This window comes from Dasypus novemcinctus, chromosome 10 (genome assembly GCF_030445035.2).
Source record: "Dasypus novemcinctus isolate mDasNov1 chromosome 10, mDasNov1.1.hap2, whole genome shotgun sequence".
Taxonomy (NCBI): Eukaryota; Metazoa; Chordata; class Mammalia; order Cingulata; family Dasypodidae; genus Dasypus; species Dasypus novemcinctus.
In genome coordinates, this window is record NC_080682.1 from 35,856,346 (window position 1) to 35,928,434 (window position 72,089).

The following is a 72,089-nucleotide window of genomic DNA, read 5'->3' on the forward strand; positions in this document are numbered from 1 at the left end:
ATAAACAAGGGTATATTTTATTTTGCATGAATTGGAGAAAGAGCCAAAGAAGCATATTTATATGGCAGGCTAAGGAGAAGCTTTGAATAACACATAAAGGAGACTCCATCAAGAAAGCCATGACAGAGTTAAAAAGTTTCAGCAGTTAGAAGAAAAAAAAATAGGTTTTAAGTAAAATATAATATGTATAGCTCATTCTAATATTTTTGGGGTAATTCTGGTATAGTGAAATATTTTACATGTTATCTCATAAATTTATCACAAATGTATATTAATAAGGATTTGTAAATAAGTGAGGAAGGAAAGTAATATAAAAAAATTAAAATGATTAGGGAACACAATGGAAAAGGACTTGGGAATCAAGTCACAAAGACATAGGTAACAAAAAAGAGTGATACCACTGGTATTCTTTGAGGATATTAATAGATTTGAACCAGATGATGAATTTTCCAGACTTCTTCCTACCTTTAGAGGAAAAAGTGAAATCAGAGTACACTCTTGCTCTTACCACCAAAGCTCCTGCCAAGCCCATACTTACCTTTAGGAAGAACATCAGCAACAACCCTCTCTTTTCTTACCAAAAACTGACCACACCTGACACCTGATGAGGGAAGCAAACACCTATGCTTCATTAATTCAGTTACTATTATGAGCTGATTTGCTTCTCACAGAGAGAAAATGAAGCACAGTGGTTAAAACTTGAACTTCAAAGTCAGAGAGTCTAGATACCACACCTAACCAGCCACAATCAACTCAGATGGGGATGGTATATAACTTTTGAAATCCTAATAACAAGAGCAACTACTACAATCATACATGGAATACCTACTATGCACTTTCTTTGAATTGAAGTAAATACTTTAGGGGGTGTTAATAGTCAGCCAAAGGGGTGCCAATGAAAAATATCAAAAATCTGTTGACTTTTTAAAGGGTTTTTGTTTTGGGGCAGGGACTCAGTGTCCTACTGACATGGCAAAATCAAAACCTTAATCAATCACAACAAAATCACAACTTAATCAATTAAGAGTGAAAACCCTGAATCCAATAAAATCTAATATACTCAGAAGAACAGACAAATTTACAAATATAATCCAATATCTACTTTTGGAATTCATAAATAATGCCAAACTGCTACAGGTGGTTTATGTCCATGTGACACAGTTAGACTATCATAAAGATTAATTTCTGATTCCAGAATTTAAACTCAGCATCCATAATGTACCCAGCACATCACATCCCCTATATGTGACAGTATATTCTAATAACTGGGGTATAATTTATTAACTAGAATGAATAAGAGGATTAGAAAAAGCAACTTCCAGCACACCTAAACTTGTGGTGATGATGGCTCATTTTACATTAAAAATGTCAGAATATAAATAAAATAATGTTTTTTTATAATATAATATAATTATATATAATTATATATAATATAATTATAATTTTTATAATATAATATACTGTGCTTATAGATGAAGAGTAGTCTAAGAGATGTTTAGTGAAATCAAATTTTCTGAGAAACTCGAAAGCTTATGTAGAGAGAAAGAAAAAACTAATCCAAATTAAGAATACCATGAAATATACAGGATATATTGCAACATTATATTAGTCCTCACAAATTCTTTTAGGAAATATTAGAATAGTGTAATATGGTCTAAATATTCCTTTTCAATAAAAACTTAGAGACAGATAAAGTATGAAGAGTAGAATGTTGAATAGGAAGAGTGTGAGCAAGGTAGAAAGACATAGAATAGTGTGACTCACAACCTAATTTAGACTTCAATAATTTCTTCTTACCCCGTTCAAGACTACTAATCTTCCTCCACTGTAGTGATATCTGACTGCCTTGGGACTAAAGTAAGGTTTCTGAGTAAGATGAGTATTTATAAGTCAGTTTATTTGTCAGGGTTCTCTAGAGAAAGAACTGATTGGAGATATGTGTAAATTTTATGAGATTTTTTAAGATTGTCTCATGTAACTGTGAGAGTGCACAAGTCCAAATTTCACTGGGCAGAGCCAGGAACTCTGATTAAGCTCCTTGATAATTCCCCAGGATGATCTGGCTGGCTGAATTAGAGATGAAAATTCTATTCTGACTCCTGAAATCATCAGTTTCCTTTTATGCCTTTCAATTAATTGGATGAGACTTCTCTCATTGCTGAAGGCAATCCTCTAAGTTGGTTGTAAACATAATAGAATAGCCATAGATGCAATCAACTTACTATTGATTTAAGTCCACAAACTATCCTCACAGCAAGTTAGGTGAGTGCTTGCTTAAGCAAACTACCAGGCACAATTATCTGGCCAACTTGAACATGCACCTAACCATCACAGCCGTTTAAAACATTTCTTTATAAATATTTAGTATGATGTACTTTAAATATTTTAAATCTAAAAAAAATCTATATTAATGGACAGGAGCTTTAAAATATATATTTAAAACCAAAAATATTTCTACATTTTCTATCTTACACTTCTTTGATGAGCAAAATATTTGATGAAATTATTTTATACTTTAAATTGTCTGTTGTTTTTCAGTCAATGGCAGTTGTGGAAAGGGCTATAAAATGAATATTAATAAGAACTGGTAAATAGACCAGTATTATTGTGTGAGTGAGCTGCAGGTGCCACTCTTTAAAGATGGCACCAAGCCTTGCAGTAAACAACTGTAAGCCACTCCCGTTTCTTCCCTGGTCCTCAGCAACAAGATCCCATGAGCCAACCAGCCTTGCTGAATTAGCATAACCAATTAGGTACTTGCACGCCACCTAACTTCCCCTTGGACACCCATAAAAGCTATTGCATTTCCTCAATAAACCAGACCTGTGCCACCAGCCTGCATCTCCAGAGTGGTCACTGTGTGTTTCTTTGCTCTGCCATCCTTACCCATTCTGCTGAGGGGTCTGCCAGCCAGACCCCATCGATGACAGTCAGTGCCCAATGTGGGGCATCCAGCTTCCGGACGATCTCACAGGGAATCATTGAGTATGACTCTTGTTGCAGTCGGTAAGTGACCTTCAGTATGGGGAATCTCTCCTCGTCTGAGAAGGCCCACAAGCCCGTGCGCTGTGCGCCCTTTTAGCGAGCAGACACATCAAAATATCTGAAAGGGAACTCTATCAGTATTGGGATCTTGTTATATGTTTTAATCCATGGCTTTCTACCGCCGCAATTTGGGATCCCACCACATGGGCAAAGCTGCTTAAGCGCTTTTGCTCAGCCAAAGTCCATAGGGTAAAACCTTTCCCCATGGTCTTATTCCTGCCCTTTTAGCTGTCCACACCTGTCTTACTGGCGCCCTTCTAGAAGAACCTTTCCCCATTCCACTCGAAGATCTAGCCTCTTCTTCTCCCTCTACTCCTGCCCCGCCAAATGAACCTCCTCATCTTGACCCTCTATATCCTCTGCTTGTTAATCCAGCTTCCAATACTGATTCCCCCTCTCCTCCATCTCCTGCCACTCCCCCTTTACAGTCTCCCCTCTCCTCAGCTGATCGTTCCCATAAGAAACAGCTCCACTCTTCCTCTTTGAAACCACCAGTTCCTCCTTCTACTCCTGCTGATGCATCTCCCCACCAAAGCCCTGCTTCCTCCTTTGAGGAAGAAAAAGAACTTATCTCTTTGGAGCTGGACAGGCCGCCACCTTGCACCTTGTGGCCTCTGTCCATTTCTCTCTAGGCCTAAACCTAATCTGCCTAATCCGCCCACGTCTGCCATTTCACCTTCTGTTTCATCCTCATCCACCATTTTCTCCTCTACTTCCCCTTTCCCCATGCACTCCACCCCTCCTCCTCTAGCTTCCCCTTTTACCCCGACCACTCCCATGCATCCTCCTTATCCACTGTTGCATGCCTTCCCTGTGAATTTTGCCCCTTCAGATGCTGCTCCCTATAACTGGTATCCATGGGATCATAAAACTATATCTAATCTCCATAAAGCCATCCAAGAGGATGGCCTTAACAGCCCCTATGCACAGATGTTACTAGATAATCTCTCCCTTGAGCATAATTGTGCTGCTGATTGGAAGAATCTTACCCATGCTATTTTAACTCCTGGAGATTATTTTACTTGGAAAGCACTCTATTATGATGAGGCTGAGACAGTTGGTGCCCATAATCTCACCAACAACCTTACCACGATCCCCCCGACACCTTGAAAGGAGAAGGGCAATGAACCCTCCCCACAATCCAAGCCACATGTCCTGCCCCATATTTTGATCAATGTCTGACCATAGCCAAATCTGCTTTTCACAAACTCAATCCACAGGGTAAACCCATACACCTTGCCAGACTCTTACAGAGTCCTACTGAACCTTTCTCTGACTTTTATAGTTGAGTCAAAGAAGCAGTAGTTAGAAAAGTTTCCCATGCCAGTACAGCAGATGCTCTCTTAAAACATCTCCTTTGGGAATGTGCAAACACTGAGTGTCAACAAACAATTACTCCCATTTGCAATAAATCCCCTGATGATTGGGTCCTTGCTTGTAGAGATATTGGCTCTATCTCCACATTTCTGCTATAGCAGCTGCCACCAACTCTGCAACAATCCTTGCCACAGACTTAGCTGACCAGTTGAACCTCCAAACACAAAATAGAACTTGTTACCGGTGCCATAGGACTGGCCACTTCACCAGGGACTGTCCAGAATCCAAAATATCTAGACCATCAAACACTCCTTCATCAATCTGTCCTAGTTGCTGTAAGGGCTTGCACTGGAAAAGAGATTGTCGCTCAAAAACTGATTTTCAGGGCAATCCTCTCCTGCCTTTAAACAAGGTCAGGGGCACCTCTCAGCTCTGCAAGTAAGAGAGGAAACTTCACCTACCATATTTTGGACAATTCCCATTACGCAAGGAAAAGCTTTCCTCACCCTTACTGTTCAAGGAAAGCCCATTACAGGACAAATTGACACAGGCACAGATTTGTCAACTCTTAGCCCGTCTGACACTGACCCTTCCTGGCAGCTTAAACTAGGCCCTTTAGTCCAAGATGTAGGGGGATTAAGACCCTCACATCAACTTGTGGATCCCCTCACATGGACCGACCCAGATGGTAGGACAGGAACATTTCGTCCCCTTGACTTGTCAAGTATCACACAAACTTTGTGGGGATGCAATATTCTTCCAAATTTAAGAGCCATCCATTCTACATCCTCTCAGGAGCATCCCCAAGCATAAAGGCCACTGGTCTTCCACCATTATTTGCCATCAATAAACCCATACCTATCAAACTTATTTGGAAATCTCAAGAGCCTATATGGTCAGACCAGCGGCCACTGCCTTGAACTAAATTAGAAAAATTGGAAGTCCTTGTGCAAGAACAATTAAATTTACAGCATATCGAACCCTCCACCAGTCCTCATAACTCACCTGTCTTTGTAATTCAAAAAAAATCTGGCAAATGGAGGCTATTACATGACCTTAGAAACATTAATGCTGAAATGACAAAAATTGGCTCTCCTCAACCAGGCCTTCCTCATCCATCAGCTATCATGTGCGATCATCACATCATTGTGGTAGATCTTAAAGATTGTTTCTTTTCCATCCCTCTTCATGAGGATGACCGTCAATACTTTGCCTTTTCTGCACCCATTACAAATAATGCAGTCCCTCAACGACATTTTCAATGGAAAATGTCACCCGCATGGAATGAAAAACAGTCCCGCTATATGCCAAATGTTTGTTAGTGAAGCCACTCATCCTCTTTTACCCTTTTGTGAGGTTGTTCACTATATGGATGATATTCTTATTGCTCATGCGGACTTGAATCATCTACAAAAATGTTTGCAATCTCTTCTGCACAACTTCAAACAACTAGGTCTCACTATATCATCTGAGAAAGTGCAGAAATATCCACCCTATACCTTTTTAGGCTATACCATTACAAAAGTTATCCAACCTGCCATCCCTGTATTACAAATGCCACAAAAATGTACCCTTAATGCACTCCAACATTTGTGTGGTGATATCAATTGGCTATGTCTGCACCTAAATCTGACCACCCATGAACTTAAACCTCTTTTCCACCTCCTGGAGGATGACTCTGATCCCTCCAGTAGTCGTACTATCAGTGAAAAGGAACACAACTGTCTTAAACTCTTGAATGACAAAATGAAAAATCTTAGCCTAGCCCGTTTTCAGCCCAACCTCCCTCTTCTTGCTCTAATCATCAATACCCCTGGGACACCCACTGGTCTTCTTTAACAAAATTCCCCCCTCTTTTGGGTACATTTATCCCTTAATCATATGGGCAAAATTACTTCTTATTGTAATGCCATATGCATCCTTGGAAGAAAACTCAGAAAAACAGCTCTTCAGTTATACGGCCTTGAACCCCATGTTTTAGTTCTACCATTCACTCATGAACATATACATCATCTTAGTCAAACTGATTTAAATATGCAAATTCTCATATCAGAATTCACAGGTCACCTTGACAACCACCTGCCAAAAGACAAACTTATCACTGCCATGATTCTCCTTCCCTTTGTTCTCTCCTCTCACTCCTTCCCTACAACTTCTCCCATTCCTCACGCTTTTGTAATCTTTACAGATGCTAATAAAACTCATAGTTCATAGTTGTAAAATCCCCGGGTACTTCAGATTCTATCCATGCTGAGCGACATACTGGGCCGATCCAACAAGGAGAAATATATGCCCTCTTCCTGGCTTTCCTACACCATCAGTCCATTTCCGTCAATATCTTCACTGACTGCATATGCGGCCAATACTATCCGTGAACTGCCACATGCTGTCTTTAAAAATAAAACAACCATCCAAGATGATTTGATGCTTTCTTTAAAATCTCTTCCTGAAAATCACAAGCATCCCTGGGTCATTCAACATATCCGTTCCCATACTGGGCTCCCAGGACCTCTTGCCAGTGGCAATGCCTTGGCATACTCCTCGCTAGTAATAAGATTAGTAACCACAGATCTAGACCAAGCTAGAGACCTTCATGCAAAGTTTCACATGTCTGCTCATTCTCTCCATCAACTCTTCCCCTCATTGACACAACAGCAGTGCAAACACCTCACCCCCACATGTAAACAATGTGGCCCTTTCCTCCCCATAGGCCTTCTTCAACCCCAAGGAGTAAATCCTTGTGGTCTCTGTCCAAACGCTATTTGGCAAATGGATGTAACTCATGTTCTGACTTTTGGCCACAATAAATTTCTTCATGTCATAGTGGACACCTTTTCCAAATTCACCTTCACCACTGCCCTTACAGGAGAAAAAGCAAAACATGTCATTACTGCCTGTCTTCAGGCTATTAATCAAATGGGCGTACCATGGACCATAAAAACTGATAATGGACCTTGCTATTCTTCCAAAATTTTCCAAGATTTCTGTGCCTCATGGTGCATCACACACAAAACAGGTATCCCATACAATCCCCAAGACCAAGCTATCATAGAACACACTCATTCCACAGTCAAACAACAAATTAAAGGGATAATATCCCCAAGACACTCCCCTAGATATACTAAACAAAGCCTTAATTACTATAAATTTTCTCACATTTGACAGTTAACACTGCACCCCAGCCATTCAACACTGGGGAGGACTAAGAAATGCCCCCATCCCCTTACCATTAGTTACATGGAAAGATCTACTTACAAATACCTGGAAGGGACCTCATCCCCTATTAACCCAAGGATGAGGATATGCTTGTGTCTTTCCAGAAACTGCAGACCAGCAGACAAGAATGATGTCAACTCATAACGACCAGGTGCCTCGAGATAGAACCTAACCACACCACTCCTGTTTCCGGAGTGCAGCTAAACTCCTATTTTTCTTTTTTTATTTCATGTTACAGCTCCATGGTACCTCCAGCACAGAGCTTTGGGCCGCTATCAGAAACCCCCCTCTTGTTATGCCACTAGATGCTGATTCACTTCAATTTCCTGCCATTCTTACCAATAATTGCACTATTGGACTCCCCTGCATAGAAACAGAGGTCCTCGAAACCAACTGGAGTTCTAATGTTAATGTCACAAGCCCCAAAACTCTTATATTTACCACCCTAAATATCTCTGTGACATCCTATCCCCAGGGAAAAAATGCCACTTGTAATTCCTCTGACTTCCCACAACATGTTCAATTACTACACTACGGAACTGGTGACTTCTATCAAAATAAGTCTAGTAACAATTCTTATCGCCATTAGAGTACCCTGTGATATAAATTATCCATATGTCTGTGTCACTCCCATCAATGTAACTAACACATTTAACAATATTACTACAGCCAGATTGGTGTTACGGTGAAAACTACTTGGACATTGGAACTCTGATTTCTTAAACTTCACCACTCTATTTTCAAAAATTATTTCAAAACTAACCTCTCTTTTCTTTCCCCAAAACCTAATCATTTATGCATTTGTTGGAGCACTGTTTCTGCTCTGTCTTTGCATCCTGAAGTGCATGTATCACAAAGTGCAGTACCCCCAGAAGGATGTAAAAAACTTAGTTCTTATACAGCAGGCTATGGTAAATGCTCTGGACATAAGAGAGGACAATGTGGAAGCTCTGCAGCATGCCGCAAATACCTTCAGTCTTGCAGTATTGTGCAACATGCACGATTAATTAGTAGCATCGGTGTGCTTGACTGGTAGTCAATGACGGGTAAGATCTCCAGAGGGAGACAACCTAAGACAGGCACAGTCACCTTGGTGCTCATTCAACTGCTGCCTAATGCTTCTTAAAAAACAAAAATGGGAATTGTGAGTGAGCTGCAGGCGCCACTCTTTAAAGATGGTGCCGAGCCTCACAGTAAGCAACTGTAAGCCACACCCGTTTCTTCCCTGGTCCTCAGCAACAAGATCCCATGAGCCAACCAACCTCGCTGAATTAGCATAACCAATCAGGTACTTGCACGCTGCCTAACTTCCCCTTAGACGCCCATAAAAGCTGTTGCATTTCCTCAATAAACCAGACCTGTGCCACCAGCCTGCTTCTCCAGAGTGGTCACTGTGTGTGTTTCTTTGCTCTGCCTTCCTTATCCGTCTGGCTAAGGGGGTCCACTGTCCAGACCCCATCGATGACATTATTGGATCAACTTATTTTGATGAAATTGTCATGTATATTTTTATCACTTGTTCTGTCAATTAAATTTTGTGACTTACAACAAAGTAAACATAATTATGAGTCTCATCAAAAGATGGCAGCTGAATCTCAGTCTTAAATCAGAAAGCCTTCTTCCAAATTTGCCAATGGGTCATAGTCTGCCATGTAAACAAGTTTTCCTATGCTGTACAATTTGTAGGAGTTATGATCTAAGGAAGGCCAGTAGCACCTGAGTATGGTCTGTGCAAACCCAGTATTGGTTTTGATTGTGGGTATGGGTTTCTGCTGAAGTACCCTGTAGAAAGGTATTGATTAGATCAATATGGGTGAAAATAAAGATGTTTATGGGGAACAATAAGGGGGAGATCATGCTGGTCTAACAGTATACAAGCAGCATTCCCATTAGTAAATAGCAAAGTCCTATGAGGAGCCTTCCAATACAATATATTTCCCCCTCTAAATTCTCTGTGTTTTCTATGGTGACCTCAAAAACTAATTTAGGCATAAGAAGAGTCCACGTAGATACCCATAGGACCCCAGCTATTTGCTGTCCTGATTGATTGCCTTTCTAACTTCACCTGTCAGGTTTCATGGAACCAATTGGGAGGCTCTTCTGTTTGGAGTTATCCAGGCCTTTTTTTTTGAGTCTGGGACTTTAAAACTGGACCTCTTGCCCAGAGTATTTGATAGGCTTTATTCTGAGCAGCTGCCTTCCATGTTTTCTTTACTAACCTGTCTCAACTTCCCCCTCAGAGAGTTTACACCCTTATTCTTAAGGGGAATCTGAAGGATAATGGTCATTCTTCTGTTGCAGCTTCCTGCTGATAGGGTGTAAAAATCTCTGGCTGAGGTTGAGGGAAAGCAGGTCTAGCACCATGGTTGAAACTGGATGAAATCTCTTCATGACTAATACCTTCTTCTGGAAGGTATTGATTCAGGAAGAAATAGTTAGAATTTTGTAGCTACATGGCCTTACAAAAAGGATAAAGAAAATGGTGGTCCCCCAAAAAGGGAGCTGTACATGGAATACTGGACAATGGGAAAGTGAAAGGTCAGGTGTCTCCAGAAGCTACATCCTCATGAAGCTAATGGGCTTGATCTTGTAAGTTTCAAATACTGTCTTCTATGCTATTGGCTAACAATAGGGAGAGATTGTGGTAGACCTGCTTGGTTTGCTATAAACTGCCACCCCCATTTCCCACAGCAGTGGTTATGCCTAGGGACAGCTAGAAGAGGTATTAAAAGAGGCACTGCTCTAGACAAAACACACAAAGACAATATAGGCACAAACAAGATAAGCATATAGAAAGGAAAATAAAGACAGCACTTAAGAGATTCATTCTTTTATCTTACAGGCACATCCATTAATTACTTGGAAAATGAATTAAGGTTACCAAGACTTTTAGCATGTTCAATATTCTGCATATGATCTAGAACAGAAGAGATACTATTATATTCATCAGGTATGTAGGTACAGTACTTAATACTAACCAATGCACTAATTAATACCTAAATTTCTCTTTAAGCTACAGTAAATAGATCTAAGTTCCAGGTTTGCAATACCATACATATTGTTTCACTGTGGGAGCAGGTCATAATGACAATTGTGTATGCTTATGTTGTGCTCACATTGCTCTGGTAATTATTGCTCCATTTTGTATATCCTTCATACAGCCAGCATGCTGCAGCACCATTAGTTCTTGGAGGGACGCTCCAGTGTTTCACCAGCCTGGTCTATAGTGCCTTCAGCACCATAAAACAGAGACGGTCTGGGGGCAATGTCCATTGTAAATCTGGTATTATGAGACATTGTTGGCTGCCACAGGAGTCCAAAACAGCAATGTACTTTCCATCCACTACAGGAGCATATCCAGAGATGTGGTAGATCCTTTTATTATTTTAGGTGTCATAGTGACCAACCTAAATAATAACTCAAATGGAGAGGCATTCAATGCAGGGAACTGGAGGACTTTTAGATGCACAAGAGAGTTTGACAATACTGAAGTCTATCACTTTTAATTTTTATATAATTTCTAAATACTTCCAACGCAGTTTATAACATATTAAATGAACGTCACTATTTTTAGTACTTTACTTCTTATTTCTATACCTTTGCCATAATTACATTAATTAACAGGCATTTTATTTTAGCAGTACAAGAAACACTACTTTCTCCAATTTATTGGAAACCTAAGATTTCCCATTGGAATCAAGATTATCTTCCCTCACCACAATTTAATATGCAGATTGACGTGGCCTCTGACAGGTTTCTCTGTTAAAAAGTATTTTTTGTTATCAATATCAGTTCAATTTTCTATTTAATAATGGTCTCCTGGAATCTACTATTTAGATATTCAATTTAGAGAATGCTTTTACAAACTTCTTACAATTAACCATGCTACTTTTTGTTATCTATATCAATTCAGGTTTCTATTTAATAATGGCTCCTTGGAATTAGCCATTTAAAAATTTTAGTTGAGAAAATGCTTTTGTAAACTTCTTATAACTAACCATAACCACATAAACTAGTTACTTTTACCTTTGTATAAGCTTATTAAATTAGTTAGCAACTAAAGAAATTTACCTTTATCCATTTACAAGTCTTGTCTTATATTCCTTATTCTGTTTTGTGAAAACTAGTCATTTCACTTTAAGAAAGATCTACATTATCTTCTTTAACTTCATTTCATTAAGCATGAACTTTCAATTTTCATCATCTTAAAGATTTAATACATATAATGATAATTTAGAGCAGACCTCAATTTTGTTAAACACAAACATAATTTTTACCATCTTAAATATTTAATACATTAATGATAATTTCTTTCATTAGTGTTCTATAAACATAGGGAAATTATACCAAATGTAAATAAAATATGAACACTTAGACTTTATGCAAGAAATCTTTTTTTCTCCTTTTATTACTGAATTTTGCCTAGGTTCTTAACTAAGCTACAATAAATGAATTTCAAGAGCAAGTCACATTGATTAGGCCAGTAATTTATTAAGGTAGAGAAGGAAGAGACATGGGAGAATATAACACATCATGGGTCCCAGGTAGAGAAGAAAAGACTGAAAAGTGATAAAGAGGGATGATTTACAGAATACAATCCTCCATTATAGATTATAAGTGCCTGGTTTTACTTGAATGTTGTTCATCATGGCAGGAGGAAAAAGGCAAGAGCAGGTCACAGAAGGCAGGAATAGGACAGGAACAGGCACAGACTGGGCCAGTTCACTTTCCCACTTGCCTTTTATACCATTAATTATTCCACCCCTTTGCTAATAGCATAGGAGGAGTTCTACCTGTTTGTTGTTTTGATTGATTACCCCACCCATCAATCCCCTCAGGAGGGCCCGACGATAAAGTCCCTGAAGAATATCCAGGGCTTCTCCTTACTTCCAGAGGAAATCTTGTTCTGAATGGGAGAATCTCATAAAGGTCTTCTATCAACCCTCTTGGGGGTATGGATGTCATTGTGAATTTTTTGCCAGGTTCCAGATCCATCTATTGATTCTCTACCTATCTGCTTCACTTCCACAGTAGGCTGAACCTTTTTTTTTTCCTTTAATAAAATTTTAAAATTGTGAAAAATCTTAAAAGGATACTGCTTGCCAAGTTCTGGAATACAATATAATTGTTAATTTTTTTTAAAATTATAATTTACAAATATCTTTACATAGCTATCAAGGACTTTTTCTTACTTACTCAAATTTGGTAATTGGATTATTAATAACCCTTATTTTAAGGTTGTTAAAAGATTTAAATTGTGGAATTACCGTATAAACTATGATTCTTAATTCCCCAGCCTCTTCGAGTTTTAAGTTAAACTTATAGTTCCCTACCTTATCATACCTAGTCCTACCCCCATAACTCTTAGAAAGAGAAGGAGGCCCTGGCAGGGCTACATGGGTCACGGAACTTAGGAAAATATTTTTCCCCTTTCCTAATAGTTTCTATATTCAAATTTCTATATAACACCTTTTTTATCTGCTTAGCTTCTCTATTTGTGCTCCAGGAATACTCATTCACATATGAGCCCTTATTGAATTTATAGCTATCTTGATAGAGCTCTTTTAAGGATTTTCATTTGTCTATTTGATATTACCATCCAAATTATTGAATATATAAGCTCAACAAATAAAAAGATACAAATAGAGTCACAAAAACAATTCACCAGTGTTACTTATAATTTTTATTTTCTTACAAAGTTTAATGGTAATATAGTGTTTTATTCAAAAGATCTCTTTGAAGTTTATTACTAATTAAATTAATCTGCAGAGTGACCATGCAGTTTTTCACAAGAATTTAGTTCTTTTTGATTATTGGCTTAACAACAAAGTAGACCCAATGCTTTAAAATACAATTTACATCATTTTCCTTTTCTTTAGAACTTTGCTTATTTCTCATTTCAACTTTGACAGGCCTCAGATAAGCAGCAGTAATTCCAGTTTATGTTCACTGAGGTCATTGCAGTCTCATGAAAACAGGTTTATCTCATGGCCTTCTACTTTCAGGAGTCCTGATGCTCAGGATGCATGGTCCCCCACTCCCTAGTCCTCTGAGATTACAGGATTCCAGTTGCCACTGGGCTGGAAGAATGGACATCCAAATATGAAGCCTGAGGATTCCATGGAATGGCAATCTCCCCAATTTTATGTGTTGCCTCTGGGCTCTTGCCCAGAGTAGGTAAATTGGAGCCCACACCTGGAGAGTCATGAGAAAAATCAGGGTTATTAACATCAGTGGAAGGATAGGAGACAGAAGTGTCTCAAATTTGCCTTCCCCTAAGCCATGGGGAGCAGAAATTGCCATGGATACAAAGAGGGAGAATGGAGTAGTCACCATTACAAAGGTGAGGCCAGATCTGAAATATGCAAAGGTTATATTCTGTTTAGAATTACCATTACTATAGCAAGCATAAACAAGGGTGAATCTGGACACATAGTAACCATAAACAAAGGTAAATTAGTCTAAGATTCCCATTACAAATGTAGTCTAGGCCAAATCTACCCAGTTATAGCAATTTCAGATATTATCCTTTTGCTCTATTATATAGTCATCTATAATGACCTTAATTCTGAGTTACAGTTTCTTGTAGAATTTACTTCAAAACAATTTGGGCACTTTCATTTATTAAATAAGCAATTAAACTGTTTTATTAGTAACATTAATGTTGCTAAGTTTTCCTGCTTTTCCTGCAGTTGAAACAATTTCCCTTGTTTTGTATTATAGGACACACAAGTGTTGTATTATAGGACACTCATTTCTTCCACCTCCCGTTTTTCTTCTTTCTCCTCACCTGAGGAGGAGTCCATAGGATCCCAGGCCTTGGGATCTGACCTAGTGATAACGAACATCCTCCAGACCTGGGCTCCTGTCAGCCTACAATGCCTAACTTGAGCATATCTATAAGCCAGGGTTTCTAACTGATTATTAACTTAGCACAAGTAACCAATTAAGGAATCTTTTATCTCTGACTGGGCAAGATATATATTCCTTTCTAACTTTAACTTTACTTCTACCATAGAAGTTTTTGACATTTCTTCTGCTTCAGTAGTCACCTGCAAGGCTTCTAATAGGGGCCAGGCTATAGCCACAACTATCTGGCAGTCTCCCTTTTCCTTAATAAGTTACAGCTGCTCTGCTACCTGATGTAGCACAGTCAGTATATCTGCCAGAGATTTCAGAGCATCCCCATTTTTCCTTGGCAGTACCTGCTTATCTAGGACAGCAGTCACCCCTCCCTACATGGATGTTATAGGTCAACCTGGGATGTCCCCCATGGATTCTCCTTTCTCTGAGCCTATGTCTGCTACTGCTAGTGTTCCTTTCAACTTCAGGCTTACCAATTGTTCCAACCCAACTCCTGAAGAGTACAAATTAGTGTAGGTGTGAGACCAAAGAACACAACTGGTACTGAATGAGGCATAAGTTTTATTGGGATTACAAAAAGGGGAGACTCTCCAATGGCAGCAGATTGGAGAATGGAGGTAGTGCTCTGCAAAGAGACAGGAAAATGAGGGGATAATAGAAGAGGTTTCAGAATAAGGACATTCCATAAGGTATGAGAACAAAGTTTCTGTTAGGGTCATATGAAGCATTTTTATGGGTTCTAGTGGTGTTTTCACTATGCTCAAGGATGGATGTTTACCAAGGATATTTACTATTTTGAGAGGATTATACTTTATGACACCATATATACTTTCTTTCCTCTCTGGGGGTGTGTGTTAACCTTTAACTTATGTCTAGGTCATGCAGGAATCTAAATGCTGAGGACTTAGTGGGGACCCTGGGTCCCCACACTTGTTTTTTTTTAATGACTTAGTCTCAGGAATTGGCTTTCATTAAATTGAAGTAATATACCCCTCTTGAATCTGTCATGAATCTAATTTTACCATGAAAATATGGCTGACACACCTAATTTATGAGATGTGACAAAAATATTTCTTCTACAGTGTTCCACTCTAACTCTCAGCTTTATGAGTATTGGACTTAATTTCATTTGTATTAAACATGGGCATCAGCCTCTCCCATTTACTGGTCAGGAAATTACAGTACTGGATTCCTGATAAACAACCTAATTTTAGTTTCTATCTAAACTCAGATATTTTAAATTTGGGGTTATTTGCTTATCAATTAAGACCTCAGTTTTGGAAATCCTGATCAACTGAAGAAAACCCACTAATTGAGAGACTTGAGAAAGGGTGGAATTTCCTCAAATCCATATTCTAGTTCCATGGGAATCCTCAATTGAGAAAGTCATCTGAAACATGCCTCAAGTTACAGACAGTACCTTTAATGATACCATTAGAGCCACTGACATTTTTCAATTTTAAATAAATAACTTGGCAGAAGTAATATTCCAGATCTGAAGGGCCTTAGGTATGCTTACCATGCCCCAGGAGGACCCTCTTACAAGAAAAATGTTTGTATATAAACCAAACTGTGAGTATAGAACAATGAGTAACAGGTATATTGGAAAGAATAAAAACTATTCCATGAATTTGGTACTCTCAGAGCTTTGGGCTTGCTTAGTTGGTTTAACATGGCGGCTGGGGTCACTGACCTCCAGGGGCATTCTGCTAACAGCATTATTCTTCTAGCAGTTTTTATTCAGATCTCCCTGATACACTGTGCCATCTCAGAAGTCTTAATTGTGGTATCAGTTTCACAGCCACTGACCCAGCAGATGCAGTCTCTGTGGTTGAAACAACCCAAGGAAAATGAAGCTGGAAAAGGGAAGATGGAAGTGATGGCTATGAAGACGACCTCCATTACTACTGATTTCTACAAAGAATCTGGAGACTGAAGTGGTGAAGAAAATAGACAAATAGTTGATAGAGTTTTCTATCAAGTGTATGATCAAAAGGGGGGAAATAGATAAATATAAGCAAACAGAGCCCAACAGATTGTGTAAGATTAAATTAAATGTAGGGATGCCCTATGTCCACTAGGTGTCACACTTAACCCTATATCACCAAATTACTAAAAGTAAAGGAAATAGAAATTTTACAGTAAACAATCAAATATTTGTTTTTATTACTTCAAGTTTCTATGCTCAGTAACCAATCAAATATTTTTACTTTAAGTTTTCATATTCGCCTTTTTTGGCTTGTGGAAACTCTTTTCCATGTCTTTTGAAAGCTGCCTCATTCATGAATTATTAACAGCTCAAATAAATTCACCAAAATAATAACTTGTCTAATATTTTGTTGTAACATAAATGACCAAAATCTTCTCCCAACCCAGGAAACATTTCCACAGAGGAAAAAAAGAAAGAAAAATAACTTTTTGTTAATTGAGCCTTAAACCGGAGTGTGATCCAGTATTGATAATCACCAAAATATTGCAAAGATAGAAAGAGAACTGAACCTTTTTATGTGGTTAAGGCATACAAACCAGTTCATACACAGTCTCAAGATATTTCAGAAGTAGATTTACACTGAGTCCCCAGTAAGTTATGCTTATCTTTTCCAAGAAACTGGAAGATAAGGAAATATCCTCCTTGAATACATCATGAAGAAATAAGGACCCTCTTGTGTGGTAAACTTTGCAGGAGGTTCATTCAACCTTTTGCATCTTAAATTTACATACATTTTAAAAGGACAAAGAAGGACAACTTACAGATTTTTGAAATGAAATACAAAGAGAAAGGGGAGGGAGGAGAAAAGCGTCATCTTTTATGTTCACCAGAAGAATTAAATACCTTATTGTTACTTTAAATTTTGTATTTCCTTCCTCATGCACACATATACAACCAGATCCAATGAAATATGAAATAACAAAATCAAAATGTAGCTTGGCATTAACCACCCAAAAACATGGTTGATGGAACATTTTCCAAACCATGAAGAAGATGGAGGATGATGGATTCCTCTATATTCTTAGCTATGTTACATGAAAGAATTTAAGAACATGCCAGTTTAGTTAGGCCAGTAGTTCACAGAGAAATGAGATAAGGGAACAGGATTATACACCAAGACCTGTAAATGTGGGCTCCTCTAAGCAGAGAGCATTTTGGCCTTGTGGGCTACCTTTATTAAGCTATTATTTACTCCTCCCTTTCCTAATGTTGGAGTAGGGACTGAAGCTGTTTGTTGTTCTGATTGGTTACCCCACCTGTTATTTCCCAGGGGACCAATGGTGAGGACTCTTGAGGGCATCTGGGGCTTCCCTTTGACACCAAATGGGATTTGTTCCAATGTCATTCCAAATGGGTTTCTTATGACCAAGATTTCACAGAGTCCTTCTGGCAACCTGCTTGGTGGCAGTCTTTCCCTCAGGGATTTCCAGAGGGGTTCTGTAGGGAGCCTATGCCATGTTGTGGGCCTGGGTGCCATCACAGTGATGGGTCAGGGGTGCTGAGTCATGATGAGTCAGGAGTGCTGAGTCATGGTGAGTCAGGAGTGCTGAGTCATGATGAGTCATGAGTGCTGAGTCATGGGGCAAGGCCAAGGCACATGCTCCTTCCCTAAATTACTATATCCCAATATATTCCCCCTTCCCCTCCTCTTCCCCGAACTCATCTGCAGATTGTGCATGAGCCCACACACACACTCTGGCTCTCCCAATAACGTCTCCTTTTTCTTCTGGCCAGTGTTCGTATGAGTTCGTAGCGCGGTCCTCTTCCCGGCAGCTGGTTTGCGGCCCCGGTGGTGGTTCCCGGAGTGAGGCAGAGAGTCGCCCCGACAACCCATATCTCACGCGGGCAGCATGAGGAAGGCCCTATCCCCTGGTGGAACCGGTCCATGAGGTGCAGCCGACCGGCCGCCTTCAGGGTTCCATGGCCATGTGTTTTGCAGCCATGTCTTAGACTCATCTTCCTAAACTAACATGCCTTAACTCCCCCCACAAAGGGTTTATACCCTTATTCTTAAAGGAGTGCTGAAGGGCAATGCTCATTCTGTAATTACTTCCTGCTGTTTAATGGTAGTAGGCCCTACCTGACAAGGTGTAAAATTATCTGACTATTCTATTACAGTTGAGGGAAGACAAGTCCAGCACTGTGGGTAGAGCTGGTTGAAATCCCCACATGATTAATAAAGAATTGATTGTAGAAGAAATAAACTGAATTAGAATTTTGAAGATAGACATTCCCACCCAAAGGATATTGGACCATGAGTTTAGGAAAGACCATATGCTTTTAAAGCCTGTATCCTCCCTAAGTGGTGGGCTTCTTCTTGGAGATTTTGAACGCTGTCTAGGATTATTTCAGAGTGATTTATATAGAAATAGCATTCCTCCTTGAAGAACAGACATGCTCCTCCCTGTGCTACTGTTATCTTGTTTAAGTGCCCTGTGATTTTGCAGCACCACGGTGGCAAGAAAGTCTGTTTGCTGTCCTAGAGCTTCTAAGGCATGCCTAGTTTCTTCTATGCTGTAGGTTAACTTTAAGGAGAGGTTGGTAGACCAACAAGGTCTGGTATGAACTGCAAATCACTGTTCCCAGGGTGTTGATTATGCCTGAGACAGTTAGGAGAGGGATTAGGAGGGGCATTGCCCTTTTAGTTATTGTATAAGGAGAAAATAAAGGAAATGGACATGAACAAGATTTCTTAAGGTGTGTCTGGCTTGCCCTTCCTCTAGGAGAAAGCATTTGGACTGAAGTTACAGGAACCGGTTTTGCCATAAGCACTACTTAACTTTGGCTCTTGAAGGGGTATTTCAGGCCATCTAATGGCTGTCACTTGCCCATGAGGTGCTTCCTGTGAGTTGGCATTTCCTTGGGCAACTAGCTTCACTTGGGATAAGTGTATACCCAGCTGGCAATTCCCTTAGCTTTAATAGCTATGGCAGTTATTAGAACCATAGAGCAAAGTTCCTTCCATTTTGGATCTAATTGGGAGTGAGTCCTGTTCCCCTGTCAGGTTTAGATCAGAACCTGCTCTTTAGGTCACCCATAGACCATCTTGAAGGGGCAAGCTGAAGTGTCCTTGTTTGCTGTTTCCCTTCTAGTGTGAAATGCTTAGCTCTTGCAAGACAGCATGTGGGTAATGTCCATCTGCCAGTCCTCCCCAGGGTATGATAATGGGACAGATTTTGGAATAAGGGTGAGCTGGTAGACATGTGTTTGCACTGCAACTTTAGCTGCTGCTTCTGCTCAGGCATTTCCCTTAGCTATAGCAGTGTTTGTCTTCTAGTGCCCTGGGCAATGCAAAACTACTATTTCTTGGGGTAACAGAAGAGCCTCTAGTAAGTCCAGGATTTCTTAGCTGTTCTTTTTTTTTTTTTTTTTTTATTTTTTTTATTGACTTTGTAATAATATTACATTAAAAATATATATGTGAGGTCCCATTCAACCCCACCCCCCCACCCCACCTCTCCCCCCCCCCCCCCCGGCAACACTCGTTCCCATCATCATGACACATCCATTGGATTTGGTAAGTACATCTTTGGGCACCTCTGCACCTCATAGTCAATGGTCCACATCATGGCCCATACTCTCCTCCATTCCATCCAGTGGGCCCTGTGAGGATTTACAATGTCCGGTGATTGCCTCTGAAGCACCATCCAGGGCAGCTCCATGTCCCAAAGCCTCCACCTCTCATCTCTTCCTGCCTTTCCCCATACCCATCAGCCACCATGTCCACTTTTCCCAATCCAATGCCACCTCTTCTATGTGGACATTGGATTGGTTGTGTCCATTGCACCTCTATGTCAAGAGGAGGCTCAGATTCCACATGGATGCTGGATGCAATCCTCCCACTTTCAGTTGTAATCACTCTAGGCTCCATGGTGTGGTGGTTGTCCTTCTTCACCTCCATCTTAGCTGAGTGTGGTAAGTCCAATAAATCATATTGTAGGTGCTGGAGTCTGTTGAGGCTCAGGACCTGGCTATCACATTGTCAGTCCAGAGATTCAAATCCCCTAAATATATCTTAAACCCCAACGTTAACTGCACCTCCAGCACATTAGCATGAAAGTCTTATGAAGGAAGATCCCATCTGAGTCCAGATTCATCACACATAAACACCAGTTCCAAAAAGGGGCCATCTGACCTGGTAGTTAACCCCATCGGCCATGACCATAACTCCCATGGGTCTCTTTAGCCCTCGAAGGAACCGATATCTGGGGGTTGTATCTGCTTTATCTGTCTCTCTGACTCTGCTCAGTTGTGCATGAGGGCAATCCTTCTGCCAGCCTCCAGACTCTTTTTTAGAAACTCGTAGCCATATAAACTCATTTCTCTTTTCCATATCCCCCTTACTTTAGTTCAAACAGCATTTTAAAGTCATGTTATTTTATGTAGACAGGGATATTCTGCTGATCCACATTGAACCTTCCGTATAAGGTCATTTTCCAGTTGCATCATCAGTTGGTAGTTGATAGTGGTCCCTCGGTGCCAAGGAGGCTCATCCCCGGGTGTCATGTCCCACGCTGGGGGGAAGGCATTGCATTTACATGCTGAGTTTGGCTTCGAGACTGGCCACATTTGAGTAACATGAAGGCTGACAGGAGGAAATTCCCAGGCACAATGTTGCTCTAGGCCTTGTTCTTATTTTAGGCTTATCAGCTCACAAGCATAGTCATTAGTATCAGGGGCTCACCATTGAACCCTCACTCCCTCCCGGTCCCCGCCGCTGTACCTGGGAGACTGTTGCTGCTCCCCTAGGGACCACGACAGAGCACCACTGGCCAGGAACCCAGTACCCCCCCTGCTGTGGTTTTTAATTGTTGCCACTATGAGTATATCCAAACATTACCATGCACCCTGGACATATGTTCTGTACAGCTCCCTGTCAGCCATATATCACCTGTCATTGGTATCCCATACCAGTATCCCTCCATTGCCATTGTTGAAACACTCTGTGATCCAGAACTCCCCGAAATTTGAAGTCCAATATAATGTCATGGTCCCTTACTAGGGAATGGCATATAGCGAGGGATTTAAAGGTTAGATAAAGAACTTGGATAAAGTTAGATAAAGAACTTAGATAAAGAATGTTGACTTGAAAAAATTCTACATCCTATCTTTTTTTTTTTTCCCCCCCCCTAATTATTCAGCTTCTCTTCACAGGAGTCCTAGACCACAGCAATGCATATATATAATATACAGCACTCCCATACATCCCCCACAAAAACCTTTTTCCTTCCAGAGCAATACACTTACACCCTATTCACATCATATTTACTTAACGTGATGTACAGAGTCTGAGACATTAGGTTTCTAACAAGGTGACATCTGTGCTTACATTATGGTGCATACTTTAGGATACACAGTTCTTTACATTCTTAGTTATCCTATGTTTTACATTATGGTTTACATTATCAGTCTGTCATCTCCTATATGTTATGGTGTAATATTACATATTTTATATCCATCCTTGTGTACTCTCAAGAAACTCCTCTCTTACCCCCCATTTACCTTGGTTCCACACATTTAACGTCCATTTTCCCTTCCACCTTGGTGCCCACAGTGACAGCCAACCTCCGTTTCCTGAGGAGCCACTTCCAGAGATAGATGGAATAGTGTTCAGGGCCTAACTTGCTCAACTGCCCCAATGCCCTGGGAGCCACCCTTTCTCTCGAGGGATACAGTTCCCTCTATTTGGTGGCATCAGTCCTCCCCAGGATGTGGGTCCACCCCCACTCTCACTACTTGGGTTTCTACCCCATGGTGACACCCACTCTGGCAGAATGAGCATTTAGACATTCCCCAGGAGCCCGTCCTGCATCAGACCCTCCCCTCCGAGCATTCTAAACAGGTAACCCTCTTTATTATATTTTGATATGATTTTCTCGGCATTTTACTCTCCACCAACACCTAACCCTCTCCTGTGTTCGTATGCTACCCCTCCCTCCCCCCACTTTTGGGCAATGTCACCCATCCGTCCCTCCCCAGCCACCCTCAAACCCGCAAAGCCCCAACCAAAGGCAACCCCTTGCCCCCCTTTTATCTCTTCTTTGTGTTCATACTTACCACCATCTCGTCTTAAATTCCACCCCTGCAGACATCGGCTCATATCCTTCCTCCACCCTCCGATTTCCTGTAAGCCTATCGTTCAGTCTCTTGCTATCTAAGGCAGCTTGTTTATTTCATATCATTGAGGTCATGTAGTATTTGTCCTTCAATGTCTGGGTTGCTTCACTCAACATAAGATTCTCAAGATTCATCCATGTTATCACATGTGTTTGTAGTGTGTTTGTTCTTACAGCCGAGTAGTATTCCATTGTGTGTATATACCACATTTTATTGATCCACTCATCTGTTGATGGGCATTTGGGTTGATTCCAACTTTTGGCAATAGTGAACAATGCTGCTATGAACATTGGTGTACATATATCTGTTTGTGTCCTTGTTTTCAGTTCTGCTGGGTATATACCCAGCAGTGGTATTGCTGGGTCATATGGCAAATCTATGGCTAGTTTTTTGAGAAAACGCCATACTGTCCTCCAGAACGGTTGGATCCTTCTGCATTCCCACCAGCAGTGGATGAGTGTTCCCCTTCCTTCACATCCTCTCCAGCACTTGTATTCTTCTGTTTTTTTCATAGCTGCCAATCTTATGGGTGTAAGATGGTATCTCATTGTAGTTTTGATTTGCATTTCCCTGATAGCTAGAGATTTGGAACATTTTTTCATGTGCTTTTTTGCCATTTGTATTTCTTCTTCGGAGAAGTGTCTGTTTAAGTCTTTTTCCCATTTTTTGAATGGGTTGTTTATCTTTTTATTTTCAAGATATAGAAGTTCTTTATATATGCACGTTATAAGTTTCTTATCAGATATATGATTGCCAAATATTTTCTCCCACTGTGTGGGCTCCCTTTTTACTTTCTTGACAAACTCCTTTGAGGTGCAGAAGGCTTTTATTTTGAGGTAGTCCCATTTATCTATTAGTTCTTTTGCTGCTCGTGCTTTTGGTGAGATATTCATAAATCCATTTCCTATTACAAGGTCCTGTAGATGTTTCCCTACACTGCTTTCTAAGGTTTTTATGGTCTTGGCTCTTATATTTAGGTCTTTGATCCATCTTGAGTTGATCTTTGTATAAGGTGTAAGATGGTAATCCTCTTTCATTCTTCTACATATGGCTATCCAGTTCTCCAGACACCATTTGTTGAATAGGCCACTCTCTCCCAGTTGAGAGGGTTTGGTGGCTTTATCGAATATTATGTGGCTGTATATGTGAGGTTCTATTTCAGAGCTTTCAATTCGATTCCATTGGTCTATGTGTCTCTCCTTATGCCAATACCATGCTGTTTTCACCACCGTAGCTTTGTAGTATGTTTTGAAGTCAGGTAGTGTGATTCCTCCAATTTCGTTTTTCTTTTTAAGTATGTCTTTGGCTATTCGGGGTCTCTTTCCTTTCCAAATAAATTTCATAGTTAGTTTTTCTAGTTCCTTAAAGAAGGCTGCATTGATTTTTATTGGGATTGCATTGAATGTGTAGATCAGTTTTGGTAGGATAGACATCTTAATAATATTCAGTCTTCCTATCCATGAACAAGGAATATTCTTCCATTTATTTAGGTCTTCTTTGATTTCCTTGAACAATCTTGTATAGTTCTCGGTGTATAAGTTCTTTACCTCTTTAGTTAGATTTATTCCTAAGTATTTGATTTTTTTATTTACTATTGTGAATGGTATTTGTTTCTTGATTTCCTCCTGATCTTGCTCATTATTAGTGTACAGAAATGCTACTGATTTTTGCGCATTGATCTTATAACCTGCGACTTTACTAAACTCTTTTATGAGTTCTAGAATCTTCGTTGTAGATCTCTCAGGGTTTTCTATGTATAGGATCATGTCATCTGCAAATAATGAAATTTTGACTTCTTCCTTTCCAATTTGAATGCCTTTTATTTCTGGTTCTTGCCTCAGTGCTCGAGCAAGTATTCTAAGACAATGTTAAATAGGAGTGGAGACAGTGGGCATCCTTGTCTTGTTCCTGAGTTTAGAGGGAAGGAGTCTAGGATTTCTCCATTGTAAACAATATTGGCTTTAGGTTTTTCATATAGTCTTTATCATGTTCAAAAAATTCCCTTGTATTCCAATCTTTTGGAGTGTTTTTATCAAGAAAGGGTGCTGTATTTTGTCAAATGCTTTTTCTGCATCAATAGATATAATCATGTGATTTTTTTCCTTCAATCTGTTTATATGGTGTATTACGTTGATTGATTTTCTTATGTTAAACCATCCTTGCATACCTGGGATGAATCCCACTTGGTCGTGGTGTATAATACGTTTAATGTGTTGTTGAATACGATTAGCAAGTATTTTGTTAAGTATTTTTGCGTCTAGATTCATTAGAGAAATTGGTCTGTAATTTTCCTTTCTTGTGATGTCTTTGTTTGGCTTTGGTACTAGGGTAATATTGGCATCATAGAAGGAGTTGGGTAATGTTCTTTCTGTTTCGATTTTTTGGAATAGTTTCAGCAGGATTGGTGTCAGTTCTTTCCGGAATGTTTTGTAGAATTCACTTGTGAAGCCATCTGGCACTGGGCTCTTCTTAGTTGGGAGATTTTTAATAACTGATTCTATCTCTCTGCTTGTGATTGGTTTGTTAAGATCATCAATTTCTTCTTTCGTCAATATGGGCTGCTTATGTGTTTCTAGGAATTTGTCCATTTCCTCTAGATTGTCATTTTTGTTGGAATATAGTTTTTCAAAATATCCTCTTATGATAGTCTTTATTTCTGTGGGGTCAGTGGTGATATCGCCTTTCTCATTTCTTATTTTGTGTATTTGCATCTTCTCTCTTTTTTTCTTTGTTAGTGTTGCTAAAGGTTTGTCAATTTTGTTAATCTTCTCAAAAAACCAGCTCTTGGTCTTGTTTATCTGTTCAAGTGCTTTCTTATTTTCTATTTCATTTAGTTCTGCTCTTATCTTTGTTATTTCCTTCCTTCTTCTTCCTGTTGGGTCACTTTGTTGTTGTTTTTCTAATTCCTTCAAATGTGCAGTTAGTTCTTCAATTTTTGCTCTTTCTTCTTTTTTGATATATGAATTTATGGCTATAAGCTTCCCTCTCAGTACTGCTTTTGCTGTATCCCATAAATTTTGGTATGTTGTGTTATCATTATCATTTGTTTCAAGGTAGTCATTGATTTCTTTTGAGATTTCCTCTTTGACCCACTGTTTTTCTAAGAGTGTGCTGTTTAATTTCCAAATCGTGGGGTGAAATCTGGGCTTCTGTCCCTTGCAAATCTCCAGCTTGACTCCACTGTGGTCAGAGATAATGTTTTGTATGATTTCAATCTTTCTGAATTCGTTCAGCCTTTCTTTGTGGCCTAGCATATGATCTATCTTGGAGAATGATCCATGTGCGCTTGAGAAAAATGTATATCCTGCTGTGTTTGGGTGTAGCGATCTATATATATCTATTAGATCCAGCTCCTCTAATATACTATTCAGATGTTTTGTTTCTTTGGTGATTCTCTTTTGAGATGTTCTGTCCAGAGTTGATAGTGGTGTATTAAAATCCCCCACTATAATTGTAGATGTATCTATTCTTTCACTTAGTTTTTCCAGCGTTTGCCTGACGTATTTAGAGGCACCCTTGTTAGGGGCATAGATATTTATGATTGTTCGAACTTCTTGCCAGATTTTCCCTTTCACTAAAATGTAGTATCCTTCTTTGTCTCACAATTGTTTCACATTTAAAGTCTATTTTGTCTGATATTAATATAGCTACTCCTGCCTTTTTTTGATTATTGTTAGCTTGTATGATTGTTTTCCAGCCATTCACTTTCAATCTCCATGCGTCTCTGGGTCTAAGATGTGTCTCTTGTAGACAGCATATGGATGGGTCATATTTCCTTATCCAATGTCCCAGTCTGAATCTTTTGATAGGTGAGTTTAATCCGTTGACATTCAGTGTTATTACTATCAAGGAATTATTTGTGTTAGCCATATTTTGATTGGATTTGTGTTTGTCATATTTTGTTTGTATATTTTTTTTTGTCTTTTTTGTTATTGTTGTTGGTCTTATACTCTCCTCCAACTCTGCCTTTCCTGTTTTCTTCTTTCTTCCTGTAGAACTCCCTTTAGAATTTCTTGAAGGGGAGGTTTCTTGTTGGTATACTCTTTCAGTTTCTGTTTGTCTGCGAATATTTTGAACTCTCCATCATGTTTGAATGCTAATTTAGCTGGATAGAGTATTCTTGGTTGGAAATTTCTTTCCTTTAGTACCTTGACTATATCATACCACTGCCTTCTTGCCTCCATGGTTTCAGAAGAGAAATCAGCACTTAATCTAATTGAGCTTCCCTTGTATGTGATGGTTTTCTTTTCTCTTGCTGCTTTTAGGATTTTCTCTTTGTCTTGAGCCTTGGATAATTTGACAAGTATATGTCTTGGGGTGGGCCTGTTGGGGTTTATGACTTGTGGAGTGCGCTGTGCTTCTTGGATATGTACATCTGTCTCTTTCAGTAGATTTGGGAAGTTTTCAGCCATTATTTCCTGCAGCACTCCTTCTGACCCCTTTCCCTTCTCTTCACCTTCTGGAATGCCTATAATACGTATGTTTGAGCGTTTTGCATTGTCATTCAGGTCCCTAAATCCTAATTGGATTTTTTCTATCTTCTTATTGACCCCTTCTACTATCTGTTTGATTTCTGAAGTACTGTCTTCCACATCACTAATTCTCTGCTCTGTCTCTTCTAGTCTGCTGATATTTGCTGCTAGTGTATTTTTGATTTCTTGAACTGTGGTTTTCATTCCCATCATATCTATTATGTTTTTTCGTATGTCTGCAATTTCCCCTCCAAGTGATGTCTTCATGTTGTTAACCTCTTTCATTACTTCGTCAAATTTGTCGGTGATAAATGTTCTGAGATCTTTCATTGCTTGTGCCAAGTTTTGCTCCCCTTCGTGATTATTGGTTTGTTGATTGGATTCAGCCATGTTTTCCTGATTACTGGTTTGGTTTGTAGATTTTTGTTGCTTTCTGGTCATCTCTTTATCTTGACGGATTTAATCAGTTCCTTAGCTTCTTTGTCTGCTCTTGGAGGTTAATTAGCTGTTATTTTTGCATCAGTGTTATATCTTCTCTTTGTCACTTTTTTCTTCTTATTCTAGTTTCTTGTTGTTGGTTAAGTTCACTTTAAAGGAAAGTATTAGTGTTGGGGGAAGGCAATTGTGTAAGCAAGGGAAAAGTGTAAAGTAATATTGGTGATATATGTTAACAAAGCAAGAATATGAGATCTGGGAGGATGGAGGTTAGATTTATGTAAATTGTGTAGAGTTATAGCAGTAGGTAGAGTACCTATTATGAGGTAGGCGATTGAATATAGGAGGCTTATGGTATGAGCTAAAAAGCTATTGATTTCGTGAGAGAGGGAAAGAGAAAAAAAAGTGGTAATAGTTTCAAGCGTGGATAACAGACAGAAAACAAAACATAGGTATTAGAAATTAAGACTTAGACCCTTCGTGGATCGAAGAAAGGGAGGTGGGAGGTGGAATATGGGAGAGCCAGTAGATGGTGGCGGATATCAAGATGTAGGGGCAAGAGGATAGTGCAGGTAGGCTAAATCAGTTCACACAGAAATGAGGCAGTGGAGGATGGGAAAATCCAGCAAATATGAGGTGTTCCCTGTAGCACCTATTGTGTACTTGAATTAAAATAAAATAAGTGGAAAATGAGGGACAAGAGGGAAAGAGAAAACCGAAAAAAAAAACACTAATTATAATAAAGAAAAAAAGAAAGACAAGAAGAAAGGAAGAAAGAAAAAGAGGATAGGTACACGGTGGGGAACAGATAGGGGTAAGAGAGATACAGGTATACAAGTGTCACAATTACAACACTATCTAAAACAACAAGCAAAAAAACCCCTAAATAACTGTATATAAAAAAAAAGGGACTTTGGGGGGCACGCTAGGAGAAAAGACTAGGGGATAATGCAATATTAGCAATCAGGGCGTCAAAAAGAGTAAAAAATAAGATAAAGTGAAAATAAAAACAAAACAATATGAACCAATAAAGATAAAACGCAAACGTTAAGGTCCAGAGCATTCAAGGACCCCAGGTAGACCCCAGGGCGTGATGGATTCGGGGGTGGAAAGTCTGAGACACTGAAGACTCAAGAGGTGTGAGTCTGGGGTGTGGACCACCAGAGTCCAGGGGACCCAGACCTGGCAACCTCAAATCTGGTCCACAGAAAGCTTAGGAGCCCCGCAGTGCAACACAGCCCTCAAGGATCCCCGTAGCTGGGTGCCAGCCCCGTGAGGGAAGATAGATTGGCGAATTCTATATTGAATGTCTGATCTCTGAAATTCACCTAACTCCTCAGGGTATCAGCCTTTGGACAGCTCCCTCCCTGTGCTCCCACGCAACGGCCACTTGAGGGCGCCTCTACACCACGGCCAGTTCAATGGCCCAGATCCCAAGCCCCGCCGGGTGGGGTGGGCTTCAGCTGGAAACGCCGAAAACAGACTCTAAGATCCGAAATCCCAAACTTCGCAAAATATCCTCCAATCAGCTTCCAGACGTGTCCTCCTCCCTCACTGCACCCTACAACAGTCTCCCAATTGTGTCCCCTTATTGTCCAAAATCCAATTCCGTTGCAGATCGGCAGCCGGACCTGTGGGGATGGGGCTCCAGGCGGAAGCGCTACTCCCCCCCTGTCCGGAGACCAAAAACGTCCCCGCTTCACAGGGAAACACCGTATGTCTCCGCAAATCAATCTGCAAAGGAGTCTTGTCCCAACAATCCCTCACCAGCCAGCCCAGTATCCGCGAATTTCTCAGCACCACAAAGCCTCTAGAATAAGGAAAAAAAAACAAAAAACAAAACAAAAACCCTGGCCGCCGCGGCTCCGGAGCTGCCGGAGCGCCCGCTACCGCGTCTCCGCCCACCCAAGGAGGGAACTTCCCGCGCCCAGCTGGGACCTCCGTTTATATATTATAGACGTATCCTCTCTGTTACCTTCCCACCGAATTGACGTCCAGACACCTTCCAACCAGCAAAAATCCCCGAAACAGCGCGGTCCCAAAGAGCCTTCAACGCTGCCCAGCCGCCCCCTGCAGAGACACTACCAGGCAAGCTCACGCAGCCACCATCTTCTCCTCTCTTAGCTGTTCTTAATAGGTGATCCACTGTTAATAAGCAAGCCTTATTCTCACCACACAGTAAAGTGAATCAGAGGACAAGGAAGGCATATTTGGAGTCTGTGTAAATGTTAGCTCGTTTCCCAATTGCCAGCTTTAAACTTCAGGTGAGCGCAATCAGCCCTGTCTTCTGGACTGAGGTACCAGGGGAAGGGCTTGGGCTTCTATAGTTTGCAACTGAGAGACCACTGCATTGCCTGCCCTTTTAATTCCTTCCCTGATGAAACTGCTTCTATCTGTGGACCACCAAAGTCTGATTTTTCTAGAGGCTCATCCTTTAAATCTAACCTGCTTGAGTCATTTTGGTTAAGTTTCAAGGCAGGTGTGGAGGAAGGGCCCCTCGGATTTTGATGTTGGGCCCTCTGTTAGTACAGGGTGGCTTAGGTGACGGTCTGGCATATTCTTAGCTGCACCCCAGGGTTCTCTAGTATATAAGCCCAGCATTTAATTAAACAGTTGCCAGCAAGCCATTGATGGTCCCTGGCCTCAAGCATGTCTTTCACCTGGTTGGGGAGAAGACTGTGAAAGGTTAACCCCAAGTTAATTTGGGGGCTTGCTCAATTAAAAGGGTTGTTGCCCCCACAGCTCTCAGGAAGTTGGCCATCACTGTACTGTGTTATCCAGAGGTTTGGATAAATAAGCTACTGGTTTAAAATGTCACCCTGTTTCTAGACTAAAAGTAACACACAGAAAGAAAGGCTTATTTCGGTTAGGGATTCCTAAGTCTAGAGGACTAATTCAAGTCTGTTTTAAGGCATAGAATAGAGTTTCCTGGTCTGTTCCCTATTCTAAGGGATGGTTATCAGCCCCTGGAATAGCACTGTATGATGACAGGGCTTTTTCACCAAACCTAGGTATCCACAGTCTGCAGTAACCAGCCATTCCTAGGAATGCCCACAGTTGTTTCTTTGTTTGAGGCTAGGGGATACTAGTGGTAGCTTGAACTCTTTCTGGAGAGAGATATCATTCCCCTGAGGTGAGAAGACCCAAAATAGAAGACTTTCTTCTGAGAGATTTGTACCATGTTTGATGACACTCTGTAGTCCCTATCAGTGAGGAACTTAAGGACTAAAATGATGCTGGCATTGGAAACATTATTTTTTGGAAGGCAAAGCAATAAATCATACACATATTATAAAAGGGAGCTCTGAGTATATTAGTTAGCCAAAGGGATGCTGATGAAAAATTCAGAAATTGGTTGGTTTTTATAAGGGATATGTATTTGGGGTGGAAGCTTACAGTCACAAGGCCCTAAAGGGTCCAACTCAAGGTACCATAAAAGGTACTTTCTCACCCAGAGTCTGTTGCCATGTGTTGATTCAAGATGGTGGGCAATATCTGTGAGAATTTAGTCTTCTTCCTCCTCCTAAGGCTCCACGGTCCCAGTTTCTTCCAATCTCAGCTGCAAGCTGGGTCAAGTCTTATCTCTCCCAGGGCTCATTTCTCTTCAGGCTCAGCTGTTCTGCTCTCTGCACAAGGCCAGCTGTAAAATGTCAGGTGAATGGCTCATCTCTCTTCCTGTGGCCTCTTCCTTATCTAATGGAGCCTTCTCCCTTTCCTTATGTATCTGTTTCTCTGTTTATTAACTTTCCAGGGCTCCAGCATTAAAATTTTCACTAACTTCTCTGCCTTGTCATTTTCCCTTGTTGGACAGGGAAAATGTCCTATTGACATGGCCCAATCAAAGTCTTAATCATAATTTAATCAAATAAGAGTGAGATGACTGACTCCAATACAATATAATATGCCCAGAGGAACAGACCAGTTTACAACATAATACAATATCAATTTTGAGAATTCATAAACAATATCAAACTGTTACACTGAGTCAAGTGGGGATCAGCTAGGTCTTGAGCTAAGGCACTTTCAAAATAAGGGGGTTGTCCCAGAATGCTTGCAGCAGAATGGTCCATGTAAGCTGGATTGGAGGTTTAAAGTTGGACTCCTGCCATTCAGAGGCAGAAAGAAATTCAGAGTCTGGGTGGAGTGGAATGAGGAAAAAGGCATAATTTAAGCCAAGAACAGTAAATCAAGCTGTGGTTTCTTGGATCTGGTTCAGCATAGTATAACAGTTGGGTATGACTAGATGAATAGGTATAACAAAACTACTGAGTGCTCTTAAGTCTTGAACTAGCCAGTAGGTGCCATTGGGCTTTCCATAGGAAGAATCGGCTTGTTGCAAGGAGATTGTCAGAATACTAGTATGCTGTTCTCCAAGAACTTTTTAATTATGGACAGGAGGCCTTTAACAGCTTCCTTCTTGAGGAGGTACTGCTTTCTATGAGGGTAGGGATAAGCTGTGGAAACTCATGGAACCTGGAGGGCTCTTCTGGGTATCCAGGATTCCCAGACTATAAGATTTACTTTACTATTGATTTAGCACAAATTCCACATTCTTCCCTTTAGTGCTGGGCCTCAGGCATTTTAAAAGCCTTTCTACATGGATGCATGCCCGCAGAGTAAGAAACAAGTCCTGACCCAGTAAAGGGATAGGACATTCAGGTATCATTAAAAATGGATGACTTACAATGAGGTCTCCTATTTGGCAAAGGAGAGGCTCAGGAAAGGGTCTAATTTTAGATTTATTATCAACACCTACTACCAGACAGGTTTGGGGAGAAGGAATTTTGGAATAACAGGTCAGAATTGAATAGGTAGCTCCCATATCAATTAAACAGTCTTCCCTCCCACATCAAAGGCCCCTGGGGGTTCCTCCAGTTCAGTGTTCCACAGAGTTGTCCAAGGAGACACCTTTTGCCCCGGCTTCATCAGTCCTCCCTGGCAGCCATTCCATAAGGACCCTAGGTTGTGCTCTACCACCTTTATGATATGGTGCACTCCTAAGCCTAATGGCCTGTTTTCCCACTTCAGAGGCAGGGACCAGGGGGCTCCCTACAGGGCTGTGGTGATCTTGGGTAGTCTTTCTTCCAGTGACCAGGCTCTCCATAGTTGAATCTCAATGCTTTGTCTCCACAGCCATGGTGACCCTGAAGTAGCAGGCCACCACCCATGGCAACTACCAAAAGGTGAACCTTCTCCCTGTTTCTGCTTACTTTCAACACCTCGATGACCTTGTTGTGTTTGTTGAAGATGGAAAAAAATGCTTCTAAAAGAGAATTCATTAAGATTTAGAGTTTCAGTTTTAGCTTTTGAAGCTTCCTTCTAATATCTGGAGCTGACTGACTGTAGCAGTTTGATATTATTGATGAATTCCAAAAAGAAATATTAGATTCTATTTGTAAACTGATCTTTTCCTCTGGGCATATTAGAATATAATGGATTGATAGATTTACTTTGATTCATATGTTTACTAATTGTTTAAACAATTATGTAAACCTCTTTTGCCAGTACGGCATTGAGTCCCACCCTTTGGTGGGTGGGAACTCATAGATAAAAGGCATGGTAAAGGACAGAGTTAAGGGCTTTTAATGTTGGAGATTGGACATTGAGTTTGATGCTAAAACGGATCCCCAGGGAGAGAGACAGAACCATTCACCTGATAGTCTACAGCTGACTTTGTGGGAAAAACTGAGGAGCTGAGCCCAGAGGAACGTAGGAAGCCTGAACCCTCCCACATGTCAGTAGACATTTTGCTTCAACACGTGAGAATAGACTTTGGTGAGCAAAGTAAATTATACTTTATGGCCTGGTATCTGTATGCTTCTATCCCAAATAAATACCCTTTATAAAAACCAATGAATTTTTGGTATTTTGTCATCAGCACCCCTTTGGCTAACTAATACCACTGTGAACATAATAATAGGCCTCATAAGATATTTAAGTGACAGTGAGAATAGCATAAAAGGATAATTAGCAGTTTAGAGGCAGATGTACATATAAAGAAAAGAATGGATGATTAGGAACAATATGACTAAGACAGGGAGTCATGAAGAACAGTGTCACTCACAGCTTATTTTGTTTTGCAGTATTTCTTTGAGCTGCACTAAGACTTCTAATCTTTCAGCCTGGTGATTTCAGACCATCTTGGGTCTTAAATAAGTTGCTTGTTTGTTATGAGTGGTTATGCATTGGGTAAAGGTGTTCCTGTAATAAAATTTAGTGTGGTGGAGTTTAAATCTTTTAAACCTAAAGAATCATATATTAATGGATAGAATTTTCAGAAGTGCATGTTTAAATCACAAAATATTTCTTAGGTACTCTGTGCTTACATTTACATGCTAAGCAAATAAATGATCAAATTATTCTATGCATTCATTTGACAGATGTTTTTGCTGCTAGCAGTAATTGTTTTAAGGGCCAGAAATTGAATGTTAGAAAGAACAACTAGCAAATACATCATTATTATTAGATCAACTGATTTCAGGTGTGAGTGTAATAGAGATTTCATCATATATTCTGCCAGTAAAATTTCGTGGCACCTAAAAGAAATGATATTAAATGTTTTCATGGTTTTACAACATATATTCTATCTGTTGGGATGTTCTTTATTCAGATCTCTCCTTAAGAAACCCAGGTTCTCCCATTCCACACAATACACCTATCACATACACATAAAAGGTACAAAACATGGACAATTTCCTCACGAAAAACAATTTAATTACTTTCAGAAAATATTCTGTTTTAGATGAAATCAAACAGGCTATGAATAACAATCCAGTCAGAAGTAATTTATTTAGGAAGGAAGAGAAAGCTTTTCTGCAACTTTCCAGAGGTTTCCATGGTTCCAAGAAAAAGAAAAGTTATTTTAGATGTGGGAATGATCCCATGAAGTGAAACATCAAAAGATGAGCTCCTAGTAAAAAGGAAAGCATTGCTTTTATTATGTATTGTCCTGGAACTACTCCTAGCTGCTGTGCTGGAGAAACTCAAAGTGCTCTGTGGAATTAATGTGCTCATTCTTTGAGAAGAGGTAAGTGTCTGTAGAAAAGGCAACCAAGACAAGTTTGAGAGTGAGTAATGGGATCTATTAGATGTGGGAATAAAGGGATAATATGAATAGCAGTACATCCCTGATGCAGAAAATAAATAACTGGAAAATATTATAGGTGTTGATAGTGCTAGATTGTATTCTAAACCTCACATTAATTCATATACATGTACAAATTTTTGGCACTTCAGAGATTATGCATTTCATTATTACCACATGGTTGTGAGTAGAATAAGGGATATTTTATATATGTAAGTAGTATATATGCAGTCAAATAACAGAACTATTATCTTTTATTTCAGTTTAGTAAGCATTTATTTTCATGTTACTTTGTGCCAGGCACGTTGCTAATAAAAGAGAGGAAAAAACAAACAAACAAAGACATAGTACATAATACAGGGCTTTGTCAAATTGGCAAAATACAGTTCATATAAAAGAAACATGAGTGTTTTATTTGAAATAGAATAAATTTACATACAATTAGCAAAATAAGAACAGGGGAGAGACAAGGAATCCTTTGGTTTGTTGATGGGTCTGTAATATCTTTCTGAATAACAAAAATACAAGAAGGAGCATAAATTATGCAGAAGACATGGAACATGAAGTTTTCGGGAAGGGGCATCCTAAGAGAGAAAAGAGCATAAATACACCTAGAAGTGCAAGAGAATGTAGAGGAGGTTTAGAAAAGACAGAGCGATCCACTGTCACTGTTAAAATATCCTAACAAAGGAAAAGAAATAAAGAGCATGGAGTAAAAAGAGAAAAGTTTCTGTTATGCCTTATGCCATAGCAAAGTTAATGTGTTTTAGTCCACATACTCATACCTGTACAAAGCATAATATTACCCTCATAAACATTTCAAAAACATCAAAATCAAACACATGCCAAGAGCACATGATTAGAAATTGACAGTCATTTTTGAACATATTTCCTGGCCTAGCATCATGTAAAACAGTACTTTCTTCCAATGTAGTGTGTTCTAAGATTAGCAAGTTAAGACGTGGACCAATTTGGGAAATTTTCTAATTAAAATGTGAGAAGGTATGTTGGATTTTATTCCATGGAAAATAGTTCACATGGAAACTTTTGTATAGGGGAGTGACATAATTAGTGATGTGTTTTAGGAAGATATTTCTCACATTTTTCAAATCTAAATGGTGACACCTAGAACTAGGTTGGACCCTCCCCATGTAGATTGCTATAGAAATAACAATAATTTGATTCTTTGGCTCATTCAAGTTCAGAGGTCATTTAGTACTCCCAAAGAATGCTTACATTTTTTTATACATTATCTCCAATGATAACTATACTGGAAACACATGATTTGAAGCCCAAGGAATATCACTTTATTTACTTTGATTTGGGAACATACCTTTCACGTGGCAATTTTCATCTCTGTATTTCTCAAGGTATAGATGAGAGGATTCAGAATGGGTGTAATCACAGTTTAAAACACAGAGATTTCCTTGTACTTTTTTTCACTCTCAGTAGGTAGAGCATTGGTATACCTACACGGCACAAAAAAACAAAACTACAACCACAATGTGAGAGCTACAGTTTGAGAGAGCTTTGTGTATCCTGCAGAGGAATGGATCCTAAGACTGTACAATGTTTACATACGAAGCCACCAGGACAAGAAAGACTACAATCACAACCATCCCTGCATTGACAATAGCTAAAATACTAATCACATGAATATCTTTGCAGACCAGTTTCAAAAGAGGCTTCACATCACACATGTAGTGATTGATCTGATTTGGGCAACGGAAAAGTAAATTAAGGACCATGAGCACTAGAGCAGTAGAATGCCAAAAACCCAAGCCCCAGGCGTAGATCAGTGTGTTACACCTCTGACGGTTCATGATGACCATGTAGTGCAGGGGCTTGACAATGGCAACACAGGGGTCAAAAGCCATGGACACCAAGATGAATATTTCCACACCTGTCAGCAAATGGGCAGCAAAGAGTTAGGTCATACAATTGTAGGAAAAGCTTTTTCTCTCTGCAGCTAAGTCCCTGATTAGCTGGGGAACAACAGCAAAGTTGAAGAAGACATCCATGAGAGAGAGGTGGCAGAGAAAGTAGTACATTGGTTGTTTGATTAGATGACTACAGGTGATATTCAGTAAAATTATGAATTTAGAGTTTAATAGATACCATAATTCAAGTAATAATATAATCTAGGTATTACATTAGATACTTTTCATATGCTCAATCAGCACACCTCAATTAGCAAAAATATATAAAAAAATACTTTAAAATTTGAATTTAATAAGTTCAAATATGTAAATATAATAGAGTTGCTTCGGTCCCAGATGATTTATCTCCAAACTTTCATACAGACATTCACATACACATACATGTTATACATAAATACACATACGTATTAACCATAACATTTACTTCTGCCACATTTTACATATTTTCAGTATGTCTAGATGACATTCAAATGGGATCCTTTTATTTCTCTTTAACTCTGCTATGAAAGCTGCAAATAGATGTGGAATGTCTCTGCCTCTCATGATTCTTTTCTACAAAAAATTCTTGTAGGAATGGTTTTTGACAATACCTTGAATTAAAAGACACAGAAAAGACCCAGGGGGAAAGCTCCCATGGGCAATGTACAGCAGCCAATGCATGTGTAGTTATAACTGCAGAAATAAAGCCCATATTATTTTACTGATTGTATGAAGTTTTAAGCCTTTTTCTTCTTTTTAAAAAATAACATCAGGGGTTATGATAGGAATGTTTCTGTTACTTTTTTTTTCATTATTAAAAAATTCATTGAAGTATTTCACTCACACACGAACATACATGAACAAAAAGTGTATATTAATAGTTGTGAACTTACAAAATAAACATACATAGCATCATACAGAACTCTCATAACTCACCCTACCTCCAATACCTTGCATTTTTTGTTAAACACTTTAAACCAATGATTAAAGAACATTGTCAAAATATTACTACAAACCAAAGTATTTTCCCCCAACCCACCCTATTGTATTATTATCTTTATATCATTTATATATGAACATACATAAACAATGAGTGTATAGTAAGAGTTGTGGGCTTACAAAGTAAACATTAATAACATTATATAGGGGTCCTATACATCAACCCTCCACCAACATCTTGCATTGTCATGAGACATTTGTTACAGATTATGAAAGAATATTGTCAAAATCTTACGACTAATTGTAGCCCTTATCTTACATTTGGTGTATTTTCCTCCTAACCCACCCTCTTATTATTTTTTAAATATATTTTTTTATGACAGAAGTTGTAAACTCATAAAACAATCATGCACATGTGTACAATTCCCAAACAACACTCCTCTATCAGCACACCATACTGTGGTGGAGCATTTGTTACAGATAAAATAATATTCTGATTGTTACCACATCCATAGTGTACATTTGGCACACATTCTCCATACTGCCCCATTATAAACACAGTACATCTTTGGCTTAGATGCAAGCATATTACATTATTACTGCTCACCACAGTGCATAGGTCACTCCAGCTGTATTTTTCCCATGCTTCTCCACATTCCCACCACCCTGCGGTAGTGACGTACATTTGCTTTAGCTCACAAAGGACTCTCTTGCATTTGTACCACCAACAGCAATTCTCATCCACCTCTTAGTTTATTGTGCTATTCAGTTCCTAGATTATTCTCTAGCATTCTGTCAATTAGTATTTACATCCCTAGACTACCATTTTCAGCCACATTCACAATTTTTAAACTAGCTATTTAAATTAGCTATTTAAAATAAACTCGCTATTTGTTACCATCCACTATATATATTTCCACACTTTTACATTAAAGCTAATGAGAACTTCTACATACATTAAACACCAGTAGTCCATCTCAGTCCTCCTCTTATCTCCTCTTAGAATTAACTACCTACTATAAGGGTTTAAAGATATTTACCCACAATTTCTTCTAATAGCTTTATGGTTCTTGCTTTTATTTTTACGTTTTTTGATCCATTTTGAGTTAATTTTTGTAAAAAGTGTGAGATAGGAGTCCTCTTTCATTCTTTCAGCTATGGGTGTCTAATTCTTTCAGCATCATTTGTCAAATGGACTGTTCTGCCTGAGCTGTGTGGGTTTGCAGGCTAGTCAAATAATTATGTTACCATACATGTGAGGGTCTGTTTCTGAACCATCAGTTTGGTTCCATTGGCCTATGTGTCTGTCTTTATGCCAGTATCATGCTGTTTTTACAACTATAGCTAGGTAATATAATTTAAAATCTGGAAATGAGACTTCACTTTTCCTTTCTAAGATGTTTCTGGCTATTTGGGACACCTTACCTTTAAATAAATTTGATAATCATGTTTTCAATTTTAAAAAATGCTGGTGGACATTTTATCGGGATTGCATTGAATCTGTGTATCAATCTGAGTAGAATTTACATCTTAGAGATATTTAGTCTTCTAATCCATGAGCATGGAATGTTCTTCCAGTTATTTCGGACTTTTTCTTTTAACATTGAGTTGCAGTTTTCTGAATACAAACGCTTTACACCATTGGTTAAGTTTATTCCTATTTTATTTTTTCTGTCATCTTTTATTTTCCCCATGTTTTTGATACTTTTGTTTACTTTTATTGATAAAATCTTCATTTCTAGACTATCTTCCTGAATTTTCTTTCCTGTCTTTTCTTTTCAGGCTCTAGCACACCCTTTAGTATTTCCTGAAAATCCTGTCTCTTAGTTAGAAACTCTCTCAGTTTCTGTTTATCTGTGAATATTCTAATCTCATGCTCATTTTTGAAAGGCAATCTTGCTGGATATAAGATTCTTGTCTGGAAGTTTTTCTCTTGTAGTATCTTAAATATATCATACCGTTGTCTTCTTGCCTCTATGGTTTCTGGTGAGAAATCATAACTTAATCTTATTGGGTATCCCTTATATATTATGCATTGCTTTTCTCTCACCATTCTCAGAATTCTCTTTGTCTTTGGCATTTGACATTCTGATTAGTATGTGTCTCAGAGTTAGTCTATTTGGATTTTTTTGAGTGGTAGCATGTTGTACTTTCTTGGACAGGGATATTTATGTCCTTCAATAGGGTTGGGAAATTTTCTAACATTATTTCTTCAAATATTCCTTCTGCCCCTTTTCCCTTCTCTTCTCCTTCTAGGACACCCATGATGCATATGTTTTTTGCAGTCATTTAGTTCCCCAAAACCTTGTTCATTTTTTTCCCATTCTTTTCTTCATCTGTTCTTTTGTATATTCACATTCAAAGGCCTTTTCTTTAAACTGACCAATCCTTTCTTCTTCCTCCTCACATCTGCTATTATATGATTCCATTGTCTTTTCTTTCTTTTTCTTTTTTTTTCTTCTTTATTTTTTTAAATGTTACATTAAAAAAAATTGAGGTTCTCATATACCCCCCAGCCACCTCACGCCACTCTTCCCACATCAACAACCTCTTTCATCATCGTGGCACATTCATTGCATTTCGTGAATGCATTTTGGAGCACTGCTGCGCCACATTGATAGTGGTTTACATTGTAGTTTACACTCTCCCCCAGTCCACACAGTGGGCCAAGGCAGGTCATACAATGTCCAGCATCTGTTCATTCAGTACCACCCAGGACAACTCCAAGATCTGAAAACGCCCTCATATCATCTCCTCTTCCCTCTCCCTACCCTCAGCAACTACTCTGGCCACTTTCTCCACATCAATGTTACAATTTCTTTCATTATTAATCACAATAGTTCCATAGTAGAATATCAGTAAGTACACTCTAATCCATACTCTGTTCCTCCAGCCTGTGGACCTTGTGATGGTTATGACCACTCCCCATCTATATCAAGAGGGGGCCTATATTCCACAAGGATGGTGGATGCAATATTCCTGCTTGCAGTTGTAGGCACTTTTGGGTCCCTGGTGTGGTGGTTGACCTGTTTCACCTCCCTATTAACTGGCCAGGGTAAGTCCAATAAACCAAACGGTAGGAGTTGCAAGTTTCCTGAGGCTCAGAGCCTGGCTGTATCATGGACAATCCAGAGATTCAGGTCTCCTGAGTATAAACTTACTCTAGCATCAACCACAGGTCCAGTAAAAGTAACAGAAGAGTCACGTGTAGAAAGGTCATATCTGAATCCAACTCCATCACACTCAGGAACACAAACTCCAATGTAGGGCCAACTGGCATGGCATTGAACTCCAGAGCCATCTGCCATGACTGTAGAAACTGTGGGTCTCTGTAACCCTCAAGAGTACCAGTACCTGGGCTTCTATCTCTTTGGCTGTATCTGGGACCCTGCTTAGGCGTGCATAAGCATTACCCATCTGATGACCTCTCAACTCTTTTTTGGAGATTCATAGCCATATAAATTCATTTGTCCTTTCCATTTCCCCCTTTTATCCAAAGTCGTAAAGTGATTTGTAACTCCTAATATTACATTATGGCTGATATATTCTCCTGGTCTGGGTTGACCCTTTTATTCAAGATCTTTTTGTAGTTACATCATCAGCTGGTACTTGGTAGTAATCCTTCATGGCCAAGGAGGCTCATCCCTGGGAATCATGTCCCATGCTCATGGGAGGTGATGCATTTACATGCTGAGCTTGACTTAGAGAGTGGCCACATTTAGGCAACGTGGAGGCTCTCAGAAGGTAACTCTAAGGCACCCTGCAGCTATAGGCTTAGTTCATATTTCAGGCACACAGGCTCATAATCATAGCTGTCAGCATCAAGGGCTCATTGTTGGACCATCTGTCTTTATCGGTCTTTGCCATTGCACTTGGGGGATTGTTGCTGTTCTATTGGAGAATGTGATAGTACTCCCCTGGCTAGGAACTCAGCACTCCCTCAGTTGTTGTTTTTAACTGAAACCACTATGAAAACATCCAAACATTTTTTTGTACCCTGTATACATGCCCTGGGGAACTCCCTCCCAACCATGTGCCCTCTATCAATAATACCCCACACCAGTGTTCCTCCCCTGCCATATTTGAACTTCTCTGTGGCCTGAAACTTCTTTAAAAATGAAGCCTAATATATTGCCAGGTTCCATTAATAGTAAAATGGAATATAGTGAGGGGTTTAAAGGTTAGATATAGAATGCATATTAATTGAAAAAAATTAAAGTAAAAATAAATTGGGATATCAAAAAATGAAATAATGAAAAAGCTTTGTTTTTGACATTGTGCCTTTAATCACTGCTATAGGTGTTGTGCTGTATGTACAATGGCAACGTAATTTCTTCCATTTATTCTTCAGTGTATACATCCTTTCCTTTTTTTTTCTACTTATTCAGTTTGTCTTCACAAAAGTTTTAGATCACAGTAATTCATATATACAATATATGGTACTCCCACATATCCAACATCAAACACTTTGTCCCTTCCCCAGCAATGATCTTTTTACATGTTTATATTATATTTGCTGCAGTTGATGTACAGATATTGAAACAATAGCTTTCAAACACGCTTCCATTTGGGTTTTTAAATTTCATTTATTGTGCCTTTCATTCCCATAAGTTCTGGTATTTTTCTATGTGTGCTTTCAAATTCATTTTGCGCTCATCCAATGTCTTCTTAATGTTCTTAATCTCTTTAGCCATCTCACATAATTTATTAAGGATATTTGTTTGAACATCTATGATTAGTTGTCTCAACTTCTTTATGTCATCAGTAGGCTTATTTTGTTGCTTTCACTGTGCCATATCTTCCCGTTTCTTGGTGTGGACTATAATTTTTTGTTGGTGTCTTGGCATCAGGCTTACTAGAGTATTTATTTTGGGTGCAGTTTTTCTCTTTAGTTTAGGGCTTCCTGCCCTTTCTACCTTGCTGATTGTGCAGTAGGAGCCAAGGATGTAATTGGTGTTACAATCTATGGAGGCTCAAGCTGCCCTCATCGCCCCAGAGACCAATGAAGCTTCTCCCAACTTTCTCCTTTGCTAGAGGTAGGACAGAGTCACAGCTGTATGGAATAATCCACATTGTGCAGGACTAGACTGTAGCTTCCCAGAGAGAGTGATGACTCTTCGTGTTCAATTCTCCCCTGCCTAGGGTAGGGATGGAGCTGCAGGTGTGGGCAGCAATCTATGCAGTGTTTCCAAGATGACTGTAGTTGCCCCTGTAGACTTCCAATTATTCAGTCTGTGCCAGCCAAAGGTACCTGCAGTTATCTAGATAGAGTGGGGCAGGCCTGTCATCTTCCTCCCTGCCAGAGGTGGGGTTGAAGCCTAGGATAGGGCTGCAGGCCGATCTGGGTGAAAGAAACCATTTCCTACAGTCACTGTGATTTTTGATACTGGTTTCCCCTCAGGCTGGGGGCAGAGTAAAAATGTTGGCTACTGGCCTCTTTCTGACATGGACAAATTCACATCCTAGCTGTTTCTAAGGTTATACCTTAACTAGCCAAGTTTACTAATCCATAGTCAAAATCAGTGGACAACTGTCTCCTCCTCCCCAGTTCTTGGGAAATGGAGCTTCTAATTCCAGTCACAGATGTTGAACACCTTTTCATGTGATTTCTGGGCATTTGTATATCTTCTTCAGAGAAATGTATGTTCAAGTCTTTAACACATTTTTAAATTGGGTTTTTAAAAAATTTTATTGTTAAGTTGAAGGATTTCTTTATATATTCTGGATATTAAACCTTTATGGGATATGTGGCTTCCAAGTAATTTTTCCCATTGTGTAGGTTGTTGTACTTTCACTGAAAAGTCCTGTGAGGTGTAAAAGTTTCTCATTTTGATGAAACCTCATTCATATATTTTTTTTTAGTGTTGTTTGTGCGCCAGATATAAAGCTTAAGTAAACATTTTTTAATACAAAGTGCTAAAGATGTTTTCTGATGTTTTCTTCAATGAATTTTCTAGTTTTCCCTCTTATTATTTAGGTCTTTGATCCATTTTTAGTTGATTTAAAAAAATTTGTGTGTATTAGGCATGAGATATGGGTCCTTTTTAATTTTTTTTTTTTTTTTTTTTTTGAAATGGAAGTCTATTTTTTTAAGAGACTTTTCTTTCCCAATTGAGCCATCTTTGATCCTTTGTCAAAAATCATTTGCTGGGAAGTGGATTTGGCTCCACTGATAGGGCATCCACCTACCACATGGGAGGTCCAGGGTTCAATCTTCAGGACCTCCTGACCTGTGTGGTGAGCTGGCCCATGCACAGTGCTGATGTGCGCAAGGAGTGCTGTGCCACATAGAGGTGTCCCCCATGTGGAGCCCCACGTACAAGGAATGTGTCTTGCAAGGAGAGTCACCCCATGTGAAAAAAGTACAGCCTGCTCAGGAGTGGTTGCCACACACATGGAGAGCTAATGCAGCAAGATGACACAACAAAAAGAGACACAGATTCCTGGTGCCACTGACAAGAATGCAAGTGGACACAGAAGAACACACAGTGAATGGACACAGAGAGCACACAACGGGGGGGGGGGGGGAGGGATGGAAGGCAGAGAAATAAATAAAAATAAATCTTTAAAAAAATCAATTGCTTATAAATGTGAGGATTGATTTCTGAATTCTCAGTTTGATTTGATTGGTCTATATGTCTCTCTTTGTGCCAGTTATTGCAATTTTGATTACAGTGGTTTTGTGAAGTGTGAATCCTCCAATCTCATTCTTCGTTTTCATATGGAACTGCACTAAGCAAACAGTAAACTCTAGATTAAACCATGGACTATATAAAATTATAAAAGTGTGCTTTCATCAATTGCAACAAATATTCCACACAAATACAAGGTGTTAATAATAGGTTTGTATGTGGGAATCCTGTATTTTATGCTTGATTTTTCTTTAAAACCACATTCTCTATTTTTAAAAAACATCAGTAAATCTGTATTTTACAGTAATGTATATAGTTCAGATGAATTTCTTAGAAAATTATAATGATAACATTTTATGGAGAAAATATTGTGCAATTTAAGTTCATTATATCAATTATCCTCACAAAAATGCACATATGAAAAATAAGTATTATAAGCTGTACTATTCAGATAAGGAAACAAAGTTTCTAGAGGCTAAAAACAGCTGAAACAGTAAGTAGCAGATCAAGACTTTGTGTCTTTCTTTAAGTGAAATAAATGGTTAATTCCAAGTTTCATTCTTGTTTTTAGGTTTCTTGAAAGTTAAGGAACCCTGAGGTAATGAAGGATTATAGCACTTCTAAATGAAGGATTTAAGAACCCAGTATTTTACTAATCATTCACCTCACCATAATGCCTAAGGTTGACCACGCTTCTCTCAAATTGGCCTGTATTAATATACAGAAAGAGGTAGCTGGTCATACTTCCTACTATCCTTCCCCACAAACACCCACAGGAATACTCATTAGAAAGGAATGAGGGGACCACATGTGTAAAGTGGAACAGTACCCAATCAATCCTTAATTCTTCTTGCTATTAGTCATTGCTATTGGTTTTGTTGCAAAACTTTTCATTTTGATGAGGTCCAATTTATATATATATTAATGAGCATACCTTTGGAATTGCATTTAAGGACTTTTTGTCCAATCCAAGATCAAAAATTTCTTACCTCTGTTTTTGTTTCTGTTTTTTAAAATATTTTGTACTTTTGCACTTGATTATTATTTTTAGTTCTCTTTGAAGTAATTTTGTACATTATTTGAGGTAGAGTGTAAGGTTTAATTTATAATCATGAATGTCCAAATATTACATCATCATTTACTGCAAAGACTCCTTACTCCAGTCAGTTACAAAGAGAATTTTGTTGAAATTTAACTGAGCATATATGTACAGTTCAGTTTCATTGATTGTCTATATGTATGAAAACATTACATCATTTTGATTGCCTGTATCTTCATAATATACCCTTATATCAGGCATTGTAAATTCTCAAAACTTGTTTTTTTTTTAAGTTGCAAACTAACCTAGATTTATTCACTTATATATGAATTTTAAAAATCAGGTTGTGTATTTATACATAAAAATTATCAGGTTAGAATTTGTTCAGGATTTAACAAATTTGTTAGAATTTGTTTAGAGATTAATTTAGGAAGAATTAAAATCTTGATAATGTTGAGATATTCAGCTCTGAACAAAACATTCCTTTCTTTTTGTTAAGGTCCTTTTTAAAAATATCAGCATAATTACATTGTCAATGTACATTTCCTGCACCATATCATGTCACAATTATCCATATATTTCATATATTGATGTTGTTATAAATGACTTTTTTTGGGTTGATTTGTGTGTCCCCCCCTTCAAGTCCTAAACCCTATTCCTGTGAATGTGACCTTATTTGGAAATAGGGTCTTTGAAGATGTAGCTACTTAAAATGAGATATATATGGATTGGACTGGGCATTATCTAACATGACCTCCTTATACAATAAGGAAAATTTGATTATAGAGTCTGGCAAGGGAAAGAAGGCTATGTGGAGACGGAAGCAAAGATTGTAAAGATGCACTTAAAGCTAAGGTACACAAAGGATGGCCGGCAATCCCAAGAAGCTAGAGGATTCCTGGATGTATTCTCATCTCAGCTAAGCTTTCTGAGGGAGCATGGTCCTAATGAGAAATTGATTTTGGACTTTGAGCCTCCAGAAATGTTAGAAAATAAATTTCCATTGTTTTTTGCAACCTATTTTGTGAGACTTTGCTACAGCAGCTCTAGGAATTTAAAAGTGATTATATAAAATATAAATTCCTGATTCTTTTACTAGTCCCAGATGAAAATTGATTTTTGTATATTGAACTTATTTTGTAACTCTGTTAAACTCTCTCATTAAAAAAAGGCCAACCCAGAAGTAAAACTGTTTGCATTATAGATGATATGATCATGCATGCAGAAAATGTGATGGAATGTATAGAAGCCACTGTAATTCATAATTAGGAGAGAAATGCTGGTAAGAGAATGAGATCTGGACATATTTTTATATAATTGGTATTAGTTCTTCTTTGACATATTATAGAATGCAATAGTCCATCAATTTGAACATTGGATTTCATGGTTGGAAGAGTTTATATGAAAAAATCCCTGAATCTAGTTATTATTATTATTAAGATAATCAGTTATTTATTTTAATGACCCTTTGTAACTTACACCATTGAAAGTAGGTTGTACATTGTCTTTAAACTGTTGGATTTATTTGCCTCAATACAATTCCCCTTGGTATCTTTTAAAAATCTATGGCTATATAGATTTATCATCACTAAGATATAAAAACAAGGAGTTTGGTAAATAATCATTTAAGTATTCTAGGTATCAAGATTTAGTTCCAATGTGGATACCCTGGGAGGTCACTCTCCCTGGGGCTTTGTCCAGGTGGCACAGGGGAACATAGGGCTCAGCCAAGTGATGTAAAGTCCCATTCCACAAAGTTGGAGATGAAGATGGGCTCTCGAGCCTGCACCTGCATATTCCTACAGCTTGTCAGAGTCCTATGGACAGTAACTGTGGAGACAAACCTTGCAGGAAACAGTTCTCTCTAGCATCCCAATCTGTATCTAGGGTCAGTTTACCGTGTGTCCAAAGTGTACCATGTGTGCACTTTGTCTTGTTTTTAATCTATTGTGAATTGCATTTATACTTTTACCTTTGTTTCACAGAATTCTCAAAAGAATTCCAAAATCCCTCAGATCTGAGGAGAGAAGAGGAGCAAAGCCTTGACACTGAAATACGAAGTAGGAAAGTGGATCCTATACTATCTTTCTTTTTTATTTATTAAATTGTCTTTCCTTTTAAAGATACATAGATCACAAAAAAATGTTACACTGAAAAATATAAGAGGTTCCCACATAGCCCACCCACCCCACTCCTCGCACATGAAGGGTTTGAAAATTGGCACACATATCTCTATGTCTGGCTTTTTAAAAAACTGAGTAAATCAAAGAATTCCAGCCTTAAAGATAGAATCGTGGGAATTGGCGAGAAATGAAAATTTTCAGGTCACGCCAAAATCATATACCAGTTTTAATATCTAATGTACTAAATAAACCCATGTATTCTGAGAATAAGAAAAAAGTGCATTAGTCTATTAAACTAATGTACTTATGAATTCAAATAAAGATTATTTTGAGATTAAAAAAAGAATTAGTAACATAAAAGCAAATTAAATACTGAGAAAAGGATATAATAAAATAAGTAAAGGAGAAATGCCTTAGTCTTAAATAGTGAATATCAACACATCCAAAGTTGTTTCTTTGAAAGGGCTAATAAAAATCAGAAATCTTTAGCATGACCAATAAAGAGAAAAGAAAAATTAATAAAGTTACTAATATAAACATTTAAAATCAGCTGCATTGTTGGTAGTAGTGCAAAACTTCACAAAAACTTAGAAATATTGGACAACAGCTACTACAGCTAATGAAGACTTAGATTCTGGGCCTAAGGATTCTCATATGTAAGTCTCTCAAGTTGGAACCAAAGATAAATTCAATGAAAGCGTCATCATTTGGGTGAATTCGAGGGATAGATTGAAAGAGGCATATTTCCATGGTGAACTAAGAAGGAGATTTCAATAATATGTATAAGAAGAAACAGGAAAATCAATCAAGAAAGGCATGACTGAGTTAAATAGTTTCAGCAGTTGGAAAAAAGAAATAGGTCAAAGTAAGGTATTATGCATCCAGCCAATCCTCATATTCTAGGTGTAATTGTGGTACTGTATGGTATTTTACACATGTTATCTCATAAATTTGTCACAGAATTTACTGTAGAGATTTGGAAATAAATAAGAATAAGGAAAGCAACTCAAAAGAGTTAAAATATTTGGGAAATACAATCTAACTAATAAAAGAAGTTGTTGATATGGGAAAGCAGAGGGTATGGGAAGCGTGGCATATGGGAACCCCTTGTATTTTTTAAAGTAACATTTTATGATCTATGTATCTTTTAAAAATAAATAAAAAATATATTAAAAAACAAATACAAAAATACAAACAAACAAAAAAAACTTTGGGAATCCAAACATAAAGTCATATGTACAAAAAGAAAGGTACTATTGGTAATCTTTGATGATATTCAGAGACTGGGGCCAGTAAATGGGTCATCAAAGTTCTTCCTCACTTTAGAGGAAAAAGTGAATTCATTCTCACCTCCAAAAAATCCTGCCAAGCCCATAGTTACTTTCAGGAAGAAAATAACCAACATCCTTCTCTCTTCACTAAAATGTGGCTGATGAGGGAAGCATACACTGTGCTTCATGAACTCAGTTACTCTTATGAACAGAGTTGCTGCTGCTTCTCCCAGAGAGAAGCAGAGTAGTTTATGTTTGAACTTCAAAGTCAGAGAACCGGACACCACTTCTAACTAGCTACAGTGCTCACTTCCTATGGGGTTGGCATAGAAATTCTCAGAGCTCCTGGTAACAAGAGCTTCTGCTATAACCACACATGAAACATGTACTTTATGCTATGCCAAAACTTGAACTAGGAACTTTATATTGTTTATGTTCAAGGTCACACAGATAGATCTTCATAAAATTTATTTCTGGCTCCAGAACTTAAACTCAGTCTCTATAATATGCAAAGAAAATGAATAAGAGGATTAGAAAAATAGCTGCTGGTCCACTTATCCTTATGGTGATCTAATTCAGATGATGAGATGATGGTTCAATTTATATTAAATATGACAGAAGATAAAATGAGTGTCTTGTGGACTTTTAGATTAAAAGAGTCATCTGAGACATTTAATAAAATCACATTTTCTGATAAATGTGGTTTATGTAGAGTGCAAACAAAACACTAGTTTAAGTTAAGAATACTTTGAAATACTTAGGCTAGATTGTCAGCATAATCATAATCGTAGACCACACAAGTTCTTTTAGAAAATAGTAAAATAGTGTAAAACAGTCTAAATATTCCTTGTCAACAGAAAATTAGGGACAGATAAAGTTTGACGTGAAGATTGACGAATAGGAAGAGTGTGAAAAAAGTAAGAAGACAAATGAATAGAGTCACTCTCAGCCTAACTTAGACTTCAACATTTCCTTCTTGTCCAACTAAAACATTTAAGCTTCCTACACCCTGTTGATATCTAACTGCCTTGGGGTTTAAATAATGTGACTGTGTAGTATGAATGTATATAAGCAAGTTAAGGTATTCATTTATTGATATTTAGTATGGTGGACATTAAATACTTTAAATTAAAATAAAACATATATTAATGGGCAGGATTTTAAAAATCACACAGTTACCACCCAAAATATTTCTCAATTGTTCTGTCTAACATTCCCTTGCTAAGCAAACAAATTTACCATATTATTCTATATTTAATTTGTCAGATGATTTTGCAGTCAACAGTAATTCTGCTAAGGGCTGGAAAGTGAAATTTAGAAAGAACATCTAGCAAATTGATCATTAATAATAGATTAGTTGATCATGGGTGTAGGCATCACATATATTTTCATCATATATTCTGCCAATAAAGTTTGTGACCTTTAAAAGAAATGATAATAAAAGTTTCTTGGATTTTAGCTTAGTATTCTCTAGGATGGGATGGTGTTTCCCTAGATCCCTTCTCAGGCAATCTAGGACTGCTAGTACCATACACCAGACAACTCACTAAATGCACACACACATTCACAGGGCCAACCACAGACAACTTCCTTTACTAAGAAATATGTAACTACTTCCAGGAAGCATACTGTATTAAACCATATCAAATAGAAACAAGAATAACTAATGAGAATGAATTAACTTCAGAATATACAAAGTATTTTTTGTTTTTTGTTTTGTTTTATCTTTAATATTCCAGAGGTTTCCATATGATCAAGAAAAAGAAAGGTTATTTCAGATGTGGGAATTTCCCCAAGTAGCAAAATATCAATTGAGGAGTTCCTGACACCAAAGGCATAGATTACTTTTACTGTTTTTTCCTGAGCCCCTTGCTGACTTCCAGGCAGAAGTAAAACAGAAAATTGCTATGTGGAAATACTGAAGTCATTTTGTCACTAAGAGATAAGTGCCTGGACTAAGAGAAATGTCTAATGATATAGAAGTGTATCATTAGGCCAAAGTGGTGCTAATGCAAAATACCAGAAATCTGTTAGCTTCTATAAAGGGTATTTATTGAGGTAGAAACTTACAGTTACCAGGCTATAAAGCATAACTTACTTTCCTCACCAAAGTCTGTTGCCACATGTTGGAACAAGATGGCTGCCAATGTCTGCTCTTCCCAAGGTTTTGTTCTCTCTGGGCTCAGTTGCTCTGCTCTCTCCACAAATTCAGCTGAAGACTATTAGGTGAATGGCTTGTCTCTCTTCCCAGGCCCTCTGCTGTGTCTAAAGGAGCCTTATTTTTTTCCTCATGTATCTGCTTATCTGTGTTCTTCTCCTGCATGTTCATTTCCCCGTCTCCAGGATCAAAATTCTCACCTCCCTTCTCTGATAGGTGATTTCTCTATGAGTTCCCACCTACCAAGGGGATGGACACTCAACATACTACTGACATGGCCCAATAAAAGCCTTAATCATTATTTAATCAAGTAAAAGTGAAATCTCGGAATCCAATATAATCTAATATGCCCAGAGGGGGGAAAAAAAAACAGTGTACAAACATAATCCAAATCCAGTTTTGGAATTCATAAACACAAACTGCTACAAGGAGCAAAGGCAAAAGGTTAAGAATAGGTAATTTAATTTATGAGATGTGTGCATAAAGGGTAATTGGAATAACAGTGCTTCCTTGATACAAAAAACATAACTAAAAAGACACTCTAGGTGCTGATAATTTGCTAAGGTTTAATTATATAAATGACAGTCACTTATGTAAATAATAGAATATTTAGTATTTCAAACATCACACACTTAATTATTAATATATATTTGTAAATAGCATAAGGAATAATCTGTATGAAATTAATGTATACCATCTAAGAAAAAGAAGACAATATCTTTTAACACAATTCAGTAAATATTTATTTAGATTTGTGTGTGTGTGCACCAGGCACATTGTTAAGAAAAACAGAGACATAAAAAAAGACATAGCACATAACATATATTGTGAGAAACTGGCTTACCTGTTCCCTATTTGTTGCTTCCTGTTAGTTATTGTAGATGCTGCTGCAATTCTGATAGCAAACAGCTGATTGTTAGTTTCTAAATAAATATGATGTGGACTCTAGGGTTGAGGCTCTCAGTTGGGGAAGCTGTGAGTCCCCTGGTCCCAACTTTATTTCCTCTCTTGTGTCTTTCTTTCTGTCCTTTTATTTGTTCAGTTCTGCATCACCAACCCTTCAAGGCAACAGATTGCTGACTTAGTGCAGCAATATATTTCAGTCAAATTAGGACAACACATTTCATGAGGAAGAAACACTAGAGTATTATTTGAAATAAATAAAATTATGTATAATCAGCAATATAAGAACAGGAGAGGAAAAGGAAATAACTGTGACCTGTTGATGTTTCTGTGACATCTTCCTTAATGACATAATAGAGGAAGGTATAAGAATTGTATGTAAGACATGAACTATCAAATTTAATGGAAGAGGTTTCCTAAAGAGAAGCAATAGCAGAGATGTGAGATATTGTGAGTAAAATGGAGAGACATTCAATATAGCTGTTAAATCATTCTAGCAGAGGGAAAGAAATGAAGAAAATGGGTTAATAGGAACAGACTTATGATTTCTTTCTATTATGCTATATACTATGTTAAAATTTCATGAGTTTTAGCTCACATAATCTTATAACATTTTTATTAAACATAATATTATCCCATTTGCATAGATATTTCAAAAATTGAGGTTAATCCAAATTGGGTTTTCTTTTGTAACATAGCCTGGCCCCAATATAAATTAGAATCAGGGGGAACACTGTCCTGCAAATGGATCTTTAAATTATAATACTAGCCTACAGTTAGATTTATTTTGTAAAAAGGAAGAGGAATGGGATGAATTCCCATGTATTCAATCTTCTACATTTCTGTATCAGAATAAGTATATACAGAAAAGGTACAAAATTATGGTTCAAAGGGAGGGAACTCAGGTGAATCATACAAAGTCTGTGTTGCCAGATTTAAAACTAGATGATGATCTACTCCTATCCCACCTGATGCCTCCTTCAGCAATCCCACTATACATGGGGGAAGCTGGAATGAGCCATACAGGGATATTCTCTAACATTCCAGAGGCCACTGATTTGGCCATATACCCTTCTTTACAACAGTTGAGAAGGAATGTCTCCTCCTCCCACACATTACTGGGTATTCAATAAGTCTGTGGAATGCTCAATCCCAAGTAGGGCAACTCCCATTAGGATAAGTCCCTTCAGGACTGGATGATCAAGGCAACTGTACAGGGTTTTTATATGTACATTCTCCCTTTTCCATCTTCAATCTATAGACTTGGAAAAATAATATATCCTCTTCTCAAGATGATCTTAAAAAGATGGAGAATTTCTTTACTTCTATTTTTGCTACTCATAACCCCACCTAGGCTGGCATTCAGGCCCTCATGAATACACTTCCTACGCCTAGCGAAAACAGGATAGTTTTTGAAGAAGCTCACCAGGAGGCTGATAGACTGCATGAGTTGCAACCTAACAACACAGTTCAAATATCAGCAGCACTGACCACCCCAGAGGCCAAACCCAGATAGGACCCAAATGACCCCAGGGAGCAGGACAAACTAAAGCATTATAAAGAGTGTATCATAACAGGGTTGAAAAAGAAAGTCCTGAAGTCAAAGAGTTTTAAAGATACAGGAGGTACAGAGAGGAAAAAAATAAATTGCTTCTACTTTTCTTGAAAAAGTGTTTGAGTTCATACAGACAATACACTAATTTGGACCCAGAACTCCTGGATAATATGGGGTTAGTCAATATGACTTTCATCAGTCAAAGTGTCCCAAGTCTATGGAAGAAGCTACAAAGGCAGAGGGGATATTAAGGTTGCTTTTCTCTCAGATTACCTTTAGGGTTTTCAATAACCAAATCAGGCCCAGAAAAAAAGTAAAAATCATCAAGATATGAGGCACCAAGCCACTCTGCTGGCCACTGCTTTGAGCTACAACCTGCAGGGACAAAGAAGATATCAATAGATGAAAACAGATGATTAGGAGTAAAACCCTTGGGGCCTCCAATGTCTCACCCAAACAATAACCCATGGAGAGTGATAAAACACAACTATTGCAAAGAAGAGAGTCATTGGAGGCAGAATGTCCTAATCTCCAGAAAGAAAGGAAGTCTAAGGTCATCTACAAGTTCATTTATCAAATACCCCAGCTTGCTGAAAGTGACCAGGATTGCCAAGGCCCAGTTAAACTCTCAATCCAACTAGGTTCATTAAAATTTCCTTAAGGCGTTCTGTGTAACTGTGATGGTGAGACAGAGGTTCATAGACTTTTGGTAGATATTGGAGCACCTATTCTATTCTAAATGAGAGGCAGGGATTTTTGTCCTAGATCTACATTTATCACTGGTCTATCAGCAGAAATAGCCCTTGAACCCATTCCACAACCCCTCAAGTGCCTACTGGAAAGAAATAATCTAAGAAGGAAATAGTCTAAGAAACAGGGTTTAATTTATGCTGAAATGGGACAGGATTTACTAATTCTCACCAGAGAAAATAAACATCAAGGTTCCTCTCACAGAGGCCTGCACTGTTCAAGCTGTTTTGCTGCAAAATGACAGAGAAATACAAACCAGAATTTCTGGTAAGTTCACAGAAAGTTAAAATGAGGATCAAGAGCAGGAAAGCAATAGATTGCCAAAAATCCGGTTCCCAAAGACTGTGTAGTGCAGGAACTTGACAATGGCAATACAGTGGTCAAAAGCTATGGACACCCTGTTGAATATTTTCACACTCACCAGCAAGTGAACAGTGAAGAACTGAGTCATATGATGTTTATAATAGGAAATGTTTCTGATTAGCTGTGGAACAACAGTGGAGGTATAGAAGAAGTCTATAGTGGAACAGTGATATGGAAAGCAACCTGTATTTGGCCAGGAATATAAATTAAGTGAGGTAGTTCAATGTGAAGCTTTAGATTTATTCTAAATATTGAGAAAGGAACTACTAAGAGGACAAATCAACATAGTCCTGATATGTGCAACCCATTGAAATGCCCAGGCATACGGAGAGTGTGGGTCATGGTCTCAGACCCTTCCACAAATGAAAGTAAAACCCAAAGGAATGCACAGAAAATCATAAGGATTTGATCATTTGTTTGGGGGTTGCTTGAGTTGGCCATCTCTGACATGTTGATTATGGAATTGTCACCATATCCAACATCTAAAAGGGGCCAAAATGTCATTTTTAAATGAAGCATCGTACATAGTGGGAGCTGTCCCATCAGGTCTCCTGGATTAGTGATGTGAAGGCAAGTGTTATGATAGTGAGAGTAAACTCTGGGCCAATCATGTGTTAATACATCAGGAATTTGACCACCTGGGTATAGGCCTGATCTGTTTACAATATTTGTGAGGTTAAAATACGAAATAGGTGACAAAGGTTATAATAGTGTGACTGTATAAATATGGGTGATTTTGCTAGCTTGATTGTAAGACACCATAGCATTTGGAATCCCTAAATAATAGGTCGCTGGCAGGCCAACAGGATTTCCTGAATCATGAACAGGTCAGGGTTTATGACAGCAGATGCAGCAGTCAGGTAGATTCCCTCTTTTTGCAATGGCCTGGAAAACCTAATGTAACATTGTCTTTCATACCATGGCAAGGAAGAATAAAGAGGCAAACAAGAACAGTTTAAACATCTTTGGCGGTAGCATTTTCTAAGCAAGATGGAAAGGTATATGGAAACAAGAGAAATGCAATACTATTTGTAAGGAATAATATGATAAGGAATATGACAGACATTGGGGTTAATGAGGTCTTGTTCTATCACCTTGGTAGAATGTGTCCACTTCATAAAATCAACTATTTTCACATTTTAGTAAATTTTAGTTGTAGGTGTCTGGTTTGATCACAGTTCCATCATTGGAAGGGGAAGTCTTTTTAAGTTGTGAGATGTGAACCCAAGGTACAATCCCTTCTAGGTTGACTGCTGTGTCAAAAGTTAAGAAGACCTGGTAAGGTCCCTTCCAGCATGGCTGAAGAGCTCTATTGCATTGATATCACTTACAGGCAACCTAATCACCACAAGTTAAGGTGTGAAGAATCTGAGGGAGATTCCAGTCTGGAAATGCATTCTTTAAAAAAAAAAAAAAAATATATATATATATATATATATATATATGTTATTTTTTAATTTTTAAAGAAGATTTAGAATACATAAATGTTACATAAAAAATATAAGGGATTTTAGTATGCCCCACCCTTCCTCTTCCCACACTTTCCCACATTAACAACATCCTTCATTAGTGTGTTAAATTTGTTACACTTGATGAACCCATATTGAAGCATTGCTACTTATAATTATAAGATTTCTTTCATTGCAGGAATAATAATAAGTCTATAATAGAATGAGAGTAAGTCTACTTTAGTCCACTGATCATTCCCCATTCTTGGGGATTTAAGGATGTTGGTGCCCACCCTGCTTCTAATAGAAAGGAAGCTTAGATCCCATGGAGCAGATGTATGGAACTATCTTGCTTGCAGTTGCAGACACTCTCTGTTTCTTGGGATGTGTGTTGTTCATAACTATCTCCTTGTTAGTTGCCCTGGGTGAGTCCAGTGAACTGGAGAGTAGATGTTGCAACTCTGCTGAAATTCACTGCTCAACTGGCTTATGGACAGACCAAAGATTTAAGTCCCTGGGACATACACTTATCAAGTATAGTGCTAATTATGGGTTCAAATAAAAGGTCAGAAGAGCCATGTGTAGAGAATTTATATATATATATATATGAGTCTAACTCTCTCTATATATAACATATATATATATATATGAGTCTAACTCATATATATATATGAGTCTAACTCTGTTACACTAGGGAATTATATATATATATATATATGAGTCTAACTCATATATATATATATGAGTCTAACTCTCTATATATATAACATATATATATATGAGTCTAACTCATATATATATATGAGTCTAACTCTATATATAACATATATATATATATATGAGTCTAACTCTGTTACACTAGGGACTTATATATATATATATATATATATATATATGAGTATATATGAGTCTAACTCATATATATATATATGAGTCTAACTCTCTCTCTATATAACATATATATATGAGTCTAACTCTATATATATAACATATATATATATGAGTCTAACTCTGTTACACTAGGGAGCATAAATTTAAAGTAAGGCCCATTGACAGGGTTCTGAATTTTTTACTATTAAACATTTGCATAAGTCATTAGAGATTTACCATGTTGGGTTATCTCCTCCTGGGGAAGTAGAGAATGTGAACAAAACTGACACCATTCCAGTAGTAATTTCATAATAAGAAAGTTTATGTTACTAAAAAAAAAGTGCTTTGAATTGCCATAAGGACAAATGGAAGAACTTTGAGCTAAAGAATACATCTTCCTCAATTATTTAGATGGATTATTTTTTAAAATCCTTCTTCTTAAATTTTTAAATAAACTTTAGATTACATAAGTGTTACATTGAGAATATAGGGGATTCCCATATCCCCACTCTCTCACCCTCCCATACATTTCCCAATTAGCAACATCTTTCATTAGTGTGGCATATTTGTTATTATTAATGAACACATATTGAAGCACTGCTGCTAAGTATGGTCTATATTTTACATTATAGTTTTAACTTCTTGCATGGCACAATTTTATAGGTTTTGAAAAAATGTATAATGGCCTGTAACCATCATTGCAATGTCATGCAGAACAATTCCAAAGTCCCCAAAATGCCCACATTACACCTATTCTTCCTTCTCCCTTCTCTCAGAACCTATGATGGCCAATGCCTTTATATCAATGATACAAGTTCTTCAGTTTCTCAAATAATCTACTCTAGTCCACAGTTGCAGTCTCTCCTTATATTTGTTCATTCCTCAATCTTGAGGTTTTTGGGATGGTGATGCCTGCTCTGTTTCTGACTGAGAGCGGACTTAGATCTTATGAGGCAGATGGATAGAACTGTTGCAGTTTTAGATACTTTCTTATTTTGGGGTGGGCATTGTTCATCCTCATTCTTCTGCTAGTAGTCCTGGGTGAATCCAATGAACTGGAGAGTAGGTGCTGCAACTCTTCTGAGATTCAGGACTCAACTGGCATATGAACAGACTAAAAATGTAAGCCTCTGGGACATATATTTAATGGATATAGTACTAATTATAGGGTTAAAATAAAAGGAGCAAAAGAGCAACATACAGGGAAATTATAAATGAGTCTAACTGTTACATTGGGGAACATATATTCTATAGTCCACTAACAGAGTGCTGAATTCCTGAGATCGTCTGTACTACCTATAGTGTCTAGATGTCTCTAGACCCCTCAGGAGCCTTGTTATTTGAAGAAATGTTTATGTAGCAATCAATGACATTCTGCTGAAATGTGCATAAGCATAACCTCTGGAATAACACCCTTTCTCACCTTGAAATTTCTTAGCCATAAAAACTTATTTGTATTTGATGTTTCTACCTTTTGGTCAAGGTCTTTTCCCAGATGCATTGCTAGTTGGTGCTCGGTAATAATCCCTCAGTGACAGGGACACTCATACATGAAAGTCATGCCCAGGGTGGGGTAGTATATTTATATGCTGAATTTGGCTTAGAGAGAGGTCACATCCAAGTAACAAGGGGGGTTTCAGGAGGTAGCTCTTAGACAATATATATAATAAAAAGCTAAGTTTTGATTTCAAAAGGAAAAGTTCAGAAAGTCATCTTAAGTTTCAATATGCCATTTGTTCTCTTCCCCATTCCAAAGGATTGACAGTGATAAGGACAATGATAATGCCAACATGTTTGTAATAACTTAGGGCTTTAATGACCTGCCCAATAAAAGGAGTGCATTGGTCACTAGAAATAATTTCCAAGAGGAGAAAACATTTTCTAAAAGGTTTTAGCAACTCATATGGCATCTACCTCATGAGAAGAAAAGGTCTCTGTCATGTAAACTGACAGTGCCTAGGACATAGTTATAGTTCACGTTGGGAGGCATTTAAATGTAGTCTAGCTGTCAATGTTCAAAGGGGCCAGATGGTGGCGGTGTATAACCTCTAGCACTTGGGATGATTTCTTACAGATCAGGCATTTATTGCTATTGAAGTCAGCAAATTTATGAGAATTTTTCCTACCAATATTTTTTGGTATTTGTGCCCTCTTGTTGGTTATCACCACGGTGAGAGAAGACATGCAAAGGTTAAGGACTGGTTCTTTCAAATTTTGGGAAATACCAAGTAACTGCCCTTGTTTTCCTAAGAGGTCTGTTGGGATTAAAAACACATCTTGCATCCAGCCATGTTTGTTTTATAGACATAGGGACTTTATTTTACTTTACCCTCAGGTTGTCTGAACATATTTGGTCAAAAAGTAGGCCTTGGCATGTCTGAGAGGAAATTGAGTGAGTACATCTGAAATGAAGGTGGTTTGGTTGCAGCTGTCTTTGCATGCAAATCTGCTGGAGCATTTTCATGATATTCTGTTTTGTTTCGTTTTGTTTTGTTTTAATATGAGTTTCAATTAAAATGTTTATATAGTAAGTTTTATTTTATTTTTTCATTTTTAAGAAAGCTTTAGATTATATAAATTTTATATAAAAAATATAGGGGATTCCCATATACCCCACCCTACTCCCTCCTACACTTTCCCACATTGACCACATCTTTCGTTAGTGTGGTACATTTGTTACAACTGATGAACACATACTGAACTATTGCTACTGGTCTATAGTTTATATTTTACACAAGACTGAGGAAGGAACAAACATAAGTGGAGAATGCAACTATTGACAAAATGTAAGCTTATGGTAATTCTAGCAATGGAAGAATTTGTATCATTGATATAAAGGCAGAAGCCACGAGATGTTCTGAGCAGAGGGAGAAGAATAGGTATAACATGGGGTCCTTTTTGGGACACTGGAATAGTCCTGTATGACATTGCAATGGCAGATACAGATCATAATATTTTTGTCAAAACCTATAAAATTAAGAGTCCATTTATTTTTTTGTTTGTTTATGGTTACTGGGGCCCAGGAATGAGTCCAGATCCTCGTATGTGAGAAGCCAGTGCTCAACCACTAGGCCATACTGGTTTCCCTGAATTGTTTTTTTCATTTGTTTGATTGTTGTTTGTTTTTTTGTTCTGTTTTTAGAAAGTATCAGGGACCGAACCCAGGACCTCCCATGTGGGAAGCAGGTGCTCAAACACTTGAGCCACATCCACTCCCAGGTCTAAATTTTAATGATAGCAATAGGATGAAGCTGTAAGATGGCAGTTGGAATGTTACTAAATAGTTGTCCTTTCTTTGTAGGGCATCAAGTGGAGGTAAGGAAACTCTCCTGTTTCTAAAATCACGGATAACTCTGAAAGCATATTAGCTGTCAATATAAATGTTGTGATGACAATATATAAGCTCTAGTAAGAGTATATAGTTCTGCTTGATGGGATGAGGTAAATTGGGTAAGTTATCCTATTCAATTAGTTTGAATTGGGTTGTGACTCCCAGCTTGAAATTTTCTATTAATTCCATGGATATAGGACAGGTCAACTAAGAAGATAAGGCCAGAATTCTGCAGTGGTATTTTTTGTTAGTGTGGATGGGAGTCACAAACTGAGAGGTAATCAGCTCACAGTTAGGAGGTGCTCCTTCATCTGGCAAAGAAAATAGGGTATCATGATTAAGGGCATTGCATCTTTTTAGGGTTGAGTTAGAATGTGAGAGTAAATGGAATTCATAGAAAGACAATTGGCTGGAGGAGAGATATTGAGTAAATACAGAGCTTAAGAAACTTTAGACAGCATGATGGGTTGTAAATATACACCATTATCTACTAATTTTTCTTCAGATATTTTGACTTATTTTGTGGATTTAGTTTACACTTTCATTTTTTAATAAATTTTTATTGGAATATATCATGTATATATGAACATACATAAACAAAAAAGGTATAGTAAAATTTGTGAATTTTTTTTTTTTTTTTTTTTTTATAAAGGGTATTTATTTGGGGTAGGAGCTTACAGATACCAGGCCATAAAGCATACGTTACTTCCCTCACCAAAGCTTATTTTCATGTGTTGGAGCAAGATGGCTGCCGACATCTGCAAGGGCTTAGGTTTCCTGGGTTCCTCCCTTCCAGGGTCTTGCTTCTCTTTCCTCTGTGTCCTGACTTCCTGGAGCTCCAGCTTAAGGCTTCAGCATCAAATTCCAACATCAAAACTCCAACATTAAGAACCCTCAACTCTGCCCTTTGCCATGCCTTTTATCTGTGAGTCCACCCCTTTGGTGGGTGGGGACTCAACACCTACTGGCACAAGAGGTTTACATAATTACTTAATCAAATAAACCTATGAATCAAATGTAATCTAATATGCCCAGAGGATAAGATCAGTTTACAAACATAATCCAATATTTCTTTTTGGAATTCATGAATAATATCAAACTGCTACACTCCACCCTCTGAATTCCAGAAAGACATTACACTATTAAAAACAAAACTAAACTAAACTAAAATCAGTAACAATGAAAGTACTAAATCATATCACAATCAATTTAAAGAAATACAATTTGTCTTGGGGCAAAGTCCTGTCTGCTATAGACCTCTGAAACTTACAAAACAATTCATCTACTTTCAATACACAAATGGACAGATAAAGGATAAACATTTTCATTATAATATGGAGAAATTGGGAGGGAAACATGAGTCACAGTTTCTCTACAGTTCAGTAGACCTGCAGGGAATCCTCTGTTTGATTTCAAAGTCTGGGGACCATTCTTATAATAGCTTCTTCTCCTTGGGGCCATATGGGGACCCACCCTTTCCACTGGCTTGCCCAATAGCCATTTTCCTGGTTCCACCCTCATCAAGCATCTGGGTGTCAACCAAGCTCCAGACCTCTCCTACCAAGAGTGTTGGGGTGATTGCCACACCTTACCTAAACTTTGGGTTAGAGTCTTAATCCCCTCATACAGTGACGTGAAGAGAACATTCCCCCTGACCTTTGGCATACAGGCTCAGCTCTCTCAGAGCAATGAGTTGACCACCTGGCCTTCCCTAATTTTTGGCATACAGGCTCAACCCTCTTAGAGCCTGGCCTTTCCTAACCTTTGCGGGACAGGTCCACCCCTCTCAGACCTGTGGAGTGCTGATCTTAACCGCCCTAATCCTTGGGGAATGTGCTCCAATCTCTCTGTATCCTGCGGCAGCAAAACTCTCCCAGAACACTGGACAGGAACATCCACCATCTTCAACTACTGGGGCAAACTCACCCTCTCTGTATATATGGGTGGGGTTCCTCTCTTGGCCCAAGGTGATGTCCTAATTCCAGATTTCAGCTTCCATGGTTTTCCTCTTAAAGCTCTTTCTCCTTCAATTTCTCCTTTCATGACCCTTTTATTCCAGGCTGACAGTGGTTTTATTCACACAAGTCTCTCAAAAACCTTGTTGGTTTAGCATGCAGGAATCAGGGGTCCAGGCATCAGACAGTAAGAACTTCCCAGAAGTCTTTCTGACATAACTGCATCTTCAATCTTGATTTACCATTTCCAAGTTTAGTTAAATCCTCCAATGGGGCACTTTCATATGAGAGCTTGATTTCCAGAGGCTTGGAATTTCCAGAATCAGTTTCTGTTTTGTATCCAATAGTTCAATCCTCAGTATATCTCTTTCATCTAGCATTTTGCTATAAGCTGCAAGCAGAAGCCAAGCCACATTCTCTGGTTTTACTTTGGAAATTTCTTCAGCTAAATGCTCAGGCTCGCCATTTTTAAATTCTGCCTTCCATAAAACACCAGGAGTTAATCTTGCTGAGTTCTCTGCAACTTTATCTATTTATTTATTTTAAAGATTTTTTATTTATTTCTCTCCCCTTTCCTTGCCGCCCCCCCCCCCCCACAGTTGTCTGCTCTCTATGTCCATTCACTGTGTGTTCTTCTGTGTCCACTTATATTCTTGTCAGCCGCACCTGGAATCTGTGTCTCTTTTTGTTGTGTCACCTTGCTGTGTCAGCTCTCCATGTGTGCGGCACCATTCCTGGGCAGGCAGCACTTTTTTCAAGCTGGGCGGCTTTCCTTATGGGGCGCACTCCTTGTGCATGGGGATCCCCTACATGGGGGACACCCCTGCATGTCAGGGCACTCCTTGTACACATCAGCACTGCGCATGAGGCAGCTCAGCACATGGGTCAGGAGGCTTTGGGTTTGAACCTTGGGCCTCCCATGTGGTAGGCAGACACCCTATCCATTGGGCCAAATCTGCTTCCCCAGTTCTCTGCAACTTGAAAACACAGATCCTTTTCTCCAGTTTCCAGTAATAATATCATCATTAACTTCTAAGGCATCATAAAAATCTCTTTAACATTCATCTCATAATCATTTCCTTCTAAGGCCTTATCAAATACAACTTTAGGCTCCATATTGCTACCAAGAGTCTCTGCAAAGCAATTCAGGCCTTTTCCATCAAGCATCTCACAGTTCCTCCAAAAAATACCCCTTACCCATTTATAAAACCATTCCAGCATTTTGCTAATTGCAAAAGCAATTTCCCACTCCTTGGTACCAAATTCTCTATTAGTCAGCCAAAAGGGTGCTGATGCAAAATACCAGAAATTGGTTGGTTTTTATAAAGGGTATTTATTTGGGGTAGGAGCTTACAGATACCAGGCCATAAAGCATAAGTTACTTCCCTCATCAAATTCTATTTTCACATATTGGAGCAAGATGGCTGCTGACGTCTGTGATGGCTCAGGCTTCCTGGGTCCCTCCCTTCCAGGGTCTTGCTTCTCTTTCCTTTATGAGCCTACTTCCTGGGGCTCCAGCTTAAGGCTTTAGCATCAAACTCCAACATCAAAACTCCAACATTAAGAACCCTCAACTCTGTCCTTTGCCATGCCTTTTATCTATGAGTCCCCCACCCACCAAAGAGTAGGGACTCAATGCCCTACTGGCACAAGAGGTTTACGTAATTACTTAATCAAGTAAACCTCTAAACCCAATATAATCTAATATGCCCAGAGGAAAAAATGAGTTTACAAACATAATTCAATATTTCTTTTTGGAATTCATCAATAATATCAAACCGTTACAACAGTCTTGAACTATAAGCTTTTACTCCAAATAAATTCCTAATACAGTGCCAATACATTTCCGGTACTTTGTATTGGCAGATTTGGTAAGCTATCACACTGGTCCAAAGGTGCACACCTTGGAGGTGGCTGGATGCAGAACAGATGCGTCTGCAACTGTTGGATGCAGACAGAACATGGGCCCCTTCTGCCGCTGCATTCTCAGGGGGGGAGGTGGCAACGGGGAAGGGGAGGGGAACTGTGGAGCTAGAGTGCCGTGGACCCAATGGCCTCCAGGCCCCTCCACGTGGGCTCCCAATGCTGTTTGGGAAAGTTGAGCCTGCGCAGTTCCTCGGAGATCTCCAGGAAGGTCTTGCCTTTGGTCTCAGGCAGGAAGAAGCCAGCGTAGGTGGCCGCAAAAACACAAACACAGAGGAAAGGAAGGTAGAGGAGGTGGGACAGGCCATCCGTAATGAAGGGGAATGCCAGCCCCACCAGGAAAAGCATGGTCCACATGAGCACCCCACAGACCACGTAGGCAGCTGGCCGGGCCATCTGGTCTGGTAAATTTGTGAATTTACAAAAAATTTGTGAATTTACAAAATAGACATGTATACCATCATGCAGAGCTCCCATATATCTCCCCACCACCAACACCTTACATTATTATGAAACATTTATTACAAACTATGAAAGAGCATAGTCAAAATTTACTAATTATAGTACATATTTTATATTTAGTGTATCTTCCCCAACCCACCTAATTATTAATACCCTATATTAGTATTAATATTTGTTATGATTCAGGAGAAACCATTCTCATACTTGTCCTATTAACCAAAGTCCATCATCCACCTTTGGATTCCCTGTGTTATACAGTCCCATGGTTTGTATAATCCATTCAAAGTGTACACTCAGCAGCTTTCATTTTTATCATAAAGATGTACTCTCATCACCTTGGTCAGTTTTAGAACATTTTCATTACTCCAGAAGGAAAAATCCCATACTCCCTTTTAACTCCCCTATTGTTAACCCTTAGTATCGAAATAAATCTTACAATAGTTGCAAAATATTGCAATATTACTGGTACCTATTGTCCATAAGTTGTCAGTTCTAGTTTTCCCATGTGTCACCACATTCTTAGCACTTTGTAAAAGAAGAGCATTCTTATATTTATACTAAACACAATCTTCATCTACCACAAAAATCATCATGTTACACATACCCTACATTACTCTCTAGTTTGTTTTCAATTGACATTTACTTGCACATACTATCCCTGTAAGCCACAACCAAATTTATAAATCAGCAGTGTTAGTTATACTCATTTGTTTCTCTCAGCTCTATTCTTTTCTACAGTTTTACAGTTAACCTTATTAATAATGCTACCTACATTAAGCATCATTTTGTAATCTGAACCCACTTTCTATCTTCTAATAACCTATATTCTAGAGTTTACCTCCATGAGTTAACTCATGGTATTTAGTTCATATTAGTTAGACAATACAATATTTGTCCTTTTGTGTCTTCTTATTCCATTCAATGTAATATCCCCTAGGTTCATCCATGTTGTTGAATGCATACTGATTTCATTTCTTCTTACATCTGAGTGGCATTCCGTTGTGTGTATATATCATATACTGCTTATCCATTCCTAAGTTGATGTACACTGAGCTTGTTTTATGTTTTAGCAATTGTGAATAATGCTGCTTTGAACATTGGTTTGCAAATTTCAGTTTGAATTTATTCCTAGTAACGTGATTCCCTGATCATATGGCAGTTCTATATTTGGCTTCTTGAGGTACTGCAAAACTGTCTTCCACAGAGGATGCACCATTCTCCACTCCCTCCAACAGTGAAGGAGTGTTCCTGTTTCTTCACATCCTTTCCAGCACCTGTAGTTTTCTATGTTTTTAATATTGGCCATACTATAAGTTGCGAAATGCCATCTCACTGTGGCTTTGATCTGCATTTCTGAAATAGCTAGTGATGTTAAGCATTTTTTCATGTGCTTTGTGGCCATTTGTATTTCCTCTTTGGAGAAATGTCTATTCAAGTCTGTATTAGTTAGCCAAAGGGGTGCTGATGCAAAATACCAGAAATTGGTTGGTTTTATAAAGGGTATTTTTGGGCGTAGGAGCCTACAGATAACAGGCAATAAAGCATAAGTTATTTCCCTCACCAAAGCCTATTTTCACTTGTTGGAGCAAGATGGCTGCCAACAGCTGTGAGGGTTCAGGCTTCCCGGATTCCTCCCTTCCAAGGTCTTGCTTCTCTTTGGGTTCAAGGTTCCTTTTTCCTGGGGCTGGCTTCTCTTTCCTCTGTGAGCTTACTTCCCAGGGCTCCAGCTTAAGTCTTCAGCATCAATCTCCAACATCAAAACCCTAATCATAACTCAATCATGCCAGGTACAGATCAGATAACAAACATAATTCAACATCTGTTTTAGGAATTCATAACCACATCAAGCTGCTACAAAGTCTTTTGCCCATTTTTTATTTGGGTTGATTGTCTTTTTGTCTTGAATTGTATGATCTCTTTATATCTCATGGATATCAAGCCGTTATCAGATAGGCTGATAAAATATTCCCAAATATTTTCATCCACGGGTAAAATAGGTAAAATAGGTGAAATAGGTGAATAGGCTACCTTTTTACTGTCTTGACAAAGTCTTTTGAAGAACAAAAGTGCTTTATTTTGAGGAAGTCCCATTTATCTATTTTTTCTTTTGTTGCTCATGCTTTGGAAATAAGATTTAAGAACCTACCCTCTACCACAAAATCTTGCAATGTTTTCTTATATTTTCTTCTAGGAGTTCTAGGGTTGTAGGTTTTATATTTAGGTCCATGATCTATTTAGAGTTATTTTTTTCTTAATAATATCTGAGATAGGGGCCATTTTTTTTTCTTTTCGGTATGGATACCCAGTTTTTCCTGTAACACTTGATGAATAGATGATTCTGGCCCAGATGGGTGGGCCTAATAGTTTTGAAAAATCACTTAACTTTGGATGTGAGGGTCTATTTCTGAGTTTTTGAGTCATTTCCATTGGTCAATCTGTCTACATGTATTGCAAATAATGTGCTGCTGTTTTTGTTTGCTTGTTTGTTTGTTTGTTTGTTTTTTACCACTGAGCCTAAGTAATACGCTTTAAAGTCAGGAAGTGAAACTTCTCCATCTTTGGTCTTTTTAAAGATATTTTTGGCTATTGGGGCCCCTTGCCTTTCCAAGTAAATTTGATGATTGATTTTTCTTTTTTTGCAAAAATAGGATATTGGAATTTTTAAAATTAGGATTAGGTTGAATCTGTAAATCACATTAGTAGAATTGTCATCTTAATGATATTTAATCTTCTAGTCCGTGAGCACAGAATATCCTTGAATTTATTTGTTTTCTTCAGTTTCTTTTAGCATTTTTTTGTAGTTTTCTGAATACAGATCTTCCTTTATTTCCTTTGTTAAGTTTCTAGATGTAGCATCATATCATCAGCAAATAGTGAAAGTTTTAATTCTTTAATTACTATTTGGTGTGATTTATTTCTTTATCTGGCTTAATTGCTCTAGCTAGAACTTAGAGCACAATACTAAATAATAGTGGTGACAGTGAGTTTCCTTGTCTTGTTCCTGATCTCAGTGAGAAAGCTTTGCATCTTTTACCCTTGAGTACAATGCTTGTTGTAGGTTTTTCATATATGCACTTTGCCATATTTAGAAAGCTTCCTTCAATTCCTAACTTTTGGAGTGTTTTTTTTTTTTTTTAAATCAAGAATGGGTGCTGTATTTGGTCAAATACTTTGTCTATGCTGATGGAGACTATCATGTGATTTTTCTTCTTCAGTTTATTCATGTGGTTTATTACACTAATTGATTTTCTTGTGTTGAAAAACCCTTGCATATCTGGGATAATCCCACTTGATTGTACTGTGTAATTCTTTTAATGTGCTTTTGGATTCTGTTTGCAATTATTTTGTTGAGGATTTTTGCATCTATATTCCTTAGGAATATTTTTCTGTAATTTTCTTTTTTCATAGTATCTTCACCTGGTTTTGGTGTTACGGTGATATTGACTTGATAGAATAAGTTTGGTAGTGTTCTTAACTGTTCATATTTTTGGAAGAGCTTGAGCAAGATTGCTATTAGATTGTCCTTGAATAATTGGTAGAATTCGTCTGTGAAGCCATCTGGTCCTGTGCTTTTCATCCTTGAGAGGTTTTTGATGACTGTTTCATTTTCTGTACTTTGATTAGTTTGTTGAGGTCTTCTATTTATTCTGTGGTCAGTGTTGGTTTTTCTTGTGTTCCAAGGAATTTGTCCATCTCCTCTATTTTGTCAAGTTTTTTGGTGTACAGTTATTCATAATATCCTCTTATGCACTGCAATAGTCATGGTTGTCTAGGGAAACAGAATCAACATGAAATATCTGTCAATAGTATGAGATTTTATAAGAGTCTTTCACATGACCATGGGGATGCACAAGTCCAGGTTCTGCAGGCAGGTTGCAACCAGGGGTTTCAATGAAATTCCAATGAAGTTCTTTGATGAGTTTCTGGTAGATGTTGGCTGTCCAAAGATGAGTTGGGAAATTCTCTCTGAATGTTGAAATCACTTCCCCTTATAAGGCATTCAACTGATTGGATGAAGCAATACTCATTGCTAGCAGCAATCTCACTGATTGACAAAGATGTAATCAACTATCTATGTAGTGAAGTCACTGGTGATTAAAGTCTGTAAGTGTCCTTGCATTACAATTAGCCTGGTGATTGCTTGACAAAACAACTGGGCACAATTACCTGGTCGAGTTGACACATTAGCTTAACCATCACATGTTCTCTTTTACATCTATGGGATCAGTGGTAATGTCCCCCCACTCATTTCTGATATTATTTATTTGCATTTTTTCTCTTTTTCTCTTTGTCAGTCTAGCTAAGGTTTGTCAATTTTGTTGATCTTCTCAAAGAACCAACTTTTGGTTTTGATTCTTTCTATTGCTTTTTGTTCAGTTTCATCTATTTCTGCTCTGATCTTTATTATTTCTTTCCTTCAGATTGATTTTGGATTAGTTTGCTATTCTTTTTTTTCTTCCTCCAGATGGGCACTTTTGTCTTCTGTTTTAGGTCTTTTATTTTCCTTTTTTAATGTAAGCATTGAGGGTTATAAATTTCCTTTTCAGAACTGCCTTGGCTGTGTCCCATAGCATTTGATATGTTGTGTTCTCGTTTTCTTTTGCGTCAAAATATTTGCTGAATTCTCTTACGAAAATAATTTTTTCTTTGACCCACTGATTATTTAAGAGTATGTTGTTTAATCTCCATATATTTATGAATTTCCCCTTTTTCTGTCCATTATTAATTTTCAATTTCTTTGTTATGATCAGAGAAAATGTTCAGTATAACTTCAACCTTCTAAAATTTATTGATACCCTCTTGTGACTCAACATATGATCTATCCTGAAGAAAGATCCATATGTATTTGAAAACAATGTATATCCTGCTATTTCGAGGTGTGATTATCTGTAAATGTCTCCTACATTGTGTTCATTTACCATGTTATTCAACCTTTCTGTTCCTTTATCTCTCCTCTGTCCAGATGTTCTTTCCAATGCTGAGAGTGGTGTATTGAATTTTCTGACTATTGTTGTAGAGTCGTGTATTTCTCTTTTCAGTTTTTCCAGTGAGTGCCTCATGTATCTTGGGACCCAGGTTAGGTGTATAAATATTTTATAATTATTTTTTTCTTGATGAATTGCCATTTTAATTAGTATATAATGACCTTCTTCATCTTTTTTAACCTTGTTGCACTGAAAAATCTATTTTTCTGATATTAACATTGCAACTCCAGAGCTTTTTTGGTTACTATTTGTGTGGAATATCTTCTTCCCCAAATACCTCTCTCTCAGGCATTCAATTTCAACCTGATTGTGTCCTTACATCTGAGGTGAGTCTATTGCAGGTAGCATATGGATGGCTCACATATTTTTTATCCATTCCGCTCTCTTCCCAAGTTCAAGTCCAGTCTATCTGGAATATAGCAGGATTGGCCTCTTGACCTGAACTGTGGGCCTAGCCTCTTAGAAGATTCATGCTTAAGCAATCTTCTCACACCGCAGAATCAAATGCCAGCTCCCTTTTGCTTCTCTCTCCCATGTTCTGTGTCTTCCTTTATGTCAGACCCATCAAGAGGGCAGAGACTCAACATGAATCACATCCCACTGATGTAATCAGTCAAATGGTCTCACACCCACAGTAATAAATGAGTGTGAAACATAAGCATTCTCTTTTTAGGATTCATAAAATAATCACAAATTTCCCCACTCTACACTTTGAATCCCAAAAAAGACATGCCTTTCCATATGTAAAATGCATTCATAATATCACAATATTCCAAAAACCTTAAATCATTTCAGTAGCAATGCTAAGTAAAAATTCACATTAAAATCAGTAATAAAAAAATGCAGTTTGTCTTGGTTCAAAATTCCCCCCTGGATTTGAACCTGTGAAACTCACAAAACAAGTTATCTACTTCCCGTATACAATGAGGGAACAGACACAGATAAACCTACATATTTTCTCATTTATTTGTAAATGTGTTTCTCCTGTGCACTTAAAGGTATTTTAGGGGAAAAGCCATTGAAGTGCCCAGAACTCAGGCTATGTGGAACAGGGTTTATGTTCTGTCCTGGTAGGAAGGTTTTTTGTTTTTCATTTTGCTGAGGACAATCTCTCTTCCAATAGCCAGGTAAATTGCAAATGGAGCATCTATATCTAGGTCATTGTTTTGGCATTTTATTTCTGGTCTTCACATTTTAATTGGTTTGAAACTCGTGGGCATAGATCTAGGTTCTTGTAATCAGCTTTGTTTTTTGGCCTTTTTATACCCATGGAAAAATTATACCATGGAGATATTGGGGCTTTGAATATGTTCCCCAAGTTACCCCTCATGCATCCATTTATAAACTTCCCCTGGACAGACTAACATGTGGTCGATTGATAGTGGTCTGGAAGCCTGAAGTAGTGATCTCCTATAAGTATTTTATATTCCTTTTAGAATTTCTGAAGATCTGTCTATGCCTTGGGGAAATTCCTTGACTATAACTCATAGTTTAGCCTTTGACTGGAGATAACTTTGAAGTTATCTTTAAAAGTTTTTTGTGGTGGTTCTCTGGTAAACTCAGAGGGTCTAACTGTATAATCAACTTCATAAATTGATCTGGAAAGTGGGGCCATTCTTCTAATGCGTTAGCTGAGAATATTCAGGCAAAGGTGGATAAAGAGAAAGAGAAGTTGTGGTAGGAGAGATGTGAACCAAAGGCTCACTGGAATTAAGGGTTTGAATTTTTAATTTCTCATTTACTTTCTTTTAGGAGTCCTTTAAGAAACTCTTTTAGGGTCCTGTAGTTTTTTAAAAACTCCATATGCCAATTCAAATAGGCATCCCATTTATTCTGCTTTATTTGGGAGCCTGCTTTTCATGGACACTTCTGGAATGACTAATCTTCAGCTGAAAACATCCCCATATGGGCCATTGCAAATCTAAGTTATCCTTAGTGATGGTCTGCCATTTAGTAAAGTTGGTGCAATTCTGTGTCCCATTATTCTTAAACATAAAAGATATTGGAGTGCCAGATGGCAGAGTGCCCTTAGAATTTGGGGATCTCATCAGTAAACCAACAGCAAAAAGCTGCAATACCACAGAGGAATTATGTGAATAAAATAAAATGTTAAGTCTCAGGTCCCTCATAAGGGATCTTCCTGCTGAAAATAATTGGCCCAGTAACCCCTGGACAGGAACTCAATGAGATCAGAGAGTTCAAACTTGGAGAAAGTCATAAGTTGGTGTGCTGATCTATATTATTCACATTTTGATATAATATTAGAATCGATTCTTAAATATCTAAAAAAATAATAATACCTGCTTGGCATTTTTTAGAGAATTGCATTAAACCTAGGGATTTGTTTTAATTAATTAAGCTTTTACAAGGTATTTTATTTTTAAAATTTAAATATTAAATTTTATTAAAATATGTTATATAATAGTATCTAAGTATCTAGGCATCAGGATCTTAGACAGTAAAAGCAAATTAAATGCAAATAATGTAGAGATAAGGATATAATAAAAATAAGGAAAGAAATCAAAGACATAAATAACAGTCCTAAATAGAGAATAGAAAGAAAACTAAATATTGGTACTTTGAAAGATGAATAAAAGTGGAAAATCTTTAGCAAGATGAATTAAAAAAAAGAAAGTGGGAGAAAAAGAAGCAAATTTTCAATATGAGGATTGGAACTCATACATTACATGTAGTAGTTTAAAATTTACAAATACTTTGAAATATTGTTTGGCAATATCTACTGAAGGTACCAAAATTATGATCCAGAAATTCTGCCACCAGATATTAGCATAATATGATAAATTTTCCAAAGTATCATCAATCAGAAGTGTAAATGCTGAATCATACATGGTCAAAGCAGGAGCAATACATCGAATAAGCATATGGATCACACTTGTGGTGTGTCTGATCTTGCTTGCAATCA

The 72,089-nt window shown here is 38.1% G+C and overlaps 1 non-coding gene and 1 pseudogene across 1 annotated transcript; one reads left to right on the forward strand and one right to left on the reverse strand.

Annotated features, from left to right (window-relative positions):
- Nucleotides 1-35,876: 35,876 nt before the first annotated feature.
- Nucleotides 35,877-40,815, reverse strand: LOC101438670 (olfactory receptor 4P4-like; annotated as a pseudogene).
- Nucleotides 40,816-46,723: 5,908 nt separating this feature from the next.
- Nucleotides 46,724-46,929, forward strand: LOC111766966 (small nucleolar RNA SNORA73 family). Its single transcript, XR_002798876.1, has one exon. It is a non-coding gene; the product is annotated as a small nucleolar RNA SNORA73 family (small nucleolar RNA).
- Nucleotides 46,930-72,089: the final 25,160 nt, after the last annotated feature.